The sequence below is a fragment of the Cetorhinus maximus genome, chromosome 17 (genome assembly GCF_964194155.1).
Source record: "Cetorhinus maximus chromosome 17, sCetMax3.hap1.1, whole genome shotgun sequence".
In the NCBI taxonomy this organism is placed as follows: domain Eukaryota; kingdom Metazoa; phylum Chordata; class Chondrichthyes; order Lamniformes; family Cetorhinidae; genus Cetorhinus; species Cetorhinus maximus.
The window spans coordinates 16,592,903-16,664,991 of record NC_135895.1 but is presented as its reverse complement, the minus strand read 5'-3'; positions in this window follow the sequence as shown (position 1 = coordinate 16,664,991).

Genomic DNA, 72,089 nt, shown 5'->3' with positions numbered 1-72,089 from the left:
TGCAATAAGAAACCCGAACACTAAATGCTTCTTTCATTACAGAATATCAGTGCTTTACAGGTAGGCCAAAGAAAACCTAAGTAAACCAACCACCAGAGTTTTCAAAGACACGGTGATAATAGAGCTTTTGAAATGTTAATCTCCAATTAAAAATGTTTTTTGGTGGGGAGGGCAAAAAAATATATGCATTCAAGTTACGTAAGATGCTAAAGTCATTCTACAAGATAAATATTGACAATTTTCTCACTACACGTTCTCATTGAAGCATGGCAGTAACTGGTAGCACTGGTGTTGCACGTTAAGCATTCACGTTTTAAACCTTTATCCTAAAAAAAAACCACGAAACAGGCAAATATTTCTTTCATGAAAGAACTCATAATCTGATCCAGATCAGAATGTATAACACGATGGCAAAGGAGGAAGCCGGGGAATAATAAAATTGCTAGAATCCTAAGGACATACTATATGACCAATTATGTAGTCACTTATTAAATGGATCCAATTATACGATGAAATGAGACTGGAAGTTATTCTGCACAGGGGGTTTATTATTCAGAGATAGTTGGCTCAGTGGTAGACATAATTAAATAGCAACATCCAAAAAAAAAAGAAAAATGAAATACTTACATCTGAAAGTGTTTGAATTGGTATTTTAAATAAGTTACATGAAGGAAACAGTAAAATGGTGTATTATTTTGCCTGCAAAAGCTGATTAAGTAGCTTGGCGATTTTACCCAGCTAAAGCTTCTGTCTGCAAATGCACCGTATTAATCTCCATCTCAAGATAATGAAGGAATGAGCATCTCTTCAGGCTTTTCTCCCTGTGACTCCTGCCACCAGAATCATAATCACATTACAGAAAGGAAATTAGTGATATCCTGAGAGAAATAATGCCTTTGTAAGCTGTACTCCATCATTAATTTAGCTTTTATTTCTCTCAAAGCTGAGGTTGTGGTTTAAAGAACTTGTGAGCACCGAGATGCTTAGCTCTCCCTTTATGTTCAAAGAAAGCAGATTGACTTTTAGAACAAATCGTTTTTTTTTATTGGAGGCAAAGCAAAATTGTACATTCAGGGAAAGATAAATTAATCGACGAGCTTCTAAATAACGTAAAGGCATCTTACTGCCTTGTGCCTTAAATTATCCTGTTCGTTATTGTGGCATCGGGCTGACTCTTCTGGTTTCAGCCCACCTATAAGAATACTACTTGACTCATCCTGCTAATGGTGGCATATTTTATATTGTGACTAATGATGGATTGGTTCAGACATTGTTTAAGATATTCAGAGGTACTGTAAATGAAAGAGAAAGGAAAATGCAATTTGGAAGATGAGACTATTTGGCTCTGACTGCAAAAAGGTACACTTATTTCCGACAAAAGAGATCACAATTGCAGGATTAGCGCATGACTGCCTTGCCATCTGGAACTACAGCAGTGAAAGGCTTTTCAGCGTACAAGCATTTCGGAGAGAAATTATTTTCACCCTGACAGAATATATTTGGTTTTCCACAACACAGTATAATTAGATTTCATATGTATATAAAATAGTTATTCTCATGGTTTAAATAAATATGGAACAGAGTGCACCAACTTTAATTTCATGGAATGGCATGGCCCCTCAGCACTTTCTGCACCGTGGACCTTAGTCCTTTACTCTGGTTTCTCAATTAAAGACAGAATGTGTCACGATGGTCTTTGATTTGAACATACTGAAGCCCTGTATGCAACATAAGTGTTCAAAGTCCACGTTTGCTTGCTATATGTCTGGAAAAACCATTCCTGATTTCGTAAAATTACACTACTGACTTTCTATCGAAAAACCACAGCACAAATTTTGTGTTGACGATCCTGTGGTAAGTAGGGGAATCGCCAGATATCTGTACTTTCAGCCATGAAATGGGTTTGTGTACTGACCGATGCTCTTAATTGTACTTTTCACAGCAATGTCCTGTCCTGACCTGCTTGTAGCTACTCCTATCAGGAGACCTGCTGTCGTAGTATGTCATGCTCGTCTGTCTTGCACCACCCTCACACATCCACTGTAGCTCGTCTGCAATTGCTTTGCAGCGTCCATCATCCAACTACACCTAGGCTGCCCCTTTCTGCTGCCCTCCACTTAGCCCTCTAGAAGAGATATCTGTAGCTTTTCGGCTCTGATCAAATGGCCGAAATACTGACATTTTCTTTTCTGGATGTCACATTTTAGAGTTCTTATAGTTCTTGAAATTTCCAGCGCCTCTTCACTTCTCTTATGGTCAGTATCTGGAATTTTCAGCAATGGGACTCCAGATAGTGATCCTTTTTGGATCCTTGTTTAATTAAAATGGCCATCAGGCCGGCTCAATCAATCAACTTCTGATAAGATAATCAAACCATTTCCTCACTGTCATGTATACTAACTCCAGAAAGACTAGTGAATGGTACAGAACAGGATATGCTTTTGGTTCTTTTTAATTATGAATCAACAGAATGCTTTTCAATGGATTTGACTTAAAGTCTTTTATTCACATTTTACAAATGTATATTTAGGGAATAACAAAGGTATAATTTATCTTGGACTTCAGCACATCAAGGACAACTTGGAAACTGTACAAAGATGGCGACTAGGATAGACTTGATGTACTATATACCCTAAATAGAGTAATATATTTCAGTTCATTAATGCTGTTAGCTGAATGTTATTTTTCTAGTTTATAGTACTTAACCTTCCTTTTTTAAGGCCAGGATTTTCCTTTCGTTGGGCGGGCGGGCGGGCCCGGGATTGGCTGGGAAAGGGCCTGCCTCCCGCGATTGGGCCCTGGCCACGATTTCTTGCTGGCTGGCCAATCAACGGGCAGCCAGCGTGAAGTGTGCGCTGAGAATCTCAGCGCTGTTGGGGTGAGGATGGGAGGAGCGCGAGCGTTGAAGCCTGCGCACGTGGGGCTGGGGGAGGCGCGCTCACTGAAAACTCCCTGAAGGCACAGAGCTGCTGAAGAATTTTATAATCAAATATGGAGATTTTAAAAAATAAGGGAAACATGTCTCCACATGTGACTCAGTCACGTGAACAGGGACACATTAAAAATTATGTTTAAAATTTAAAATTTTTTTTTCAAATTACTGCTGGAAACCTACTCCCGCCCGTGGATGAGATTTCCTAAAAAATTTCCAAAGGCCGCTTTGCCGATTCTCCCGCCCGCCAACCGTAAGGTTGGACGGGCAGCGAAAAGTACTGCTTAATTCATTGATTAATGGGCTTGGACCCTCGCACGTGCCTGCCGACCAAAATATCGTGTGAGTGCGCGATGATGTCGGGACACTCCCCGACATCATCGCGCACTGTTTCACACCCGATCAGGTCGGACACGCGCCCACCCGACGAACGTAAAATCCCGCCTTAAGTGTATGAAATCGCTCCATTTTTTCCTCCTCCTAAACAGATTTTGTTCAGCTATGTAATGCCTGAAGACTTACCCAAGAGACTTGATCCTAGGCCATGGCTAATGTAACTGTTGCTATTTACAGTTATGCTAGTAGGTATTCAGTAATGTTGAAGCAATAGCTGTGTTGATTTCATTGCACATGGTGTAACTCCAACCTTAAAACAATTTATTTTCATCTGTCTGTCTTTTGTTAGTGAAATTCAATCCAACTAATTTCTTCCAAGTCGCTTTGCCATTTGGAACCGTATATCAACAGAAATTGAGTACAAAAGTGAAATACTATGGTGCTGAAAATCTGAAATAAAAACAGAAAGAGCTGGAAATACTCAGCAGGTCTGGCAGCATCCTTGGAGAGAGAAACAAGAGTTCACAGTTCAGGCCGGTGACTTCCTTCAGGATCCTGTCTGTGGCTGTACGGGCTTGGATTTTCATCTTTGAGGTGGATGGGTTGGGGGAGTCGGGAAAGTTACTGGCTCGGGCCGCTTGCCTTGAGAGAAAGTGACCACAAAGGGGGATCTTCAATGCTGGGGTGTGGGTGTGGGCTGGGGTCATGCCAGCCGCCCGGGGAGAAGTGCAGAGGCCGCCACAGGGGCTGCCGGGTGCAGAGGTGAGCTGTTTAAAAGGCCCGCCTTGATGCCATGGTACTTTGTCCCAGTTAAACTAAAAATACAAAGATCCTCCAGGCCTCACATCACCTTCACCCTCCAAACACTACCCATGCCCCAGCCATGCCACCTTATGCCTGCCACCCGCCTTCTATGGTCCCTCATGCCCCCTATGCCAAGCTCTGAACTTCTACCCATCCCCTATGGCCCCTCATGCCCTCTATGCCAAAATATGGCACCTCCACCCACACCTATGACCCCCCTCATGCCCCCTATTCCAAGCCCTGCCCTTCCACCTACCCCCTATGTCCCTCATGCCCCCATGTCAAAATATGGCATTTTCATCCATCACCTATGGCCCCCCATGTCCCTAGGTCAAGATATGGCACTCCTACCCACTCCAATAGCTCCTCATGTTCTTGGGCCAAGATATGGCATTTCCATGCCCATTGACCCGCTCTACACTTTCTAGAACCAATGAATTCTAGAGTATGTAGTAGGATGTGTAAGAAAAAAGCTTTGAAAAAAAGTAATTCATTGAGAATTTTCTCCTATGTTTGGGAAACTTTGCCCTACAAGTTAATAAAAGTGTAAATTACCCAGGCCCTTTGAAGTTTCTAAAACCACAAACCCTTGAAACCACTTAACCTGTGTAAACAAACATTGTGAAATTGGCTACAGAGAGGCTGAGTTGTCAATCAAGCAATGTTTTCTCTGAGGAGCGGGTGCTCTAGTATTCTAATAGCTGTCTGGGCTCTCAGCCAAAAATACATAATGAGGGGCCATAGAGGGTGGGTACTCTAACTTGGCATAGGGGGCATAAGGGGTCATGGGAGTGGATCGGGGGTGGTGGTGTAACTTGACATAGGGGGCATGAGGAGGACCTTTTGAATGTATCTTTTAAAAGGTCCCCTCATGTAGACTGGGGTTCATGACTCTTCTGAGGGGCCATGAATCACGACTCTTTAAAAACATGGCCTGACTCCATGAAAATTGTGGAAGAGTAGGAGATACCTACCTCCACAATGGAGCCAGCTAGGCCAGGAATCCTGGATACGGGCTTTTGACAGGAACCAGCCCGCAACCTTTAAAGGCATTCCCAAAAATTGCACAGCCTGGGAATGGGGCCGGGAATCCTGGAATTGGGACCTGCCCGCCATTTTTAAAGGGCTCCCAAGTCAATCCAACTTGGTGAAACTCCAGCCCGTGGGCTCCATCTGAGGTTTCTATGGGTGCAGCTGTTCACCTGTTACTGAAAGGCATTCAATATGAACCTTTACATAACTCTCTGTTTGATTTTCCATTTCCTGGATTCTTCTCTCTGCCAATACACGGCAGTGCAGTTGGAATCATGAACCTACCAGTGTTGGTGCCTGATCTCTCATTGTATAGTGCCATGCTTGGTGATCCAATACACTCCATTGACATTGTGTCATCTATTAGACACCTCTGGATCTCAATGGTTCAGAATGGTTCAGAATGGTTCAGAAACTAAGGGAAACTTAATTTATGGGAGCATCCAAGGTTCACAGTAGCTCTCAACCTGTAAAATATTTCCTTATGTTTTATAATCTAAAACAAAATATCTGAGTCTGGGTCAATCAAACAGCTGAATCCAGTAACTAGTGATAAAAGATCCCTAAGGCCCTTCACAAGAGTGTTATAAAACAAAATTTGATGCCAATCCCATAAGGCGACATTAAGGCAGATGATTAGAAGCTTGGTCAAAGAGGTAGGTTTTAATGAGTGTGTCAGAGGAAGAGAGACAGCTGGGGATAGAATTCCAGAACTTAGGACCTTGGTCAGTGATGGAGCAATTAAAATGGAGGACGCTCAAGAGATCAGAATTTGAGATGCAGAGAACTTGGTGGGTTGTAGTGCTGCATGAGACTACAAAGGAAGGGAGGGAAGAAGTGGAGGGATTTGTAAACAAAGATGAAAATTTTAAAATGGAGGCATTGCTTAACTGGGAGCCAATGTAGGTGAGTAAGTGTGAGTCAGATGATGAGCACCAGAGATTTGGATGACCTTAAGTTTATGGAGGGTAGAACGTGGCCAGGTATGTCTTGGAATAGTCAACTCTAGAGGCAACAAACACACAGATGATGGATTCAGCCGCAGATTTCTCTACAGAACTTGAATGTGGTTTGCACACATAGGGCAGAATTATCCCCCTGTCGGGTGGGTGTGTGCAGGTGCACTTCTAATCGGGGCCGCACCGCCATTTTACATGGGCGGGCCAATTAAGGCTCGCCCAGGGTGACATCCACAGGGAAGCGCTATACGCTCCCTGTGCGGGCAGGGTGGGGGGGGAGGGGAAATGCCTAAAATCGAGAGGGGGCTCTTTCGCGCATGCACATGAAGGAGCAAATTCATCTCCCTGAGGCTAAGTGCTGCCTCAGGGAGATCGCCTCTACTTTCAACAATATTAAAAATAGAAAAATTCCCTTACATGTCCCCTCATGTGACAATGTCACACGAGTTGGGACATGTTCGTAATTTCCATGACAACTTTATTAAAATTTTTAAAACCCTGCACGAAACCTCATCCCGCCGGTGGATGAGGTTTCATGTTTTTTCTAGTTGCCGCCGGGGCTCCTGGCCTGCCCGCTAACCTTAAGGTTGGACGGGCATGTCCTTTAATTGCTTAATTGATTTGCCAATGGCCTCAACTGGCCTTTGACAGGTCGGCGGGCGCGCAGCTGATTTTGATGCGCTCCCGCCTTCATGAAAATTTAAATCAGACGTGGTGACATTGGGAGTTCCCCCCCGACATCACCGCGTATTATTTTACGTGTCGGTGAGCGAGACCCACCCCCGCTCGCCAACAACAAAACCCTGCCCATATTGTTTAAAGGCAGAGCGAGATTGATTCTTGATAAGCAAGGGGGTGAAAGGTTATCGGGGGTTGGCGGGAATGTGGAGTTGAGGTTACAATCAGGTCAGCCATGACCTTGTCGAATGGCGGAGCAGCTCGAGGGGCCAAGTGGCCTACACCTGCTCCTAATTTGCACGTTAGTGTAATATGAATAATTTTGCACAACAAAATTCAGAGCAATTATTTATTTAGAAGAGATGTGAAAAAAAAATCTTTGTACTTTGTGCTGAGATTTTGCCCTCAGAATGTTTGGAGGTAATGGGGACATAAAAAAACCTCGAAAAATTTTAGTTTGGGAAAATTTTCAAGTACTTCATTTTGTGAAACAACCGGCTTTCACGGGGGAGAATTTTTCCTATGGCAGGCGGGCTGGGCGGGAGCGGGGGCGGGGCAGGTGCGGAGCTGATCACTGCCCACGATCGGCTGCGCGCTGCCATTTTATGCTATTGGCTCCCCAAGCTCCTGGGCTAATTCAAAAAAATATACGTTTAAGCCTGACACATTTTTTGAGGTACCCAGGGAGCCTATTGTGATTGTTTGAAATTTGGCATTCTTGCATTTGTCCTGATGAGTGCAAGACCAAAAGCTTCTCTCTTTTCAGCAGTATTCCAGTTCTGTACTACCAAGTGGCTTTGTAAAGCATATGATTAGGGTAGAGCTTTGCTCTGCATCTTAGCTGTGCTATGCTTGACAAAGGAGCATTTGATTCCAGCACTGGAACCAGAGCCATTTGTTTTTAGTAGCAATGAAAGTATTAAAATTTGTCATACCAAGAGGAATTGCTCCTGTACTTACCTCTAGTGTGGGTGGCCATTCACTTTTGGCATTCTTTACTAAAGGAGCCTTTCTGACAGAGAGATGCACTAGAAACAAACCCCTGTCAAGTATCTTGGGATGTTTTGCTACATGAAGCTTACTATATAAGTCCTTGTTGTTGTTTTATTGCATTCCTTTCTTTATGAGTGAAAATTGGAACTTAGATGTACGAAAGTTTTCTTTTATTAAATGTATCATGGCATAAAAATGTCATTATTAATGTCACTAGTAGCGATGCTAATAGCCAGTATAGCACTGAATTCAGAAACACCTTATTCATGATTGGCAGCACCGCAGGCTTTGAAGTTGTGATATTTCAATGAGCCATAGCTGCATTACCTTCATGCAAAATAGATTTGAGATCTTTATCCGTTGCTATTCATAGCTGATGTTGCTGAAGTTCTTCAATATATTCTATGGGAACATCAACAGTGCAGATTGTGACTTTGGAGAAGCACTGACGCTTAAATGCTTTTAAAAATTAAATAAAGCTGATTACGAGGGGCGGCAGGGTGGAGGGGGAAATCTACCACCAATACATTAAGAAGGAACATTTTCCCCTGTTTCTCTCAATTAAAGCATACGAATGAGAATGAGCACTAGGTAAGGGCACAAGAGCTGGAAAATGAATTAAGGATCTGTTCCCAAAATACTGTATTCAGTATCTGTTTGTTCATAGAATTTGCCAGAATATAGATTTTAATAAAACACAAATGGTACAAGTTTGAATTTCATAAGTAAAATGGTCCTACAAATTGTAATGGTTCCTTTCACTTATTCAAGGACATTTTGCAAACTTATTGCATATGCCAAAATCTGTTAGCACTCAAAGGCATCATTCGATTCTATCTGCTTAAAAGGATAAATAAGTAAATGTATAAATGCTGTTTTATTTTTAGAATGGTGGTTGCATCAATATATATCATCTTCATAAAAGGAAAATCTGATTATCTCGAGTTGCTTTTGGAGTTGTCTACTACTCAGTGCAGAGCTCAATACTTTGGAGGTGATTAGGATCTATTCAGGCAGAAAACTTGATCGAATTCAAACGCTTTGAATCCCTTGTTCACTCAATAGTCTGTCAAAAAAGAGCATTCAGTGGTTCATATAACAAAATTGGCGCCTGACTAAATTGTTCGTCTTTTTTTAAACTTGCATATGGCGCACCAAAAAAAAAATCAGTACTCTTTCTGCAGCACCATAATGCTTTGATATGGATGACATTACCATAACAGCCCGCATTAGCCAACTTATATTTTATTCTTCTTTTCAGTGTACACAAAAATCCCAGATTAGGCCTATTCTCTTTTATTTCCTTTGAACTCTTTCAGGCTATTTTTTGAGACTTTTTGTGCTTTTGACTGCGCAGTGCATTCACTGTAAAAGCAGTCAAGGCTGCTATATGACCACAAGCAAAACTGTGAGTGTCTTAAGTAGGGACCACACAACTCTTTTGAGAATTTGCATATTTCAGTGATGTGGTTCAATCTAAATATACGTAAAGAGAGAGAGAGAGAGAGAGGCCGATTGCCTCAAGTGGCTTCACCATTCCAGAGGTTTATAATTTCCGACTTTTTTAATCGGCCCTACGATGCCTATGACTATAAAATTGTATGCAGTGTGCAATTTTGAAGAGATGCAAGGAAACGTTGCTGCTTCGGAGGCTTCTTGACCAAAAGTAGGCACCCTGAAGTAACCATCTCTTTGGGCTCAAAGAGAGCAAGGCCAAAGCCGGCCTGCCCAGTTCATTTTCCAGTTCAGTAACTGTAGTAATCCAGCCCAGCCAGCTGCTAACAAGATTGGGTCTGAAGTTTACCTCCACAATGAGATAATCAGATTACCAGCCACAAAGATCAAATAATGACCCAGCTTTAGAGCAAGTTCAGCAGGCCCTTGATAGCACTGTGTGGTCGATGAAGTTTGATTTAAAAATAAATAAATGAAGTGGCTGAAAAATATTTCAATATTGATGTGAAACGGATTGTTGCCTACTGATGTCGTGTACATGTGGTTAATTCTAACACTGATGCAAAAGGAGAAAAGGTAAAAATGAGATGATATTCACGCCGGGCAATTGTTCTTGAGCTTGGCTTTAGAGGAAGCATGCAGAATCTTTAAATTGGCAGAGAGGGAAAGGGAAAGTTCAAATTAATTGTTGGATTTTATTGCGTGAAGATGGTTGTGAATTGATACTTTTTGCTTTGGTAGTTTTTGCCAAAGTGAGGTGAAAATACCTAATATGTTGTTACATTTTTGCCTGTGTCACGATATCTGGAAGTTTTTGTTTTGGCCACATTATGATAGCTTTTTTAGTAGTAACGGGATTATTCCAAGAGGCATACAAATGTGATTGTCTCACAGCAGATGGTGCGCACTGCTTCACCTTTGAGAAAAGTTAATTAAGCCAAGCATATTGTGCCCATAGAGGGGAAAATGTAGATGAATATTGAGCAATCAAACTCGGTGTCTGCTTTTCATGCCTTTGCAATGGGACACAGAACCCCATTGAAGGAGAATTATGTACAGAATCAAATTAATTCACTTCCAACTTTACTCTCTTCCCACGTTTTAACAGGAGTGCACACCAGGCTCTTCAGAAGTTTAGCCCGCAATCAATGGACCACACTGCTGTGTCCACTAAATTAAATGAACCAGTGCAGAAAAATCTCTTGTGTGATATTAAAAGGGTGAAAGACTGTTTAATTCAAATCCTTCCGCAGAGGCTTTTTTTTTTCCCTTTCAGCCTCTTCAACAAAGTACAGTACAAACTTGTAACAAAACCCTTTCAAGTCAGTACACCAAAATGAAAGTGGAGGGTATAGCCAGTCCAATAGTATTGCACAGAAAATATGATTTATACCTTGCATTTAATGAACATAATACATATCGTTTAAATAGAAAACCTAAATTGGATTAGAATTGTGGGAATATAAATTTCACATAATATCTTAAAAAGATAGAGGGATTTTTAGCGATGACCTGTTACAATAATCCCAGGAAAGCTAATCCCATGTGTCCCAGTCCTTAAAGTGTCGCTTTGTACCATTTCCTGACTAATTCGTTTTCACGCACTATTCTAGATAGTGTGTTCATTAAGATGACAGTTAATTTGTAAATTTTCCAACTTAATTCTTTTAAAATAGCGCAGATAAATATCTTTATGAATTTAAAGGTTAAACCGCATGGGCAAAATAACATTCAAAGTGAACAAAATATAAGGAAATCCTGCAGTGCCCGACATAAGACTTGAGGTTAAGCTTATTGTAAACACATTTTATTACATTGGAAAGCCCTTCTGGTAATGGTGAGGATGTTGAACTCTGTGGGCAGCTGTAATGGTGACACTTTGGGATTGGACTAAAGTTAATCTACTTTAGTTTGCTAAGGCTAGTTACTGCAGAATACGATTACACGTCATTTTATATCCAAAGTGTCATAATTTTCTTAATGAATGTATTTGTGCACAATTTCCCGGTTTTAAAAATTGATGAATGAATTACAACATGGCTGTAGTTTATGGACCTAACGTTGTGATTTAGGTGGACGTTGTGAATGTAAATTTGTCCGTTCAGTATCATGTGAGAAAGTTGTGCGTTCGGAAATTGCTACTGTTCTTTCCTTGGGTTTCAGCTTCTTAACCAGAAATACAAAATCCTGCTGAGAATGAACGAGGACCTTCCAACAAAGACCACTTATATGCCAAAAAGGGTTACTCCTTAGTCAAGGTTGGCATTTCATGCCAGGATTGGCTGCGTATTTATTGTGCCAAGAGAAAACACTTTATCCTCACTGCATAAAGAAGTCCCTGATTTACTGTTAACACTTGGTATAATTTGTTGCTTATTTTCAAGGGAATATGGATGACAGCTGATGAGACGGAAATATTACTGCCTTCACATAGAACCTTACAGCACAGAAAGAGACCATTTGGTCCATCTTGCCTGTGTCAGATCCTTGAAGGGAGCTATCCAGTTAGTTTCACTCCGCTTGTCTTTCCCTTACAGCTCTTCAATCTTTTCCCCTTCAAGTATCCATTCGGTTTGTTTCTGGAAGTTACCATTGAATCTGCATCCATTGCCCTTTCAGGCAGTGCGTTCCACATCACAACAATTCACTGTGTAAAAAAAAAACTTTTCATCCGGTTCTTTTGCCAGTCATTTTAAAACGTGTGTCCTCTGATTATCTCCTGCCAATGGTACATTTTGGGTGCTATTCTTGTAGAACAATCACTCACCTGCTGCCACTCACCCCATTTTTATTCTAATTGGTGGGGGGACCCACTCTCCTGGATTACAGTCCTGAAGCGTTGGCTGAAAATGGATCATCTTTTCTTGGATCATCTTATTGTACTGATTGTTTACAATTCTGGACCCCAGTCACACTTTATTTAATGATTTCTCCGGTATCGTACAGTAATTAACAAATTGTTTTTCCAATGCGTGCATGTTTTAACCCCAAAAAAAAAATTGTAGCTTGTACAAGTTCTGAGTGTACAATTAAACTATTATTAACAGCCTCTATTCCACATCCAGGCAGGATATATGTCTCAAATAATGAGCAAATTCACAGCATGCTGGACGGAGGCTCATATCCTACAAGGGTCAAAGGTTGACAGTTGAAGTAATTCATTGTTTCACTTGGCACCTGCAAGGATGCCTGTGATATATATATTTTTAAGTTCTATCTTATTAATAAAGTCTGAAGCATCCAAAGGCACTGTATAAATATTATTCAAATGGCAGGGTTTTCCGTCACTCTTTGCAGCTGTTGAGAAAAGCCTTGAACAAAATAGCACTGTTGGGGACGTTAAACACAGTTGCTCTTAATGCTCATTATTGTAACTCAGCCTTAGTGGTTGCAGGTCTAGACGAATATCTGTATTGGGTGGGGAGATCAAGCCCCCCCCCCCAATCTTGCATGTAGAAAATTGCAATCTCGATATCTCTTTAGAGACATTTCCAGCTTCCTCCTTAAAATGCGCACCAAATTGCTGGAATTGCAGATTAAAAAGTGAATTTACCCCAATGAAAATATGGATGAAAGACAAAAGCATGCTGTCTGTTGATAGGGAACCAGATGGTCACATCTTTTCAAATGTTGAATTCCTGAAGTAAACCAGCTTCAGCTGCAAGGAGAAAATAGATGTACTGAATACCGAGGTGCATCTTGATGACGGACTGATCAATGCATTTTACAAACTTTTCATTACTGGGGTTGTCTTGTATCCACAGGTCTAAGTCAAGTCCTAAATGGTTTAAAACTAATGCAAATCCTGCTTGAAATATCACAATGCAAATTGCACTCAATTCTCCAGTGTAAACTCATTTTGGGATAATTATTCAGCCACTCCTGGTGCAAATACAGATGATTCTAGGCAAAACGTTAGCGGTGGGTAAGGAAAATCGTAGACGTGAAACTTAAAGCAGGCAACTAAAGTGGAATGGAACAATGGGAAGACAAAGGGAGGAGTTGGCAGCAGCATATAACTGGTGATAGTGAATTGGCCGCTCGCTGTACACCTTGCTGACTTGCCATTCCATTGACTTGAGTGCAGGGACACTCAAAAAGACTGAAAAGGCAGCTCCACCCACCACCAGCCTCTGCCAAAGCTGATAAGGACAGGAGAATAAAAAGCTGGTGGGCAGAAATGGGGGAAAGGAATTGGCTGCCGAGAAGTGATGGAGCACCCTAGCAACCAGCCCTCTGTTTGATAGTGGCTGAACTCAAAGTGCTGCTGCACAAGATGGCTGCTCTCATTATTCCGCAACACCACCCTTACCGGTCAGCAGTGTGGCCTGCTATAAGCTATGCTTCAGGCCACAGCTGATCTTTTGCTGTTCCTCTATGTCAGGTCTCTGCTGCAAGGACCCAATGGATGCCCTTATAGCTTGATATCTGCTTCTCTGATGGATCAAATACTGAGCAGGCAGATCCCTGTGTTATCCTCAAGTAGGGGAGCCAGGGTCTTAACGAAATGGCTAGTGGCATTTTGGTGAGTGTGACCGGTCAGGCAATGTTGGTTTTTAATTGCCGTGACATGGCTTCTTTCATGCAGTGCCACATACAACATGACCTGCTATGTTTTTTTAGAAACTTCCAGTTAGTCAGGCAATTGCATTGATGCCACTGAGCATCTGTTGGCATAGCCTCTCCTCTGCCAAGAGCACTCTCGCTCAGCATTATCTCTGCCAAAAAAACAAGCTAATTTCACATCTTGGCAAGACATAGGTGCCAGCAGGAGGGCATGGAGCAGCTCTCAGGCCATCTGACCTGCTTGATGTCTCTCTCCCTCCATCAGTTCACATGATCCCCATTGGGAATCCTGGTTTCCATGAGTCAAAAATAGGAAAGCTGTTAAAATGGGGGCGCACGGTCTCGCCAAAGGGGGACTTCAGTGGCCGACCTGCCTCTTGAAACTGGGTTGGCCGCCCGCTTGCTGACCCGCCCCCATTAAAATCAGAATGAACGGGCTGCATTTGAGATTGTAAAAACTGACACTTTCCCACCTTCCCCAAGCCTACCTGGCCTGGAGTGGCTAAAATTCCAAGCCCCGCCCTAAGATGCTATAATCCATTGCCGCCAATCAAAAAACAACTTCAGGAGTGCGGGCCAAATAGCTCCTTGACCAGTGTAAATAGTAATCGATCCTCTAAGCGTGCAGTTTCTGTGAGTAATGGAAGGAAACTGCAAGAGTCAAACATGAATTACCAAAGGATGTCAAGAGAGCACGGTAAAGCACTCTCCATGGATTGGTGGAGAAAGCCATGAATTCAAGAAGCTTAAGCAAGCGTGTGAGGCTATACACATAAGGGGTTATAGATCTGGAGTCTGGAAGAATACCGAGCAGAGAATGTCAGAAAAACTCCCAAGATGAAAAATGAGAATGTGTGTAAATTAATGTATGGAAAGTACCATTTAGTTATGGAGCCAAACAAATAGATTATAGATTTAAGACGACTTTAATTTGAGCATGTTGATCTAATAAGCTGTTGGGAATGCAAAACAAAGGTTAGCAATGAATGTTGTTGAGAACTGTCAGCACGAGACCAGAAAATAGATATTCTAAGCAGCAGACAAAAGTTGAGGACTGACTTTATTTATTCACATACAATTACCAATTACAAAACGCTTGTTCAGTCTCAAAAACTCTTAAAAACTTATACAATTGATAAGGCTAGAACACCTGCCACTACATATTTACCTTCTGATGTAAGTCTGCTTTCAACAGAAGGGGCAGAACGCAGCTAATTGGAAGGAGTCAACAGCCCAACCCTTCATACCTGTTGAAGATGCTATTATCAAGATTATTGCCTCCTGTGGGTGTGGGAAAGCAGGAGGAGGGGAACTGGTTTGAGGCATGTACTATTTCCCTATACTTTCTGTGGAAACGTGTTTCAGTGATTTTAAAGCAGTGTCTGTGTTGAACTACAAAATGTGCCACCTGCATGACCCACCCTGACACCAACTTTCACTTTGGGCTTGCAGATGTACTTGAAAGAGTTTTACCAATTTAGAAGAAAACGTAAAAGTGAGCCACGTTAACTGGGTGTGGAAAGGGGCAGAGATGGTGGCTGAACGAGCTGGCAACCAGTACCTGGCAGCCAGTGAAGAAAGCTGTGGAATCCTCCTCCGAGGCCCTGCTGAGCCTTGTCACGTTTACAGCCTTACTAGCCAGCTGTGAATTGTAAGGCACTTTCGGAGCATTACTGGGGGCACCAATTACTTGCTTCCCTGGAGGAAATGATGCAAACAATTGGTACAACATTGGATGATGCATCTCATCAAGAGTTGTCTGCTCTGCAGGCTGCTGTTGAATTGCATTTAGAATCAGTGGCATCTGCAAGGAGAGACTGTGGACACTTAGACAGAGAAGCACAATTTCAATGCCTTTCACTAAGATTCTCAAGGGATCAAAATTCAAAATCTAAACCCCAATAAAAGTGAGCTTCAATGTCCTGGAACTATGAAGACTCCAGAGAGCCATAAGTGAGGGATATAGAAACTCATGACAGTATAACACTTGTGCTTAAATTGCCCAATTGTCAAAATGAGGGCTCACCTTTCTGCAAAGTAGCCCTAATATGCAATGCAAAGAGCCGGCAAGGATTTTACAGCGGCAACTTGACTTGTGCTAAGAAGGATTTCTTGCCAGACGTCATACAGGACAGGTAACTCAAGCAAGTGCAGCTTCACTGTTTCACTTTCCTCAGAAGTTGTGTTTGAGTGCTTTAAATGTCTGTGAGACAACATTCTAACACCTTGAATATGCATCTTGACGTTGGGACTTGAGAAGCGTGTACTGCTATTATAAGCCATAATTCCAGCGGGTATCCCATGTTTCTGAGCTTCTTTAAGCCTGGAATTTGTGTGGAATCCATAATTTCCTTAAGGTATGAACATTGTGAGCAATCTCTGGACACAGCCCATTGACATAATAATTTTGTGGTGGTTGGGGAGCATCCATCAATTGGTGCCCTTTTCTGTTGATGGATGTAATGGAATTCTGCATCGATACTTGGATAACGAAATGGGTGCATTCATGTACACAGGGACTGTCACCACTTTCAAAAAAGGCCTGTTAGCCCTGTTGCTTTCTGCCCCTGATGTGAATGAATTCATCAGTATGTTGGAAGAGGTGCCGGAAATTTCCTCGGGGGGCTCCCAGTTGGAAGTTGTAAACTTTGACAATGATCGGCAGAAACACAGTTTATGTGTCAATCTGAAGTTTTGACTGATCTCCCGCTGAGGTTGTGGCAGCTGATTGGGAGAGGCTCGAGGAAACTCCAGACAAGGGTGTTTATGACCAGGGTAATGTAGAACATTAAATGATCTTAGCTAAGCCTACTGTAGTTGTCTGCAAGTAGCCGATGGCAAAATAATGGAGAGCCATCATTACTTTTATTAACCCTGGCGATATGGTGACATGTTGCTCGTTAGCTGCAGGTCTGTTCTCAGGAAGCGACTAGCTGTGCTTTTTTTTTCTTGCCTTTCCCTGGTTTCACACAGGGTTCCTGCTAAATACAAGAATCCTCATCTATTTGATACGGTTGCAATAGAGACACAAATCAAAATCAATCCTTCAGAAGCTGCTAGCCCAAAGAAAGGTTACATAAACTAGATTGACACTGAACACAAGAGCAAGATACTCGGCCCCATAACTTTTGGCAGCATCTGATGACCGATGGACGTCTGGCAAGAAATCCTTCTTAGCACAAGTCAAGTTGCCGCTGTAAAATCCTTGCCGGCTCTTTGCATTGCATATTAGGGCTACTTTATGACAGGGTTGCGGTTATGAGTATGCAGAGGCTGTCAAAGCCATCCATTGCACAGCATGGTGCATAGCAACATGCCAGTTGTCACTGAATCCACCTGACATATTGAAATGGCTTTGATTGTTGTGAAATACCATCTTGACTTTTGAAAAGGAAACCTCTGCTCTCAGCCTCAAACAGTACTTGTACAGTAAAACATGTTGCGGTGGTGGGGGTGGGGGGTGGGGGTGGGGGATCTGTGTTATCTGTTAACTGTACCTCCCTTGAATCCTGCGGTTAGCTTTAAGAAAGTGCTGCAGCTGCAGTGAGTATTCTTCCAGTTTAATATCATCTCCACCTCATGATAAATTAGACTTGTCAACAGTCCTTTGAAAGTCTGTTTACGAATGCACCCACTGTTATAAGCTCTGATTGCCATTCGCCATTAAATTTATAGCAATACCTTTAAGGTGGATAATTCATCCTAGAAGACAGCTTTCCTTTTTATGTAATGACATTGATGATGCTCGGTGGTGTCGCTGTGTGCCAACTTATAAAATCTTACGCGTATGTCTTTTTGTTTCAAGTTGCAAATTTTAAAGAGCATTCATTCTGGTGGAATCTGCTGGGGACAAGTTCACCCCCCAATCAGTGATGTAGTTTTCCTATTCACTTTTTTTCCGCTTTAGCCCCGGCGTTTCCCCTTGCCGTACTGCCTGGCAAGGGAAACTCTTCCTTATCATGTCAGAAACTGAACTCAGCTGAAAAACCCTCTCCAACACGGCATTAGCGGTTAGTCTGGAAAATAAGAAATCTGCTCAAAGATTGGCTGATAAGTGCAGAAGTTCATTTTAGCGAGGGTAGACTGCTTAAAGAGAAAGCTCATCGGCAGGAAGCCACTTCAAAGAAAGCAACTGGATAATAGGTTTTATAAGCTTAGTTGTTTAAGGGAAGCCTTTGCAGAATGCTTTATTAATGGTTGTTAAAAGTGCATTCCAACCAGTGTAAGTTTTCTCATTCAAAACATTTGCGAGGAGCAAATTGAATTAAACATCACAGTGAAATTTTGTTAAATGCAGCAATTATAACGTTTCAGTTTTTTGTAAGAATGTGATCTGCTGCCATTTGTACGCAGGAAAACAAATACGCGTGAGGTACATTTTTTGAGGCTGTGCTCCCATATCTGAGCTTTGCTAGAAGGCAGTGGTGTTGGAGATAAGGCTATAATACTATAGGGCTGACGCTTTGAACTGCACTTCCATCTAATGATTAGTTTTGCTTCAGAAGACTTTTTCAGTGATGTCCACAAAATGTACTTTTCCCCCGCCTTCCCCCTGGACATGGATGGTCAGGATCCGGATGGAGTGGCCTGGGTGGTGGGTTAATCTGATGAACTGGTTTAACTGAGCAGTTGTTTGCGCAGCAAGGGGGAAGTAAGAATGAGTTGAGAGTTTCAATCCTTTGGTTGGAGCTATTTTCGACAGACCACGGAGGAGGAGAGAAATAGCACGAGACGTTTAAAGAAAACACAAGGTTACAAGGCTAGTGTCCGCTCCTGCAGTCGCACCCAAAATCTTTTAGCATCAAAGGGAGCAGTGCGGCCTCCGTATCTCCCTTGTGCCATTGTGAACAATTAGTCCACCCTTCTGTCACCACCCGAACTTTGCTTTTTAGTGGACCGCAGCTCTTTAGGAGCAGTTTTATGGGCAATTTTTTTTTGCTATGCCTATTCCACACTTAAAATAGGGGTAGGCTTTAAATCCCAGCTTGGCCCAAATGTCAGTTTTCTCCATGTTGATCTCCTCTTATCTTATTCTCTATATCTCATCCTCCTTCACTGGGCCTGCATCTCCAGCTCACGGCATCGTTACCCCTCTGTGGATCGGAGAGTTTTGTAACATACAGAGAGGATTTTGAAAATCTTGGATGGACTGGAGAGCATCAGCTGCCTAATTGGCCCAAACAACAAAATCATCGCTTCAGCATCCCTATGGCATGCTCAGCAGTGGCGGCATGGGTCTTGTATTTGCCCTCTGATGTTGCGTGAGAGTTTCTAATTGGGGTCAAGGGCCATGGCTGTAAAGAATAGCCTAAGTCTCCCAATCACTCAATGTCTCCAGACCTTCAAATAATGTGAGCACCCTGGACTGTTGCAACATAAAATAACTTTGGATGTCCCTAGATAATGGGCTTTAAGTGTAGGATTAAGTTTCTGAAATCAGTTACCACCTCAGCATTTACAGATATCCCACCCTATTCATCTGTTTTAGCATTGAGTTATGAATCTCCAATAGCCACAGGGGATCTGTATGTAATATTCTGAACTCTTGGGAAGCTGTAATGTCAAAGTTCTATGCTCTCTCCAATTGGTGTCTCTTTTCCATTGGTAAAGTGATGAAGTAGAGGCCTAGTGGCACAGTGGTAGCATCCCTACCTCTGGGCCAGAAACTCTGGGTTCAAGTCCCACTCTAGGACTTGATGACCATGGAAGGTGTGTTCATGCTGTGGCCAAGCAGGTTGGTTATCAGCCTGTAAATCCTTCCTGGATGGTGGGTGTGAAGATTGGGAGAGTTTCCTGGTCAGCCATACTGCAGAAGGCAATGGCAAAGCATAATCTTAGATCAATCCAATGGAAGTCCATGGATACCAAAGTCCTTTTGGGGCATGATACCTGAAGGAGGAGGAGGAAAGAGATAAATGTATTTCCCCTAGCAAATATGGTATCAGTCACATGGCTGTCACAGATAGGAACTGAAGAGTAGCCGGGAAAGAAACCTTGAAACTTAGAGGCTTAGTGCCATTTTGTGATCACCACAGTCACAGGGAAGAGTCCTTCAGTTCCTGAATGTTTGTTCACCATTAACCCCAATAACAGGAATGTTATTTTAAGGATTATGGGTGACATGCATACAGACTTTGGTCGAAAGCTGTGGATTTCAAGCAAACAATCTTTTAAAAAAGATTATTTCAATCTAATGAGGCTTTCACTTACCTAAAGCATGACCTCATCCAGATCATTAATGGTACACCTCACATAATTGCTGTCATGAATTCACAACTTGCTGCCACCAACAGTGAAGCAGCTGGCCAACGCCTTTCCAAAATCCAGGTGCTTATGGTACTTAAAAAGTAGGAGATGAAACTATTCAAGTGGGACCTTTTCCATCTCTGATGTGTGTCAACCAGTTCAAGGCAGGGATATTAAACCCACAGAAAGAGTTAAGTCTTTCAGAACATGAGAATCCAGGGAATGGCTTCAGGCACTTGAAAACAATATTGATCTAAGAGTCACACAAAATACACCCATTAAATCTGATTCGAAAGAGATGAAAATGAAAACTACAGAGGAGAATGCAATGCCTGATCAAGGACCGCCATCTAAGTTCCTCCCAGGAGCGAATTCCCTGGTGAAATGCTAAAGAGGCCAACATTTAAAAAAAAAATGTTTTGGGATAGAGGGATTCCCAGATTTCTCACTGTATCTTAAATGGGTTATTAGCTGAAATGCCAGAAAGATGACATAAACGGTTGTTCATACCATTTATCCCAGGGTTTCTGCCAATTTTTTGATGAGGTTAGCGTGGTGGATCAGAAGGACCTCTGCTGAAATTTCAGCTGATTATGTTTTTTTCAAGAGACACAGCTTCCTAATAGAGTATTGAGCAATTACTGTGAGTGGGGGTTGATGTATTTTACGTTCGTTAGTATGCCTTACCTGATTGTTATCAATGTGATGTCCATTAGATTAGGTGCGTAGGATTCCTTTGCAAAATTATCTTTCTAAACAGTTCCAGCCAAGTATGTCTGGAAAGTGTTAATTCTCAGGCGAATGCCTAACATAAGCTGTTATACATGGCTTAGTATTCGGATAACAACTGCTGAAGTGACCAGAGAACGCCGTCACTCTGACTACTGAAACAGTTTATATCTTATTTCATTTTACTTGGTTGGACAGCTTGACGTTAATCCTTTTAAAATTTCAGGCAACTCTATCCAATAAAATGCCTTTGCTTGTTTTTTTTTTCCCCAAATTAACCTCAACAAGTCAGTTCAGTGACATGTCTAAAAGTAGAGTGTATCCCGCTGGGACAGTTTTGTCCACCTTCCCTCAGTTCAATCAAAAACAGCTTAGTGAAATAATGGTTGCTTAAGTGTGATCATGTAATTTCCTTTCTAAGCATTGGGAGGAATCAGCAAAACCATATGAGTGCAGATTGAATTATTAGCTTTGATTTTCCTGACCTTTGTCTTCGGAAGATGCATATTTCCCTGGGTGAAGAGGTCTGAAAGAAAAGGTGGAAGACTTGGGAGTGCATAGTGGGTTTCATCTTTTTAACCCACTACCTACAGTACAACAGGGGCTGTTGGACAAACAACAGGAGATTGTGGCTTTGTTCTCTAACACTGAGGCAACTATTGTATCCTTTTAAAAAATTCATTCAAGGGATGTGGGCTTCGCTGGCTGGGCCAGCATTTATTGCCCATGCCTAGTTGCCCTTGAGAATGTGGTGGTGAGCTGCCTTCTTGAACTGCTGCAGTCCATTTGGTGTAGGTACACCCACAGAGCTATTAGGGAGGGAGTTCAAGGATTTTGACCCAGCGACAGTGAAGGAATGGCGATATATTTCCAGATCAGGATGGTGAGTGACTTGGAGGGGAATTTCCAGGTGGTAGTGTTCTCATCTAACTGCTGCCTTTGTCCTTCTAGATGGTAGTGGTCGTGGGTTTGGAAGGTGCTGTCAAAGGAGCCTTGGTGAATTCCTGCAGTGCATCTTGTAGATGGTACACACTGCTGCTACTGTACGTTGGTGGTGGAGGAAGTGAATGTTTGCGGATGTGGTGCCAATCAAGTGGGCTGCTTTGTCCTGGAAGGTGTGAAGCTTCTTGAGTGTTGTGGGAGCTGCACTCATCCAGGCAAGTGGGCAGTATTTTATCACACTCCTGGCTTGTGCCTTGTAGACAGTGGACAGGCTTTGGGAGTCAGGAGGAGAGTTACATGTCGCAGGATTCGGAGCCTCTGACTTGCTCTTGTAGCCACAGTATTTATAATGCCAGTCCGGTTCAGTTTCTGGTTAATGGTGTATCCCAGGATGTTGATAGTGGGGGTTTCATTGATGCTATGTCATTGAGTGTCAAGGGGTGGTGGTTAGATTCTCTCTTGTTGGAGATGGTCATTACCTGGCACTTGTATGGTGAGAATGTTACTTGCCACTTGTCAGCCCAAGCCTGGATATTGTCCTGGCCGTGTTGCATTTGGATATGGACTGCTTCAGTATCTGAGGAGCCGCGAATGGTGCTGAGCATTATGCAATCATCAGTGAACATCCCCACTTCTGACCTTATGATGGAAGGAAGGTCATTGATGAAGCAGCTGAAGATGGTTGGGCCAAGGACGCTACCCTGAGGAGATGTCCTGGAGCTCAGATGACTGACCCCCAACAACCACAGCCATCTTCCTTTGTGCTAGGTGCGACTCCAAATGGCGGAGAGTTTTCCCCCTGACTCCCATTCCAGTTTTTCTAGGGCTCCTTGATGCCACACTCAGTCAATTGCTGCCTTGATGTCAAGGGCAGTCACCCTCACATTACCTCGGGAGTTCTGCTCTTTCACCCATGTGCAAACCAAGGCTGTAATGAGGTCAGGAACTGAATAGCCCTGGTAGAACCCTAACAGGGCATCAGTGAGAAGCTCATTGTTAAGCAAGTGCTGCTTGATAGCACTGTTGATGACCCCTTCCATTACTTTACTGATGATGGAGAGTAGCCTAATGGGGTGATAGTTGGCTGGGTTGGATTTGTCCTGCTTTTTCAGCTCAGGATATACCTGGGCAATTTTCCACATAGCCGGGTAGATGCCAGTGTTGTAGCTGTACTGGAACAGCTTGGCTAGGGGCGCGGCAAGTTCTGGAGCACAAGTCTTCAGCACTATTGCTGGAATGTTGTCAGGGTCCATAGTCTTTGCAGTTGAATGAATCGAATTGACTGAAGACTGACATCTGTGATACTGGGTTTAGATCAGGAGCTTAGTATAGAATTGGCTTTGAGTCTGAGACCTTCCTAGACTGTGTGGTCCTGTTCTTGGCAGGGGTGGGTTTATTAAATGCATGGATATTTGGGGGTATTGCGGGCGGAAGGACATTTGGTCCATGTGTGTTGTGCAGTTTTAACATCACAGCGTGCATCTTTTTTCCCCAGGAGGGTCCTCCTTGTCCACTCTGGAAGCCAGTCTAGCTGACAGCCTTGGCTTTGAATTGGGCAGTGAATACCCCTGAAGAAGCCGCAGAGCAGGAGGAAGTGGTAGGGAAACTGCAGGTGGGCTAGCAGTAGTGTGAGTTTGGGGTGGCCTGGATCTAGGTGGGGAAGGGCCTGTTCCTGACAGGTGGTACCCAACCCTTGTTGGGAGGTAGGGGTGGTGGTTCCCGATCCTGGGGATGGAGGAGCGGGGTTGGGGGGTTGACCTGATTTTGGGGAATGGGGGGTGGTAGTTTGATTTTGGGCAGGGAATCAGGGGTAAACTCCTGCTTCTCCTGGCCCACAAGCAGTGCTGTAAAGGCACTTGCCTTTCCACAAAGCAGTCCTCACCTTCCTTTAGCTTCCAGGTTTCCTGAGGCTAGGAATCCAGGGATGCATCTTGAAGACACGTTAAAACTGGGATACGTAGCCTCATTGTAAGGTTTAAATGACCAACACACCTCCTGGGAGCAGGTCCAGTTGTAAACGATTCCAGGCACGAGGGACTTCAATTACATGGACAGGTTTATGAGTCTAGAGCTGTTGTCCTTTGAGGAGAGAAGATCGAGAGGAGATTTGGTCGATGTGCTCAAAGTCATGAGGGGCCTCGACAGTAGATTGGGAGAAACTATTCCCATTGGCGGAAGGGTCGAGAATGAGGGGAGTGGCAAAAGAAGCAATGGTGACTTGAGGGAAAACCTTTTTCACAGACAGTAGTTTGGATCTGGAATGCAGACTCAATCGTGGCTTTCAAAAGAGAATTTGATAATCATCTGAAGAGAAAAAAATGTTCAGGGCCATGAGGAAAGAGTGGGTGAGTGGGACTAGCTGAGTAGTTCTTGCAGAGAGCCAGCAAGGGCACAACAGGCTGAATGGCCTCCTTCTGTGCTGTAACCATTCTATGAATAGTGGAGGACAATTGAACAACTAATGGCTCAATAAATGTTCCCATCCCCAACGATGGCAGAGTCTAACATGTCAATACAGAAGACAAGGCTGATAGACTTAGAAGAGTTCCCACACCTAGAGACACATCAGGCAGACAAAGCATATACTTATGCCTGTTTTCCATGGCTTGTTTTCCCTGGAACAGGTCACTAGCCTGAAGCCAGTGGCTGTAGCCTGAGGGGCACTACTCTGCATGAAATATGGCTGACTAGGCGTCTCTCCCACTCTTACTGCCTGCCATAGGCATGTTGGAAGGATTTGCAGGTTGACAATCAACCTGTTTAGCCACATTATGAACACGCCTTCCGTGAACATCAAGCCCTGGAGTAGGACCCGGGACAGGAGGTTCTGACTCAATATGCCACAAGACCTCCTCAGTCAAGGCTGATATATTTGCAACAATTTTCAGTCAGATATATGGAGTGGATGATCCATCCCGGCCTCCGCCAGAGGTGCCCAGCATCACAGATGCCAGTCTTCAGCCAATTTGATTCAATCTATGTGATATCAAGAAATGGCTGAGCGCATTGGAGCGCAAAGGTTATGGGCTTGACAACATCCCAGATGTAGTTCGGAAGACTTGTGCTCCAGAACCAGCTGCACCCCTAGCAAAGCTGTTCCAGTACAGCTACAACACTGACATCTACCTTGCCATGTGGAAAATTGACCAGGTGTGTCCTGTCCACAAAATATAGAACAAGTCCAATTTGGCCAATTACCGCCCCATCGGCCTATTCTCAATCATCAGCCTGTCAACAGGGCTATTCCACAGCACTTACTCACCAATAACCTGCTCATCAATGCTCAGTTTGGGTTCCAATCAGCTCCAAACCTCATTACAGCCTTAGTCCAAACATGGACAAAAGAGTTGAACTCCAGAGGTGAGGTTAGAATGACTGCCCACGACACTAAGGAACCATTTGACCAAGTGTGGTGAAAAATACTGGCAAAATTGGAGTGGGAATCAGGGAAAACTCTCCACTGGTTGGATTCATACCTAGCGCAGAGGAAGATGCTTGTTGTTATTGGAGGCCAATCATCTCAGCTTTAGGAGATTGCTACAGGAGTTCCTAAGGGGCCCAACCATCTTCAGCTGCTTCGTCCTCCATCATATTGTTAGAAGTGGAGGATGTTTGTTAGTGACTGCACAGTGTTCAGTTCCAAGCAGTTCAGCACCACATGCAGCAAGACCTGGACAACATTCAAGCTTAGGCTGATAAGCGGCAAATAACATTTGTACCACAGAAGTGCCAGGCAATGACCATCTCCAACAAGAAAGAATCTAACTATCTCCCATTGACATTCAATGGCATTACCATTGCTTAATCCCTCACCATAAACATCCTGGGGGTCACCATTGACAAGAAAACTAACTGGACCAGACACACAAATATTGTGACTACTAGAGTGGATCAGAAGCTGTGATTTCTGTGGTGAATAATTCACCTCTTAACTCTCCAAAACTTGTCATCATCTACAAGGCTCAAGTCACTTGGATGAGTGCAGCTCCAACAATACTCGAGAAGCTCAGCACCATCCAGGACAAAGCTGCCCACTTGATTGGCACCCTATCCACCGCCTTAAACCTTCACTCCCTCAGCCACCGACACATTAGCAGCAGCGTGTACGATACACAAGATGCACTGCGGCTATTCACCAAGGCTCCTTCGACAGCACCTTCCAAACCTGCGACCTCTACCACTTAGAAGAACAAGGGCTAGAAATGCATAGGGCTGAATTTTACCAGGCCCCCGGGTGGTGGGAACGGAGCGGAGGCTGCTGGTAAAGTAGTGGGGAGCCATGTTAGGATGGTTCCCCCTCGCTGTCTCACTGCTGGGGAGGTTTCCCAGTGGCGGGCAGGAGGTGGGCTGGGTGACAGACCATCCGCCTGCTCTACAGAGGTGGGCGGCCAATTTACATCGGCCCTGTTAAGGGCCACTTTATGAGGTTGTTTGCTTTTTGCTGATGACACAGGGGAGGCCGCCAGCTCCATGGAGGCGGCTTCACAGTGGCAGCCTGAGGGGCCCTTGGAGCCCGAATTCCAAGGGACCTACCAACCTTGACCTCCTTCCTTTATGATGGCTTTTCAGTGTTGGGGCACCCCGAGGTCTCCTAACTGCCTCAGTAACAATCATCCCTCCCAGAGCAGCTGCTGAGTCTTCAGACCTGTTGGTGCTCTGACTGGCTCAACGGCATCGGTAGCACCCCCCTCACCATCCCCGCCATTTTAATTGGATGGTGAGCCCGAAGGCGGCCAATTAGGAGGTGGCCTGCGGTAAAATCGCTGAGCCAGTGGTGCTGCTGACAAGTGCAGGTCCATGATCCACTTTTTAGCTTGACACCAGCTTCCCCAAAGCCAGTGGGAAAATCCTGCCCATGGGAACACCACCGCCTGGAAGTTCCCCTCCAAGCCACTCACCATCCTGACTTGGAAATATATCGCCATTCCTTCACTGTCGCTGGGTCAAAATCCCGAAACTCCCTCCCTAACAGCACAGTGGGTATACCTACACCACACGGACTGCAGCGGTTCAAGAAGGCAGCTCACCACCACCTTCCCAAGTGGCAAATGAGAGGGGCAAAAAATTCTGGTCTTTCCAGTGATGCCCACCCACCATGACTGAATAAAAAAGTTTGTTTCTCCATCTTGTCCTTCCCCCGTTAAAATCGGAATCAAGGTGGTTTGGGGTCAGGTTTGCGATTTTTCAAATTTTCACCCGACACGCACCCACTAGTTTTTGGGGGTTAAAATTCCTCCCTCTGGCTCAGAGGCAACACGCTCATATCAAAACTTTTAATTTAAAATAACTGGTGGAATCTCCTTGGAAATATATGGTCGTTCCTTCACTGTCACTGGGTTAAAATCCTGGAACCCCTTCCCTAACAGCACTCTGAGTGTTCCGACACCTCATGGACTACAGCCGTTCAAGAAGGCAGCTGACCACCACCTTCTCAAGGGCAAATGGTGGCGTAATGGTAATGTCACTGGACTGGTAATCCAGAGTCCCAGGCTAATGCTCTGGAGACACGGGATCAAATCCCACTATGGCAGCTGGTGGAATTTAATTAATAAATCTGGCATTAAAAGCTAGTCTTAGTAATGGTGCCTGTGAAACTGTCACCAATTGTTGTAAAAACATATCTGGTTCGCTCATGTCCTTTTGTGAAGGAAATCTGCCAACCTTACCTGGTCTGGCCTACATTTGACTCTAGACCCACAACAATGTGATTGACTCTTAGCTGCCCCCCTGAAATGGCCTAGTAAACCATAAGGGTGATTAGGGATAGGCCGCAAATGCTGGCCTTGCCGGTGATGTCCCCATCCCATGACAGAATAAATTAAAAGTATATATTCCAAACACATTAGAAATTAAACAAGGCCAAAATTTCTCATGCAAAGTTTCCCTCGTTTTATCTGCATCAAGGCCAAATTAGAAATAAGGAAGAGGCAACTTGCATTTATATAACACCTTAAGGATGCCAACGTGCTTTACAGTCAGAGGAACATAAGAACAGGACTAGGTCATTTTAGCCCCCTGATTTTGTGTAGCCACTGTTATGTTTTTTTTTGCAAAAATATACTTTATTCATAAAATATCTGAAAAAACATTACAAAACGTTTCAAAATCACTATCACAAAAGGTGCAATCATATTCAAGTTTCCCACATAGATCATGTTGCACCCTGAGGTGCTTCAATACAATTAAGGAACATTACAAACATTTCAAAATGATCTTAACAGACAGTCAGTCAGTCAGTGTAATGGTATTTAAGTTGTCTACATAGATCATGTTGAACTCTGAGGTGCTTCAATACAATTGTGATACATGTAATATCCATTGCACAGAAAAACATAACAGAAAAACTTCAAGTAAGAAAGCGAGTGCTGTGAAGAATAGACTTAACTTATTACGTTGCAGATATCTGATGCTAGAAACATTTGTTACTGAACTTGAGGCTGTTGTGACAGCCAAGGACTGTCATGTAATAAGGATGTTAGACACATAGTTAAATACCTGTGATGAAAATGAGCACAACACAAAAGGGTTTAGGACATTCAGGAAGGAGCAGCTAGGCAAGAGAGGAGGGAGAGGATCCTTATAGGTCAGGCATACCAGAGGGGTAAAGGAATTAGCTTTGGAATAAGCTTTCCAACAAGGTAGCCTGGTTGGAAGTGTGTAGTGCAAGGAGAGCAAAGGCAATTCTAGGGGCTTATGATTGACTACCAGATCAAAACAAACGGACGTCTCATGATGAAATAAAACATTTCTGTGCAAACAGTAAGGTGCGCTAACCAACACCGTATCAACTGGAAATGCTTAAATAGCCTAAAACCTAAGCTAGTGAATACAGCGCACGACTACCATTTGATCTAACGTGTCAGGGATGCCATGAGAATTAACTCACATTTCCACCTGATAATGCTAAGTGACCCAGATAGTATATTGGGAATAGAAGGAGTGACACCCAGATAAAAACAATCATAGCATGATTGAATGTGACATTATTTGGGATAAGTCAGAGTCAGCATCACAAAGCTATACTGAGGTGTATAACTTTAAAGGGTCAACTTTAAGGCAGAGAAGGACATGCTTAAGTAGATTGATTGGGGCTGGCAGCAGTCTAGAAAACTTGAGCTGAGGACAAATGGAATACCTTTAAGGACACACATGTACAGCATGCACGATAATACATATTAAGGATTAGGAAGCACAGATTAAAAAGAAAATATATCCTAAATGGAATAATAAAACAATAAACAGTGAAATAAGTGCTAGGGGAGCAGGAGTTGTACTCGTGGCTCCACACACCTGCTGATCTGTTCTCACCTCCCTCCCGTGTGTCTTTTCCCCACCCCCAACACCTCAAGGCTTATCTGTTGGTGCCCAGCTGACCTCACCAGGGCTCTGGCCTGTAAGGATGCCTAACTGGTACGTAGATGATGCCCACATGAGCCTTGAGCCTTCATATTTGGGTATGCATCGCAGGCTTGGAACCCACGAAGGAGCGGTTTCTGGTGCGGGACTTCTTCGGACTCCTCCGGGGCATTTCAAAGTGCAGTCAGTTGAATGTGGATTCGGAGAGCTTATAGGTTCTTTGGGATGGGTGAGCCCAACTGGTCAAATGGCCTCCAATGTTTGATAAGGATCACAAAGGGAAGTACAAAGGTTCGTGAAAACTAGCGGCTTCGGTGAATCCCCTCCTGTACCAGCTTCTGAACTTTGAAATCATCCGCGGCAGGCAGTATTTTTTTTATATAAATAACAACCTCTCTGTTTCTGGGAGACCTTTTGTTGATAAGCACCTTCACCTCTGTCATCCCTCTGAAATTAGAAGCATCTGTGTAATCCTCTGTAATCCTATTAGTTTTGAAATCCTTGGGCAGTCTTCACCCAGATATTTTAGTGTGCCAGGTACTGGCATATCGAGCTCATTTTCTCCTTAACTTTTAGCAAACTTCTCACAAAAATATGAACCTACTGTGCAACATTGCGGAGGCCTCAGCGCTTAATTTCAATCACTGCCATCGGAAACTAAATTGCACTCATTAATGAAAATCAAGTGGACCATCTCCAGTCGTTGAAATATTTCCCTGCACCATTTCAATTTACTGCCTGTCGTCACATTGCCACAGAATAGAGTAGAGATTGGCATCTTAATGCCTGGGCAGCAAGTTTGCAGTTGCTGCCAGAAAAACATCCCTGACTCTGGACAGAATCATTTCATGCATATGCTCCACAACTTGATAATCAGATTAGGTCCTCCCTATAAATGTTATGTTTAGCGTGCAAAGCCCATGTTATTTGGTTAGGCCATGGGTCGGTACTTGCAATGGTGGGAATTCTCACCCCCTTTACAAATAGGTACGACATTTGCTTGCTTCCAATCTTGTGTAGCCTCAGAAATGCTTAGTGATTTCTCCATGAGAACAGTCAGCACCCTTCAAACTCACTTCCTAATTTTCTTCAGAACCCCTTAGGCTATATTTCAGATCATGAACTCTCTCCTCCATCCCCACCCACTTTCCGATCCCCCCTTTTCCAATAATTTATAATTTTTTTACACTATATATTTTTCTTTTCCCTCCTATTTTTAAATTTATTTTGATCTATTGTTTCATCTCCACCTTTTAGCCCATTTCGATCCCTTCCCCCCACCCCACCCGCACTAGGGCCATCTGCCACTAGTCTGCTTCCCTTAATGTCCACATTAGCACATCCTTTAGATAATATCATCGCCATCAACACCCCTTTGTCCTTTTGTCTATGACATCTTTGGCAGTCTCTTCTTGGCCTCCACCTATCACTGGCCCCCTATCGAGCTCTCCTGTCCCACCCCCTTCTACCAGCTTATATTTCATCTCATTTCTATATTTTGTAGTTCTGATGAAGGGTCATACGGACTCGAAACGTCAACTGTATCCCTCTCCACAGATGCTGTCAGACCTGCTGAGTTTTTCCAGGTATTTTTATTTTTGTTCTAGGCTATATAGCACCTGACCCGGAGTGAATCCCGTCATCTGTCTTATCAAGTACCTCTACTGCACTGATTTTAAAACCCCTCCAGGATATTGGTTGTACTACAACTCTTGGAATAGTAACTTCATATTACCCCTCATTCCAGGATTAAATTAATTAATTTCGTATTTTAATTGTTTTATGTTAAGCTTGGTCCAATAATACAATGGTCAGCAGCCGAAATGCATCATGTGCCTGGATGCTAGAAAATCAGGTGCAGAAGCCTGAGGCCTCCAAAGCCCAGCAAACTCACAGGAGCCCGTGTCCTAATTAGGTGGCTGTTCATCATGTTGTTGGAGGGCCTAAGAAGCACTCCAGGTGTGCATTGGGACACTGAGGGAAGCTGCCATCCAAATATGAAAAGGAATATTTAATCTTGACAGAGTGGCACATCTGCCCTTTTGGTCATTGCCCCCATATTCTCCCTTTGCCACTTGCCTTCCTGCCTGGTACCCCTTACCTCAAGCTGAGAAAGGGTCTGGACTAAAACAGGCAGCCAGCAAGCCTGCACTGACCGCTGACCTCATGGCAATGTGGTCCTGCCATTCACAGTGAGGCATGAAAGGTGCACCTTAAAATTCTGTAAAGGAGTCAATTTGACATTTGAGGTCAGCTATGTGTGCTTACATTTCAGACTGTGTGCTATGTTTTTCAGTTTTAACTTAAGATATATTCCACAACTTCAGTGTCTCTCATTTGCCACGAATGACATCTCACTCTCTGCAGTTCAGAGTATGCGCTTTGCTGCTCAGTTTCTAACATAGCTAGGTAACCTGTGGGGTGTCGAAGAATCAAATACTGCAGATAAGATGTAAAAACCAAGGCTCCACCTGTCTCCTCAGGTGGACATAAAAGATCTCCAAAGAACATGGGAGTTTCTCCCTGGTGTGCTGACCAGCATTCATCCCTCAACCGACACCTAAAACAGGGTGATCTGGTCATTACTTCCATTGCTGTTTATGGGATCTTGCTGTGCACAATTTGGCTGCCACCGTCCCTACAGAACGACAGTGATTCCACTTCCTAGGTTGGAGAGCACTCTGGGATAGTCTGGGGCTGTGAGAGGTGCTGTATAAGGTGATTAATTCTATATTATTCCAGCTTACTGGTTATATCATGTGCCTTATTTTCTTTGACTAACGATGATAGAAACATTAATCCTCTGCTAGACAGCGGTTAGGCTATAAACTTCTAAATAGCAGTAAATGCACACAATGCACAATAGAACTACAGACTTAAATATCCCTCCTCGGAAAATGTCTGCTGCTGTAAACAATAAGTTATATTGGATCAGATATGAAGATCCTGAAGATTACACAACAGTTTATCTATGTCAATTTGTCACTGACCATCTCGCCCATCTACCTTTCTCTGATCGCTTCAGGTAGACTGCTCAATTTGAAGAAGACAAGTGCAGAAATAACTGGGATTGATGGAATTTAAATATGTGTCTTTTGAACTCAGAGCTTCTAATCGAACATATATATGAAGAAAACCAAAAGGTGATTGTATTTCAATTGAATGATTTGACCTCTCCTTTCAAATACTGACCCTCTGCACATTTTTCAGCTAAATGGGCTGAGGGGGTGGGCTTACTATCATGAAACCCTCTACAGTTCTCTCTCATTTGCATTCTTTCAGTGCTGAAATAGTTCTTGCTTTTTTTTCAAACCGTCCTTCATAAGTCAGTCTTCTGACACTACAGATCAGCCAGGTTGTCATCTCACTGGGATATCAAATAAGCTTTCTGTATTTTCAAATTACTTGAAGCACACTGTATTTGGATGTCCGACTTCACTTCAACATTCACGATCTTCGGCTTAAAGAAACATCCAGTTGCTCGATAGCACGGGGCTTGCACATTGCTGAACAGAGAGATATGTTGCAGAAACTTTTCATCTTGTACCCATCAGGACAAATGCAAGAATGCCAAATTTCAAACAATCTCAACAATTTATACCATAGGAGAAAAAGATGCTGATTGGTAGGCAAGGCGGCACATCCTTTTAACTTCATCTTTACAACAAAACCTAATGTCTGATTTCATTCCACCGAATCTCCAACTATTTTATTTGTTCTTTATCACAAATCTTTTCCCCACCCTTTTCCAGTTTTGTTTCCTTTTCTCTCTTCCTGACTGAACTTTGGAGAAAAAGTTGGCCTTAGTCCACTCAGGATGCATTGAGTGCCAAAATGCTCCTTTTATTGGCAAGATCACAGATCGTAGATGAAGGTTTCACATTATGCACCCTCTGCAATTAATATTGGACTAAATCCATCTGCAGTAACACTGTTGAGCCAATGGTTAAGCTGGAAACCATGCACTTTACGAGCTGAAATCTTCTGATATAAGAACAAAAGAACTTACATTTATATAGTGCCTTGAATGAGCTTAAGATGGCCCAAAGTAGCTTATAGTTTGAAGTGTAGTCACTGTTGTAATGGAGGAACTGTGGCAGCCAATATGTGCACAACAAGACCCCAAAAAAAAGCAATGTAACAGTGACCAGATGATTGGTTTTAGCGATGTTGAATGGGGAATGAATATTGACCAGAACACCAAGGAGAACTCCATTTCTCTCCTTCGAAATAGTGCAGTGGTATCTTCTACATTAACCTGAGAGGACTTCAACATAACATCTCATCTGAAAGACAATGCAGCACTCCTGCAGTATTGCACTGGGGAGTCAGCCTAGATTTAGTCCTCAAGTCCCTAGTTCGTTTTTAATCAGCCTCTTTAAAGGAAACCCTTTTTGGTTTATTAGAGTCATAGTCTTAGAGTCAAGGGGAGAATTTTCTCCCCGTTGGAGGGGGGAGGTTGGGTGGGAGCGGGCGTGGGTGGGCGCACAGCCGATTGCGGGCAGTGATCGGCTGCATGTTGCCATTTTACGTGGGTGGGCCAATTAAGGCTCGCCCAGTGTGATGCACACCCGGAAGCGCTGAGCGCTCCCTGTGTGGGTGGGTGGTGTAGGCTGAGTCGGGGCCTGCGCTCTTACGCACATGCGTGCGAAAGCGTGCAGAAATCTCCCTGAGGCGCAGAGCTGCCTCAGGGAGATCAGTTTGAGTTTCAAAATTTCAAAAAAGAGAAAAAAAAAATAGGACATGTTCCCTCATGTGAAAGTGTCACATGAGCTGGGACATGTCAATGAATTTTAATGAAAATCTTCATTTCACTTATAAATCATTCATGAAACCTCATCCCACCATGGATGAGGTGCCATGAAAAATGCGAAGGCCGCCTGGGCTCTTCGCCTGCCCCCCAACCTTAAAGTAAGTGGTTTAATTAGTTTTTAAATGGCCTTAATAGGCCTTTGAAACTTTGGCGGGTGTGTAGCCGATTCCAGTGCGCGCCCGCCAAACTGAAAATCTGGACAACGTCACCGCGCGTCATGTTACACGTCGGCGAGCGTGCCCTGCCCCCGCTCGCCGAGCCAAAGATCCTGGCAGTAGAGTCATAGCCGGGATTTTCTGGCTCTGTTGCGGGCGGGACCCGCGGCAGACGAGGCAGTGCCCCAGCCAGAAGTCCATTGGCTTGCGGCTGGATCGGAAGATCCCAGCGGCGGGCGGGTGCGGAAAATCCTGCCCATCGAGTTATACAGCACAGGAACAGGCCCTTCGGCCCATCGTGTCTGTGCTGGCCATCAAACACCAATCTATTCTAATCCCATTTTCCAGCACTTGGCCTGTAGCCCTGTATGCTATGGCATTTCAAGTGCTCATCTAAATATTTCTTAAATGTTGTGAGGTTTCCTGCCTCTACTACCCTCTCAGGCAGTGTGTTCCAGGTTTTGACCACCCTATGGGTGAAAATTTATTTACTCAAATCCCCTCTAAACCTTCTGCCCCTCACCTTAAATCTTTGCCCCCTGATTATTGACACCCCCACAAAGGGGAAAGGTTTCTTCTTATCTACCCTATCTATGCCCCTCAATAATTTTGTATACCTCTATCAGGTCCCCCCTCAGCCTTCTCTGCTCTAAAGAAAACAACCTTAGCCTATCCAGTCTCTCTTCATAGCTGAAATTCTCCAGCCCAGGCAACATCCTGGTGAATCTCCCCTGCACCCTCTCCAGTGCAATCACATCCTTCCTAAAGTGTGGCAACCAGAACTGCACACAGTACTCCATCTGTGGACTAACTAGCTTTTTATCAGCTTCAACATAACCCCCCTGCTATTTTTTTTATGCCTCAGCTAATAAAGGCAAGTATCCCATATGCCTTCATAACCACCTTATCTACCTGTGCTGCTGCCTTCAGGGATCTACAGACTTGTACACCAAGGTCCCTCTGATCTTCTGTACTTCCTAGGGTGCTACCATTCATTGTGTATTCCCTTGTCGTGTTAATCCTCCCAAAATGCATCACCTCACACTTCTCAGGATTAATTCCATTTGCCCCATCTTACCAGCCCATCTATATCGTCCTGTATCTAAGGTTTTCCTCCTCACTAATTATGACACCACCAATTTTCGTTCCATCTATGAACTTACTGATCATACCTCCTATATTCACGTCTAAATCATTAATGTACTATGAACAACAAGGGTCCCAGCACCGATCCCTGTGGTACACCACTCGTCACAGGCTTCCAATTGCAAAAACAATTTTCGACCATCACCCTCTGCCTCCTGCCACTAAGCCAATTTTGGATCCAATTTGCCAAATTGCCATATATCCCATGGGCTCTTACCTTTTTGATCATTCTCCCATGCGGGACCTTGCCAAAAGCCTAACTGAAGTCCATGTAGACCACATCAACTGCACTACCCTCATCTACACAATTAGTCACCTGCTCCAAAAATTCAATCAAATTTATTAGACATGATCTCCTCCTCACAAAGCCATGCTGACTATCCCTGATTAATCCCTGCCTCTCCAGGTGGAGATTAACCCTGTCCCTCAGAATTTTTTCCAATAGTTTCCCTAACACTGATGTTAGACTCACTAGCCTGTAATTACCTGGTTTATCCCTACTACCCTTCTTGAATAATGGTACCACATTCACTCTCCTCCAGTCCTCTGGCACCTCTCCTGTGGCCAGAGAGGATTTGAGAATTAGTGTCAGAGTCCCTTCAATCTCCTCCCTTACCTCACATAGCAGCCTGGGATCCATCTCATCTGGGCCTGGGGATTTATCCACTTTTAAGCCTGCTAAGACTGCTAATATCTCCTCCCTTTCAATGCTAATTTGTTCAAGTATATCACAGTCCCCCTCCCTGATTTCTACACCTCCTTTGTCCTTCTCCATGGTGAACACAGGTGAAAAGTAATCATTTAAAACCTCACCTACGTCCTCCGGCTCCATGCACAGGTTGCCACTTTAGTTCCTAATGGGCCCTACTCTTTCCCTGGTTCTCCTCTTGCCCTTAATATATTTATAAAATGCCTTGGGATTTTCTCTTATCTTGCCCACCAGTGTTTTTTCATGCCCCCTCTTTGCTCTCCTAATTACTTGTTTAAGTACCCCCTTACACTTTCTATATTCCTCTAGGGCTTCTGCTGTTTTCAGCCCCCTGTATCTGCCATAAGCCTCCTTTTTTCCCTTATCCAATCCTCTATATCCTTTGACATCCAGGGCTCCCTGGACTTGTTGGTCCTACTCTTCACCTTTACGGGAACATGTTGGCCCTGAACTCTCATTATTTCCTTTCTGAATGACTCCCACTGGTCTGATGTAGACTTTCCTAAAAGTAGCTGCTCCCAGTCCACTTTGGCCAGAGCCTGTCTTATCATATTGAAATCTGCCTTCCCCTAATTCATGACCTTTATTTCTGGTCCATCTTTGTCCTTTTCCGTAACTACCTTAAATCCTGCAGAGTTATGGTCACTATCCCCGAAATGCTCCCCCGCTGACACTTCTACCACTTGTCCGGCTTCACTCCCTAAGATCAGGTCCAGTACCGCCCCTTCTCTTGTAGAGCTTTCTATATGCTGGCTCAAAAAGCTCTCCTGGATGCATTATAAGAATTCCGTCCCTTCTAAGCCTTTCACACTAAGAATATCCCAGTTAATATTGGGGAAGTTGAAATTCCCTACTATTTGTAAATAGTATAAAATGTCCAGTCTCTATTAAGATGACCATTTGTGGAAAACTTATTGCTGGTCAGTTGATAATGCCTCAGTGCATTTATCTGTTGACATCTGAAGCAGATTACAATCCTTTAAATTGTATATCCAAATAATATTGTCAAATGAGCCAGAATATGTTAGCAGTGCGAAATTTTATCCTTAAATATATTTCGGCTGTACTTCTGAGATTGAAGGAATTTTAAAAGCATTCTTGCAAAGTCATGGTATCTGAAAGTGCTGATTATTTTTTACTTTAAACAATAAGATGGCGATGAAGTGTGCAATTATTTCAGTACTTCAAGACGGCAACGTGTAGTACAAAACAAATAAGCTTTGTAGCTTTTCCAAAATCTTTTGCAGCCATGAAGAACCATCAGGGCATGAAAGAGAAAAATAATTATAATCGATTAAGTTTTTCAGTTTCCAAGCTGACACTATACATTGCGAGTTACTATTGTGCCTTGCCTTTCTCTGATTCCATAGCTCAGTATCTAGCTACTGTACAAAGTACAGCATGAATCATGTGTATTCTTACTAAAGACTTAATGGGGCCAAAATTTCTTTGTAATGAGGCTGTTTCCTGTGCAGGTGAGGGACGTCTTTGGTGGTACAGAACTTAAATATTGCTGAAAAGAGAGACATGTTGCAGAAACTTTACATCTTGTACTCATCAGGACAAACACAAGAATGCCAAATTTCAAACATCACGACAATTTATACTTCCGGTCGAGTATCCTTTATCTGTAAATCTGAAAACTAAATGCATCCATAAACCGTACTTTTCTTGAACCTCAACATTTAGTGTAGGAAGTTTGTGACTCAGTCCGACACGACCTGAGCTGACACATACCTCGCCGACCGCACCCAACCTTTATTATTCAATGGTACACCTTACTTTTCTAGCCATCTTATTTACTTTAGATTATAGCTAGCGTAGGCTTAGGCTATTGTAATGTAAGTTTATATGCGGTATCCGAAACCCGAAATTATCCAAAATCCGAAATGCAATTGGCCCCGAGGGTTACAGATAAAGGATACCCGACCTGTATAGGAGAAAAGGGTGCTGACTGGTTGGCAAGTTGCCACACTCTTTTACCTTCGTCTTTACAACAAAACTTACTGTCTGATTTCATTCCATTGAATCTCCAACTATTTTATTCTCTCCAACTTAGGTTACGCTATCCCATTTTGTCCCTGTTGGGAATTTTGATTTTGGAGGGAGTGAATAATACTCCAGTGGTTGGAGGGCCAGCAACAGATTTTATTTTCTTTATTCTTTCATGGGATGTGGGTGTCGCTGGGAAGGCCAGCATTTGTTGCCCATCCCTAATTGCCCTTGAACTGAATGGCTTGTTAGGCCATTACAGAGGGCAGCTAAGCGTCAACCATATTGTGGTATAAAGGTCTGGCATATAAAGGGTTAATGTGGGACTGAGTACAGTACCGCCCACACAGTGATGTAAGAGAACACATGACCTGCACCTAAGTGTCAATACAGTGCAGGACAGAGCTATGTATGAGGCAAGCATAGAGACAGCTCCTAGTTTGGACCTTTATGGTACCTATGTATATAGTTTCTATTGGTTAAAAAATTCTTACTGTTGAACTACCTAAGACTATGAATACCTTAATAAGACCCATTGAACCATGCCCAACACCTCACAATATGGTGGCAGAGAATGGAACAACTCAAAACCTCACAGAGACTGCAGAAGAAAATTAAAATCCTGGAAAACTGAAAGAAAAATCAAAGAAGCGTTCTGACCTGAGGAAAAGCACAAGAAGTGAAGGTGCGGAAGGAAATTCCCAGAGAAGAGCTCCAAAGAAAGGCTTGGAAGCTGAAGGCAGGAATTAATTTCCTCATTGCAGCAGAAGACTCCATTGAATCCTGTGGAATTACAGCTTCAATACCCAGAGTGTGCAGAGTCAGCAGACCTAGCAGGGGTGAGCTAAATATTAAAAAGCCCCGGACAACACAAGTCCTGAAAAAAGTTAAATACTGCAGTGGTCAGGAATTGCAGTTTGAATCGCAGTCTGAGAAACCTGGTTCCCAGTTCAGCACCTGAAAACGTGGGGGTCGAGCTCGCTCCGAACAAGCGGGAAAAAAAATTAACTAATGACAACTGAGTAGGCAGCTTTCAAAACCCAGCAAAAGCCGGGATTCGATGCTTCCAAGATCCGAGAACATTGAGCTAAAGGGGGGAAAACACTAACCAGTTGATACAAGCAGCCACGGTTGAAAAAATTTAACGCTGAGATCACAAAAAAACATTACTGCGGGAGCCCGCCAAAACCGGCAAGCACGGAAAATCCTTTGCGGGAACCCTTTCATGGGGGCACTATTTTGGATTTTCAGAAACGTCTTGAAGCTGAACCTGCAAAGTAAAAGTTTTAACCATGGATCAGAAATCCACTCTTCCAGGTCAATTTGAACTTATCCAAGTCTGAGATCAATCACAAAGTCTGGAGAGTGGCGGAGGAGGTGGTGGCATAGCGGTATTGTCACAGGACTGGTGATCCAGGGACCCGGGATAACACTGGGGACCTGCTTCGAATCTCACCATGGCAGGTGGTGGAATTTGAATTCAATTAAAATCTGGAATTAAAAGTCTAATTTGATTGTTGTAAAAACCCACCTGGTTCACTAGTGCCCTTCAGGGAAGGAAATCTGCCATCCTCACCTGGTCTGGCCTACATGTGACTCCGGATCTGCAGTAATGCAGATGTCTCTTCATTATTCTCTGAAATGGCCCAGCAAGGCAGCCGGTTGTATCAAACCCCTTCAAAATCCAAAATTGCAAGAGCTGCCTCACAGACTAGCCAAGCAACAGCCTGACAGGCATCCTCGCAGAATCATACCTTAAAGACCATGTCCCAGACACTGCCATCAGCATCCCACTGGCGGGACAGGACAGCCCCAGCAGAAGTGGTGGCACAGTGGCATACAGTCGGTAGGGAGTTGCCCTGGAAGTTCTCAACATGGACTCAGGACCCCATGAGGTCTCATGGCATTAGGTCAAACATGGGCAAGGAAACCTCCTGCTGATTACCATGTACTGGCCCCCTCAGCTGATGAATCAGTTCTCCTCCATGTTGAATACCACTTGGATGAAGCACTGAGGGTGGCAAGGGCACAGAATGTACTCTGGGTGGGGAAACTTCAATGTCGATTACCAAGAGTGCCTCAGTAGCAGCACCACAGACCGAGCTGGCCGAGTCCTAAATGACATAGCTGCTAGACTGGGTTTGCGGCAGGTGGTGAGGGAATCAACATGAGCGAAAAACATACTTGACCTCGTCCTCACCAACCTGCCTACCATGACAGTATCAGTCGCAGTGATCATCGCACAGCCCTTGTGGAGATGAAGTCCCATCTTCACATTACGGATACCCTCCATTGTGTTGTATGGCACTACCACCATGCTAAATGGAATAGATTTCGAACAGATCCAGCAACTCAAGACCGGGCATCCATGAGGTGCTGTAGGTCATCATCAGCAGCAGAATTGTACTCGAACACAATCTGTAGCCTCATGGCCTGGCATATCCCCCACTCTACCATTACCACTGAGCCAGGGGATCAACCCTGGTTCAATGAAGAGTGCAGGAGGGCATGCCAGGAGCAGCACCATGCATACCTAACAATGAGGTGTCAACCTGGTGAAGCTATAAAACAGGACTATTTGTGTGCCAAACAGCATAAGCAGCAAATGATAGACAGAGCTAAGTGATTCCACAACCAACGGATCAGATCTAAGCTCTGCAGTCCTGCCACATACAGTCGTGAACGGTGGTGGATAATTTAAAACTCACTGGAGGAGGAGGCTCCACAAATATCCCCATCCTCAGTGATGGAGCAGCTGAACACATCAGTGCAAAAGATAAGGCTGAAGCATTGCCATCAATCTTCAGTCAGAAGTGCTGAGTGGATGACCCATCTTGGCCTCCTGCAGAGGCCCCCAGCATCACAGATGCCAGTCTTCAGCCAATTTGATTCACTCCACATTATATCAAGAAATGGCTGAAGGCACTGGAAACTGCAAAGGTGATGGCCCCTGACAACATTCTGGTAATACTACTGAAGACTTGTGCTCCAGACCTTGCCGTGCCCCTAGCCAAGCTGTTCCAGGACAGCTACAACACTGGCATCTACCCAACAATGCGGAAAATTGCCCAGGTATGTCCTGTCTACAAAAAGCAGGACAAATTGAACCTGGCCAATTATCGCCCCATCAGTCTACTCTCGATCATCAGTAAAGTGATGGAAGGTGTCATCAACAGTGCTATCAAGGGGTGAGGTGAGACTGACTGCCCTTGATATGAAGCCAGCATTTGACCGAGTGTGGTGTCAAGGAGTCAATGGGAATGAGGGGGAAAACTCTCCACTGGTTGGACTCATACCTAGCACAAAGGAAGATGGTTGTGGTTGTTGGAGATCAATCATCTCAGCCCCAGGACATCACTGCAGGAGTTCCTCAGGGTAGTGTCCTCGGCCCAACCATCTTCAGCAGCTTCATTAATGACCTTCCTTCCATCATAAGGTCAGAAGTGGGGATATTCACTGATTATTGCACAACGTTCAGCACCATTCGCAGCACCTCGAAGCAGTTCATGTCCAACTGCAGCAAAACCTGGACAATATCCGGCCTTGGGCTGACAAGTGGCAAGTAACATTCGTGCCACACAAGTGCCAGGCAATAATCATCTCCAACAAGAGAGAATCTAACCATCACCCTTTGACATTCACTGGCATTACCATGGCTGAATACCTCACTATCAACATCCTGGGGGTTACCATTGACAAGAAATGAACTGGACTAGCCATATAAATACTGTGGCTGCAAGAGCAGGTCAGAGGCTAGGAATCCTGTGGCAAGTACCTCACCTCCTGACTCCACAAAGCCTGTCCTCCATCTACATGGCACAAGTCAGGAGTTTGATGGAATAGTCTCTACTTGCCTGGATGAGTACAGCTTCAACAACACTCAAGACGTTTGACACCATCCAGGACAAAGCAACCGGCTTGATTGGCACCCCTTCCACAAACATTCACTCCCCCCACCATCAACGTACAGTAGCAGCAGTGTATACCATCTACAAGATGCACTTCAGGAATTCACCAAGCCTCCTTAGATAACACCTTCCAAACCCATGACCACTACTATCCAGAAGGACAAAGGTATCAGATGGATGGGAACGCCACCACCTGGAAGTTCCTCTCCAAGCCACTCACCATCCTGACTTGGAAATATATCGCCGTTCCTTCACCGTCACTGAGTCAAAATCCTGGAACTCCCTCCCTAACAGCACTGTGGATGTACCTACACCAGATGGACTGTAGCAGTTCATCGAGGGCAACTAGGGATGGGCAATAAATGCTGGCCCACACCCCCTGAATGAATGAAAAAAAGGCACGGGCTGAACATATTAACACACTGCTTTATTTGGTAGGCCTGATAGAGGATGATATAACAGCTAGACAAGGAATCAGCGAATCTTCTGCAAAATGTGATGAGGTTTTAAAATCATTCAACACTTATTTTAACCTCAAGTAACAAAATCCTTGAAAGGGCTAAATTTAAGAAACAGGTCCAGCAGCAAGGAGAACCTGTCGATTTCTTCATTAATGAGCTGAACGGAATGACTGAAGGCTGCGAGTGCGGTGATCTGTAATCTGACCTAATCGGGGATAGAATAGTTATAGGAGTGGCGGACGACATACTCTAGCCCTTGAGAAAGCCATTCAGATTGTCAGGCAATCTAAAATGTGTTTGCAGCACAGATCCACATTAAGGAGAGAAAGCAAACCGTGGTACAATGTAATCCCCATTGCCCAGTTAGTGAAACAACAACACAGAAACAGGCACTCCAGGCCAAGGGAAGCAAAACCCCAACCCATGAGTTGAGTGACCATGCCAGTGCTGTGGAGCAACGCACCCCCACAGGCTTGATCAATGTCTGGCAATTTCAGCCCAGTGCTTTCAATGTAACTGAATTGGACACTTCGGGAAGATGTGCAAAGCCAAAGCATCAAAATGCACGGAAGATCCCAAGAGGATTCATGAGGTCAAGATTGCACACCCAGAGGACACACAACCATGTTTCTTGGGTGAGATCAAAGATCCTGTATTTTGATGGAATGCATGGAATCTCGATTAATGGCTGCCTCATAAACTTTAAGTTGGACATGGGAGCCAGTATTACGGTCCTATCAGACAGACAACCATGGCTGGTGATCCAAGAGACGTCTGTAGAAGCAAGCATGGAGACAGCTCCTAGCTTGGACCTTTACTGTACCTATGTATACAGTTTCTAGTAATTAATAAATACTTACTGTTGAACTACCTAAGACTACGCAAAACTTAGTAAGACCTACTGAACTACGCCCAACACCTTACAACACATATTGCAGTGGGTCTGGAATCACATGGAGGTCACACTGGGTAAAGGATATTAGTGAACCAGATGGGTTTTTCAATAATCAATGATAGTTGTCATGGTCACCATTACTGAGACTAGCTTTATATTCCAGACTTATTAATTGAACTTATATTCCACCAGCTGCTGTGGTGGGATTTGAACCCATGTCCCCAGAGCGTTAGCTTGGGCTTCTGAATTACTGATCTAGTGATATTGCTACCCCACCACCATCTCCCCAGATAATGTGGCTTGCTCCATCTGGTGCCCAAGAGATGTTGGACAGAAGGGACATGAGGATCCTTGGACATCCAGCGTTGCTAATGGGAGTGTCCACTTTCCAGCTCTTGGTCCTTGGCCTTGTAGGTTACAGCACTTCAACTGCATTTCCAAGCATTTTTTAAATGTTTTGAGGGTTTCTTCCTCTACCACCCTTTCAGGCAGTGAGTTCCAGACCCCCAACACCCTCTTGGTGAAAGCATTTCCTCTTGAGTCCCTTCTAAACCTCCTACCTCTTACACTAAATCTATGTCCCGTGGGTTACAGACCCTTTAACCAAGGGGAATAGGGCCTTCCTATTCACTCTATCTTGACCCCTCATATTTTATATCCTTCAGTTAGGTCTCCCCTCATCCCCCTCTGTTCTAAAGAAAACAACCCTAGCCAATCCAATCTACCATCAGAACTAAAATTCTTCAGTCCCGGCAACATTCTTGTAAAATCTCCTCTGTACTGTGTCTAATGCAATCACATCTTTCCAATAATGCGGTGAACTGCACATCATACTCCTACTATGGCCTAACCAGTGCTTCACACAGTTCCAGCATAACCTCCCTGCTCATACATTCTATGCTTTGGCTAATAAAGGCAAGTGTCCCGTATGTCTCCTTGATCACCTTAACTATCTGTTCAACCACCTTCAAAGATCTGTGGAGTTACAGCATGGGTGTGCGCAGTCTCTGGAAACTTCACACACCTCATGTTGCAAATCCATCATCTATCACCTTGTTGATGACTCCAGAGGGAAGTCATTAGCCTGAAGCTCAGCATCACCTCCCACAATCCTCTGAATGTGAGTGGTCACAACCATCCCTACCTTCGCCAGCTGCTCAGGTGTGTCTGTGCTGTATTCACCAGATTGTGATACCTTTGCTACTGGTAAGCCAATACCCACTGATGCGAGAGTATCTGCACTTGTGGAGGGTATGGGGGAATGATGTGCTGCTGCACCACCTGAGCTCTCCTCTCAGAGGTGGAGGGCTATCCCACAGGTTCGGCTGCTGGCTGCACTTGTCCATAACCTGAGAGAGGGAGAGAGAAAAAAAAAGAGAGAGAAAAGTGATGATGGAATGCATGATCCAACTCATCATCTGGAGCTCAATGTGACCAGCGGTGGACACATGAGCACTATGCTTTGTGCTTCCTAATCTTTTGCACCCATCTATTAGGCTATTCACTCCCTTGGAGCTCCACACCCAGTTCACCATCAGCAATTGCCAACACTGCCTTCATGCCTCAGCTCCAATGCCTCTTACGCTGGCATTAGGATTGCCATGTATGGCACTCCACCTCAGCTTCTTGATCTTTCCCTTGCTTTATGAGCTCTCTTGCAACCACATAAATTTCCGTCGTTACTTGCCCATTAGCGACACACTCTACATCTTTGTCAGTCTAGTTATCCATCATGGTGCTGTAGGGATACCTCCTGCGTGCAGCTAGTCAGCACTGGGAGTGCGGGGATCAATCAGTGTCCTCCATAGAGAGGCTGACATGAATCTGACAGCCAATCCTTCTGCCTGAGCATTGCCACTAACTAGATGGGTATCCCCTTCTTCAGTCATATTCACCTTTAGTTACATTTAAGCAAGCTTAATATTATGAGCTGCACTCACCTTGCCAGAACATGTCAGGTCATTGAACCTGCTCTGGCGCTGCAGCCAGGTACTTGGGATCAACCCAAAGCTGCTCACCTCCTCCGCTATCTCCAGGCATGCCCTGTTTGATCTGATGAGCAGGTCTCCTCTCTCCATGTCGAGGGAACAGGACTTCCCTCCAAGCCTTTGCTACCTGGAGAGGCAGCTCCACAGAGGCATCATTGAACCTAGATACCACACTTGCTCTGCTATCTGCCATATCAGTATCCCAGCGGTTGCCAGAGTCGTCTCATTGTCACCTATGGGTCTGCTGCATAAAAGTAAGGGACAGATAGGAAGGTAAAGCTCAAACCCAACCCCAACTTGCCTGTTTCTGGTTTTAGCGGAGAACGGTCTGGGCGGTGAGCATCCAGCTAGCTCTCAGGAGGCTGGTTGGTCACTAAAACCTTTTAGGCTGTATGCCTCCAGATTCATGAGTTGGATACTCTTTATTGCGCTGCTTGTGGTCCAGGAGGAGCAGGCTCAACAAGCTTACCATCACATGGTCCCCCACGTTGTCCAATTCCCCATAATTTCCCACCAGGATATCCGAATTTCCCTTGCAATTGGCTGACCCCAACTCCCCCATGGTCTAAACTTCTCTCGCCAGCAATGTCAGATTTCCCTCATGCTCACTCCCTGGCTGTTTCCCAGTTGGACAGGTAGCTCACCTGGCTGGAGGATGGGAAGCCTGCTGAAAAATTTAAAAGACACCCTGCCATTCGATCCAACAGGACATGCTCTTCCATCGGAAAATTCTTGTCTCGCACCTCCTTGCTCTCTTCCTGACCCTGAGTAAATATTGGGGCCATAGATTCCAATGCTGCTTTATTGCGTCCTCAAGACACCTCAAAGTAAATACCAATCAATGAAGTGCACTTCCGAATGTTGCCTCAACAAATATGGCAGATAATTGAGCTAAGCCATACCTTACAAACATAAATGAGGTGAATGACCAGTTTGTCTGTTTTTTTTTGCTAATGTTGCTTGAAGGGTAAATGTAGGCCAATACATGCAAAAAGTGTTGGAGATTTTTTTTCCCCCAACCACCTGTACAGTTGCTGCTGCTTTTATACATATCTCAGTACACACACCACAGGTTCTCACTGGTCACATGGGGGAACATGTTATTATGTAAGAAGTGGTTAGGATCTAGAATGCACTGCCCGAGGGCGTGATGGAGGCAGATAAAATCGAGGCCTTCAAAAGAGAGTTGGATTATTATCTGAAGAGAAAAAAATTGCCAGGCTACGGGAAAAAGGTGGGGGGAGTGCGACTAGGTGAGCTGCTCTTCCAGAGAACCGGTGTGGACATGACGGGCTGGATGGCCTTGTTCTGTGCTGTAACCATGCTTTGATTTGGTGATTCTATGATAAGCAATGTATGGTCACCATACATCAGTATAGGATGTAGTAGCAAACTATGATGCATTGGGTAAAAGTTGATTTGAAAAGCAAAGCTGGAAAAAAGTAAAGGGACGGCTTTGCAAGACTATTACTGGAGTGCAACTTGCTCGATGTGAATGAATCAAGATAGCGCAATAACATCATAGTCCTGGTTTTCCTAATCTCTGGTAGCAGAGCTTTGTGTTGGCATCAGAACCATCCAAAATCATTTCTTAATATCTAGGCTGCAGATGATTAATCAGTCTCTTGCAGTTTCTGACAGTCTGTATCCTTTACAATAAGACTCGAGGTCAAGAGTTACCATTTATCTAATCAACTATGTAATTTCAGCAGCCATAGGATGGTTAGCAGAAAAATTCAACTTGGACTCGAGTAGCTATTAGATGGGCCATGAGAAAATTCATTAGTGTTTGAGCTTTGAAAAGAAAAAGTTGAGACCTTTTTTTTGTTTGAAGATGCTGTGATATACACAGTATCAGCGTTTATAAATCCTGTTTGCTAAAACATTAATATTTCAATACAGAGCCTTATTGCCTGATCAGTGCAAAGAATGTTGTGTGTGCCTGGCTGAGTAAACAAAAATCAGATCATGCGCAGGTCTAAAGAATCATAAATTCGACAGCAAAATATATGCGAACAAACATTTGGTAGCATGGCTGCAAAGTAGTTTTGGTGTGAGAACATTTCAATCTGTAATGCTGTTTTTTTGCGGTAGGTGCCAGTTATGTCACTGGAACCTGGATCAGAACAGTCCAACTTAACGTGCAGCACTGAGTTCTATTCCCACTTGCTTTGTTCTGTACTCGAAGCAGAGTTCTTCCCACGTATACTTAACCAACAATTGGACTGCTTTAGTGGTGCCTTACAAAATGAGACAAGTTAATAGCTGCTCCAAGACAGCTCAAGGAAGAGAATAAAAGGGAATGTGAAGCTCCACCCCCCCATACACACTAGCCTTTGTCTCAGATGGCGCTGATCAAAGATTTTCTTCCTCCAACGCCTCCATACATCCTTTGCTGCAAACAGAAGGATGGAAAGCAGAACTTGACATTTACACTTAACTAAAACACTCTGGAACTTTTTGTTAAGCTTAAAGTTGCTTTCATAACATACCAAACAATCTGGATGGCAAAATACTGATATATGAACAAAATAGAAAGCAATTAAAAACTTGCATTTTTATAGCGCCCTCTGCAACCTCTGACTGTAAAGCGCTTCAGGTCATCCTGTGAAGTACTTTTAAAGTGTAGTTACTGTTGTAATGTAGGAAATACAGCAGCACAGCAAACTCCCACAAACAGCTATGTGCTAGTGACCAGTTGGGTGAGGGATAAATATTGCCCAGGACCAGGGAAAGCTCCACCTCTCTTCCCCAAAATAGTGGGTGGCATCTTTTACATCCACATTCCATTCATTTGATGCCATTCATATTTGCAAAAGCAAGTTTTGGATGTAAACTAAATAAATACAAGCATTTTGGCGTCAATTAATGTAAGAAAGCATATGGTGTTAACTATGCTATCCTCATGTTTCATGATAAAGTGTGCTATGATCTTTTCTTGTATCACTGAAGGGTTTCTGAGAAACCTCCTGAGGGTCTATTTGAACTTCAGTTGACTGTCTGTCTCTATGTGTTGCAGAGTCAGATTTCCCAGCCTGTCTGCAGCTCTAGTGATCTGCATACTGTCCAGTACTTCTCAGGTTAGTTATTTTTTATTCACTCGTGGGGTATGGGTACGCTGACTAAGCCAGCATTTATTGCACATCCCTAATTGCCCTTGAGAAGGTGGTGTTGAGCCAACTTCTTGAACCACTGCAGTCCATGTGGTGTAGGTACACCCACAGTGCTGTTGGGAAGGTAGATTTCCAGGATTTTGACCCAGCGATGATGAAGGAATGGAGATACAGTTCCAAGTCAGGATGGTGTGTGACTTGGAGGGGAACTTGCAGGTGGTGGTGCTGTTTCCCTTTTCCCTTCTAATTGGTAGAGGTGGAGGGTTTGGAAGGTGCTGTTGAAGAAACCTTGGTGAGTTGCTGTAGTGCATCTTGAAGATGGCAGACACTGATGCTACTGTGCACCGGTGATGGATGGAGTGTATACTTAAAATGGTGGATTCGTTGCCAATCAAGTTTTTAAAAAATTGTTCACAGGATGTGGGTGTCGCTGGCTAGGCCAGCATTTATTGCCCATCCCTAATTGCCCTTGATAAGGTGATTGTGAGTTGGCTTTTTGAACCACTGTAGCCAATGTGTTGTATGAACACCCACAGTGCTGTTAGGAAGGGAGCTGCTTTGTCGTGGATGGTGTTGAGCTTCTTGAGTGTTGTTGGAGCTGCACTCATTCAGGCAAGTGGAGAGCATTCCATCACACTCCTGACTTGTGCCTTGTGGATGGTAGACAGACTTTGAGGCATTAGGAGATGAGTTACCGCAGAATTCCCAGCCTCTGACCTACTTATGTAGCCACAGTATTTATATAACTGATCCAGTTAAGTTTCTAGTTGATGGAAGCTGATGGTGGGGGGATTCAGTGATGTTAATCCACTTGAATGTCAAGGGGAGAGGATTAGAATCTCTCATGTTGGGATATGGCCATTACCTGACAGTCGTGCGGTGCCAATATTACTTACAAGAGGTAGACCCTGGAAATGATGGTAACTTCAGAGCTACCCGCTTGTTTCGGTGTTTCCGCATACAGGCTGCTGCTGAAAGTTGGGCGTTCAAGTCACACTCCTGAACTGAGATGAATCTGGTTGGAAGTGTGCAGTGGTAAAAAATTGTCAGAAATGCTGTTCTTCAATGAGATGTTAATTCGAGTTCCAGTCCACCTGAGCAAGCGGATGTTAAACATTCCAGGAGACTATTTGAAGAAAAGCAATAAGTCCCCCCAGTATCCTGGCCAACAAAGTGATTAGTTGCTTGTGAAGTGCTTTGGGAGGCCCTGACAGTTACGCTAAGGTACTTACAAATCCAAGTTTCTTTTCTTTTATTTGACTCAGGACCTTAGGCACTGATTTCCATGTGCAGAGACCATTGCAGCGTTATGAATTCCTACCCAACGTCTGATGTTGTGTCTACGCTGTTAAAGTCAACCTTTAACCTATATTGGATCCCAACGTTTTAAGGTCATGAGCCAGAGCTTTTCTGAGAGAGACTCCAATTGTGCTTATAGCCTGCATGCCTGAAGTTGATCCTGCAATAAGCCAACTGATTGGTAGAACCAACTGTCCTAGCCACATCTAGCATGCATCTCTAAGTGTAATGAGGCAAATATTTTGCTCGCTGGCTCATACTCATGAAAACTTCATTTTCTTGATAACAGAAGCATTCAGCAGAGCCTGTGGCAAAGCTGTACATTCCCATGGCAACAACTAGACTTTCTTCACCCATCACTTTACCCATTCCTCACCTGTGGCCAGAGCCTTAGTTTTTGTTGCCAAATGAAACTTACTCATACCCTCAGTAGTTTGTATGATGGGGTTGGTGTTTGCTTCGACTGACTGGAGTGGTGTAAAGTGCTGAGACGTTGTGTAGGCCAGGCCCGGCTTTCTCCTCTTGGGCTTTGAGACTTACGAAACATATTGAAAGTGGCATTGGATGTTGTTGTGCAGGCTGATGTTGCAATAGTCATCCATGCTTCAAAGCAGGACACAGACACTGCTTCCAGACTGATGAAAACGAACATCGTTGCCATAGTGAACCTGGACAATTACTGCTATCATTGTACAAACCACCATTGTTGCCTCCACAGGCTCTATACTCTTTTCTCAGGTTATGACAGCCTGCTTGAGTTTTTTTTCTCCGTTATGTGCTACCATCAACCGTACCTTAATGTTGTCTGTTGAAGGCCCTCTGCCAAGAAGAGTATACATTGCTGCAGATGTAATTTTGCAGAGAACAGGAAAGGTATAGCAGTGTATATAATGCCAGGGCTGGTAGGATCGACATGAGATACCATGTTAGCTGAAAAGCTAAAAAAACAGTGTAAGTGATTGTGTGCAGTCAGTTCTATTTGTGCAAAAAGACAGTTAGTGGAGAATATTTCTTGGTGAGCAGGTTTGTCTTTTCTTCTATACTTCGAATTCAACAATGTACTGGCAAAACTAAAGATAATGGTACTCTTGTGTGAATCTATTCAGGCAACCTCCTTGGATAGGCACTTTTAATCTGAACTCATGTGCATACACAGCAATGTTAAAATTTTCATCATCATCTTAGCCATAGTGCCAAAGGGCCATAGTCATCTCTCTCTCTCCATTAGAGAGACAATTTTGCCGATTTGTAGCTTTAGGGACGCTGCTCCGCAAGCTCGGGGAAGGTCAAGGAGGCAGGGCTTCCATGAAGTACCACAGTCGGTGCAGGGACGGAACCAGCAGCGTTGGCGTCATCCTGCATCACACTCTAGCCCACTGAGCTAACCAACCCCCAACTGTTAAAGTTTTACAAGTTTACTAAAGGAGTAAACCTGAAATAATGGTGCTGAATCACTCTTCATCCCGCTCCCCATCTTAACAGGCAAGCAAAAGCTATAAATTAGCTGCTCATTTTAACCTACATTACATCAGAGACTACTCCTTAAAGTTACTGCATTGGCTGCAAAGTACTTCAAAAGGCAGTATATAAATGCAAGTTCATTCTGTTCTTTCTTAACATAACCACGCTTTAAAAATGAATTTCTGGAAGTGCATTAAAAAGAGGAAATATGAATTCTCACATAATAGATAATCAGTGTACCAAGAGCACATTAAACAACATGGTGCCATGATAGTTTCGTGTTGGAATCCATGCTTACAGGAACTTTGCACAAGTGACCAGTTTTATGTTTTGAGGTTCAGCTATCACTCCTTGAGCCCAGATTCAGCAAAGCCTGTGCTACACACTCTTATTGAGCAGCTCATAAACTCAAGGAAAGCTACTATTAAATAATTCCCAGTTGTAAACGTGCTCTGTCAAAGCTGCCTCACAAAATGTTGAAGAATAATTAAAAAGTAGTGAGCGTCATCAAGGACAGACAAGTGGGATATCCTTTTATATATGTTCCGACTGCCACACAATAATCCTCAGTCAAGGAGCTTCTTCATAAAGCGAAGGAGATAAACATCTCAACTAATCAGGAGTGAAATGGACAATTTCCTCTGATACGTGAGAGTAAAAACTTAGATGGTGTCATGACTTGGTTGAAGATTAGATATGATTGCTTATAGTGCAGTCTTGAAGTTTAGTTGTGTTCTCTGTGGAAGAGAATTTCAAAGATGAACAACCCTCTGAGAGAAAAAAAATTCTTCCTCATCTCTGTCTTAAATGGGAGACATCTTATTTTTAAACTGTGCACCTTAATTCTAGATTCCCCCTCAGGGGGAAAGATCCTCTCAGCATCGATCCTGTCAAACCGCTTCAGAATCTTATATATTTCAATAAGATCTTCTCTCATTCTTCTAAACTCCTGTGAGCATAAGCCCAACCTGCTCAGCCTTTCATCATAAGACTTTCTTTCCTTCATCCCAGGAAACAGCCTAGAGAACCTTCTCTGAACTGCTTCCAATTCAAGTATATCCCTCCTTAAGTAAGGAGAGCAACAATGTACACAATAGTCCAGGTGTGGTCTCATTAATGTCCTGTACATTTGTAGCAGGACTCCCCTACTTTAATACTCCATCCCTCTTGCAATAAAGGCCAACATTCCATTTGCTTTCCTAATTACTTGCTATCCCTGCAGGCTAATTTTTTTTGTGATTCATGTACAAGGACACCAGGTCCCTCTGTACTGCAGCATTCTGATGTCTCTCATAATTTAACTAATATTCTGCTTTCCTATTCTTTCTGCAAAAGTAGACAACCTCACATTTTCCCACATTATACTCTGTCCGCCACATTTTTGCCCACTCACTTAACCTCTCTATATCCCTTTGCCAACTCATTGTATCCTCCTCACAACTTGCTTTCCTCTTTGTATCAGCACATTTGGCTACAATATAGTTGGTACCTTCATCCAAGTCATTAATATAGATCGTAAATAATTGAGGCCCCAGCACTGCTCCCTGTGGCAATTTACTCCTTACAACTTGCCAACCTGAAGATGATCCATTTATCCTGACTCTCTGTTTCCTGTTAGTTAGTCAGTCCTCTATCCTTGCTAATATATCATCCCAATACCATGAGCTTTTATCTTGTGGAGTAAACTTTTATGTGGCACCTCAACGAATGCCTATTGGAAATTCAAATACATTACACCTGCTGTTTCCCCTTTATCCATTCCCAATAAACTCTAATAAATTTCACAGAATCACAGAATCTTTACAGTGCAGAAGGAGGTCATTCAGCCCATCGAGTCTGCACTGGACCTCTGAAAGAGCATTCTATCTAGTCTTACTCCCTTGCCTTATCCTCATAACCTTGCACATTCTTTCTTTTCAGACAGTAATCCAATTCCCTCTTGAATACCTCGATCACACCTGCCTCCACCACCCTCTCAGAAAGCTAATTCCAGACTCCAACTACCCTCTGAGTGAAAAAAAATTTCCTCATATCACTATTACTCCTTTTGCTAACTGTTTTGAATCTGTGCCCTCTAGTTCGTGATGCTCTCTTGAGTGGGAACAGTTTCTCACTATTTACCCTGTCCATACCCCTCAGGATTTTGAATACCTCCATCAAATCCGCTCTCGGCCTTCTTTTCTCCAAGGAAAACAGACTCAACCTCTCCAATCTATCTTCATAGCTATAGTTCTTTATCCCTGGAATCATTCTTGTGAATCTCCTCTGTTCTCTTTCCAATGCCTTCACATCCTTCCTCAAGTATTGTGCCCAGAACTGGGCGCAGTACTCCAGATGAGGTCTAACTAGTGTCTTATACAAGATCAACATGACTTCCTTACTTTTGTACTCAATGCCCCTATTAATAAAGACTAAGATATTATAAGCTTTATTAACTGCTCTCTCAACATGCCCTGCCATCTTCAATGATACATACATATACACCGAGGTCTCTATGTTCTTGCACCTCCTTTAGAGTTTCCTCCCTTTATTTTATACTGTCTCTCCATATTCTTCCTGCCAAAATAAATCACCTCACACTTCTCTGCATTGAACTTCATCTGCCGTTTGCCTGCCCAATCCATCAACATGCCTATGTCCTTTTGAAGTTCACGACTATCCATCACAGTTGACAACATTTCCAAGCTTCATTTCATCTGCAAATTTTGAAATCATGCCTTGAACACATAGCCTAGGTCATTAATATATATCAGGAAAAGAAAGGGTCCCAACACTGACCCCTGAGGAACTCCACTACAAACCTTCCTCCAATCTGAATAACAACCATTTATCACAACTCAGTTTCCAGTCACTCAGCCAATTTCTTATCCAAGCGCCTGCTTTCCTTTTTATTCCATGACCTAGAATTTTGCTTACTAGCCGGCTGTGTGGTACTTTATCAAATACCTTTTGAAAATTCATATACACCACATCAACAGCATTGCTCTTATCAACCTTCTCTGTTACCTAATCAAAAAAACTCCAGCAAGTTAGTTAACCATGATTTTCCCTTAATAAATCCATGCTGCCTTACCTTAATTATCCTGCACTTGTTTAAATGACTATTGATTTTGTCCCGAACTATAGTTTCCAGAAGTTTCCTTACTACTGAAGTCAAACTGACTGTCTGTAGTTGCTGGCTTGGCCCTTGTACTGCTTTTTGAACAAGGATGTAACATTTACAGTTCTCCAGTCCTTTGACACCATCCCTGTGTCTAATGAAGATTGGAAGATTATCACTAGTGCCTCTGAAATTTCCACTCTCACTTCCCTCAGTATCCTTGGAGGCATCTCATCAGGTCAGGGTACTTTATCTATTTTAAGCAACGATAGCCTTTCTAACGTCTCCTCCTTCTCAATTGTAAGGTCTCCTGGTGTACCAGTTACCTTCTTTCTCACATCGGCCTGGATAGCATCTTCTTCTTTTGTAAAGACAGATGCAAAGTACTTGTTTAATACCTCCGCTACTTCTCCTGCCTCCAAGTACAAGTCCCACTTTTTATCCCTAATGGCCCTAGTCTTTCTTTTACCACCCGTTTGTTATTTACATGCTTATCGAAGACCTTGGGATTCCCTTTTATGTTCGCTGCCAGCCTCTTTTCATGCTCGATCCTTGTTTTTCTTCTTAGTTTTTTCACTTCCCCTCTAGTCCTTTGCCAAACACAATTTCCCTTTTACAAAACCACGTTGACTTGTTTGATTGTATTATGATTTTCTAAATGTCCTACTACTACATCCTTACTAATGGATTCCAGCATTTTCCCAATGACAGAATCACACATAATCACAAAATCACAGTGCAGAAGAGGCCCTTCGGCCCATCGAGTCTGCACCAACACGTGAGAAACACCTGACCTACCTACCTAATCCCCTTTACCAGCACTTGGCCCATAGCCTTGAATGTTATGACGTGCCAAGTGACTCATCCAGGTACTTTTTAAAGGATGTGAGGCAACCCGCCTCCACCACCCTCCCAGGCAGTGCATTCCAGACCATCACCACCTTCTGGGTAAAAAAGTTTTTCCTCACATCCCCCCCTAAACCTCCTGCCCCTCACCTTGAACTTATGCCCCCTTGTGACTGACCCTTCAACTAAGGGGAACAGCTGCTCCCTATCCACCCTGTCCATGCCCCTCATACAGATGTTGGACTAACTGACCTATAGTCTCCTGTTTTCTGTTTCCCTCCTTTCTTGAATAAAGGTGTTACATTTGCAATTTTCCAATCTGCTGGAACCTTTCCAGAATCTAGGGAATTTTGGAAAATCATACCCAGTACATCGACTACTTCTGCAGTCACTTCTTTAAAAACTCTAGGTTACAGGCCATCAGGACCAGGGGACTTGTCAGCCTTTACCTTTAGTTTTCCAAGTACTTTTTCTCTAGTGATTGGGATTGTTTTAAGTTTCTCTCTCCTTTCTGCCCTCTACTTTTCTACTAATCTTCGGATGCTTTTTGTGTCTTTTTACTGTGAAGGCAGATATAAAATGCTTGTTCAAAGTCCCTGCCATTTCCTTGTCTCCCAGTATTAAATCCCTAGTCTTGCCAGGGGAGATGGTGACGTAGTGGTAATGTTACTGGCCTAGTAATCTTGCAGTCCTGGCTAATTCTCTAAACCAGTGAGTTCAAATCCCACTATGGCAGCTGGTGGATTTACATTCAATTAATTTTTAAAAAATCTGGAATTAAAAGCTAGTTGTTCTTGATTGCCATGAGAATCCATCTGGTTCACTAATGTCCTTTAGGGAAGGAAACCTGCTGTCCTTACCTGGTCTGGCAGACCCACAGCAATGTGTTGACTCTTACTTACCCTCTGAAATGGCTTAACAAGCCATTCAGTTCCTAGGGTATGGCCAGAAATGTTGGCATTACCAGTGATATCCACATCCCATCAAAGAATACATTTTTAAAAAATTCTCTGAGGGGCCAAGGCTTACAATAGCTATTCTTTTCTTTTTTAAATACTTGTAGAATATTTTACTGTACTTATATTTCTAGTTTTCTCTCACACTCCAATTTCTCCTTTTTTTGGTCATCCATTGCTGGTTTCTAAAATTTTCCCAATCTTCTGGCTTACCACTAATCTTTGTAACATTATACATCTTTTCTTTAAATTTGATATTATTCTTAATTACCTTCAAGTAGAGTCTTTATTTCTCAATGGAATATATTTTTTGTTGAGAATTATGAAATATTTCCTTATATATCTGCCACTGCTTCTCTACTGTCTTATCTTCTGACCTATTTTCCCATTCCACTTTAGCCAACTCTGGCTTGATACTCTTGTAATACTTAAGTTTAAGATTATTTTTTGACCCAAATTTTTCACCCTCAATGTGAATATGAAATTCTGCCATGTTATGATCACTCTTACCTAGAGGATCCTTTACTATGAGGTCATTAACTAATCCTACCTCATTACACATTACCAGGTCTAAAAAGGCTTGTTTCTGGTTGGTTCCAGAACATATTGTTCTAATAAACTGTCCCAAATACACTGTATAAAGTCACCCTCCAGGCTGCTTTTGTCAATTTAATTCACCTGATCAATATGAAGATTAATATCTTCCATGATTATTACAATACCTTTCTTATAAGCCCCATTATTTCTAAATTTATACACTGTGCTATAGTATAGCTATTGCCTGGGGATCTATAAACTATCCCACTAGCGATTTCTCCCTTTTCTATTTCTTATCTCCATATAAACTGATTCTACACCTTGATCCTCTGACCCAAGCTCATTTCTCACCACTGTACTGATCTCATCCTTTATTAACAGAGCTACCCCACCATCTTTTCCCTTCTTCCTGTCCTTCCAAAATGCCAAATACCCTTGAATATTCAGGTCTCAGCCATGGCCATTTTGCAATCATGTCTCCATAATGGCGATCATTTCATACTCACTTATTTCTATTTGTGCTATCAATTCATCCATCTTGTTACAAATGCTGTGTGCATTTAGATAAAGAGCCTTTACTTCTGTCTTTTTACCATTTTTCCTATTCTGAATTTTCTGTTGCACTCTTATGTTTATATGCTCTGTCCCTTCCTGCCATACTCTGACTGTCAATGCCTGTATTGCTACCCTGCATTATTGCCTTGTCCTTCCTCTTCAACTTTCCAAATCTCCCCTTACATGAACCCTCACCCCCAGTATTTAGCTTAAAGCCCTCTCTCCAACCCTAGTTATATGATTTGCAGGACACTGGTCGTGCGGTACAGGTGAAGGATGTTGTTACGATCTCAGCTGATGTTACTACTGGCAAGCCTGACCCTAGGGTGGAACATGGCTTGGTAGATCCTAATTGTTTATTTAGATCCATGGAGAGTAGCTGCTGAACAGAGTTACAGGAGTCAGCTGAAGAACTTTTAACAGAAGAATAAAACATTTATTTAACAAGAAAAGATTAACTATATTACAATACTCCTACTCACAACTATACCTTTACAGATATACACAGATTTGTAAGGATAACACAATTTACAAAAGCTATCTTATACACTAATGCCCACAGTAAGTGCCCAGTCCATGTACCAATTGGTGCCCTGTGGCCAGACACACCACAATCTGAAACCAAGTGACAGATGCCACCCCAACCAGATGCTATGGATCTCTCCTCAACTCCCCACAGACGCTTGTCACACCATGAGCCAATTGGTCTCACTGAACTCTGTCTTTCACATGAGGGTTTCCAATCTCTACTCTTCAAGAACTCGCTTTGGAATTGTCTGCCAAACAGATGCTTTCTCTCAGGTGTCTCCTGCAAGGGTCCACCTCCAGGGTTTCGAGCTGTCCTTCCAGTGTACCTCTCCCCTCGATTGTCACATGCATTCAAACTTCCTTCCACACACTGTCTCTCAAATGCTTAGCCATGCCAACAGCACACCACGGCTTCACATGCCCATAGTAAAGAATTATAGATCTTCAGCTGTCTCCTTGGACCTTCTGGCCTCTCGCTTTAAATCTGCTTCCTGCAGCTTTTCTTCCTTTAAGTTTGAAGCTTGGAGCCTTCCTCTGCTCCTCACTCTTAACTTCACTTAGCAGGACCTTTTCCTGTGTGGGTCTCCCTCTCTGGACCTCTGCTCCACATTTGTGTTTGCTTCAACTTCTCTTCAGGAGTCATAAAACTCATTAGAAATGCAGGTATACAAGCAAAGCTTTAGACCTGATGTCTCCACTCAAAAATGAAACTAGATCCTAGGTTTCACCTTTTAACCCAGAAGAAGAAAAAAATATAAATTAAACTTAAAGATACACCTTATTCTTAACACACCCAAATACACATATAACTTACTTAAACTATTTCTATTTCCTAACACTGTCCCAACCGTCCAGCTCCCTCTTTCCCCAGCAATGATGCTGGTACCCTATGAATCGAGACCCATTTCTCCCACATCAACCTTTGAGTCACACATTGAGCTCTCTGATCTCATTTCCCCTATGCCAATTTGCTTGTGGCTCAGGTAGTAATGTAGAGATTATTACCTTTATGGTTCTGCCTTTCAATTTAGCCCCTAGCTGCTCATACTCCCTCTCAGCAGAACCTGTTTCATAGTGCTGCTTATGTTGTTGATACATATGTGGGCCATGGCAACTGAATCCTTCCCCACCCACCCCAACTTACTCCCCAGCCCTGAGGAGATGTCCTTAACCCTGTCACCAGGCAGGCAACACAGTCGATGGAACTCAAGCTCATGGCAACAGAAAACATTATCTATCCCCCTAACTATACCGTCCCTGACTACAATTACATTCCTTTTTATTCCCCGCCACCCACTTGAATGGCTCCCGCACCATGAGTGTTGCTGACAATCCCTGCAGTCCCTGCTCTCTTCCATACAAGCTGCGAGAGCATCAAACCTGTTAGTTAGTTGCAAGGGCTGAGCCTCCTCCATTGCTACCTTCTGGATCCCCATACCTGCCTCACCCGCAGTCACACCCCCCTGTCCGTGACCATGGACAAAATCAGAAGTACATAGCCTAAGAGGTGTGACTGCCTCCTGGAACAAAGTGTCCAGGTAATCTTCCCCCATCCTGATTTTTCACAGCGTCGGAAGCTCGGACTCCAACTCATTAACTCGGAGCCCGAGTTCCTCGAGTTGCAGACGCTTACTGCTGATCTGGTTTCAGTGGACTACACTGGTGTCCACCAGCTCCCACATGCTGCAGCTGCAACACGTCACTTTCCCTACCATCTTTGACTTGTTTCATTTAGCTAATTAGTTTTCAAGTTTAGAAATATTACTCAGTGATTTTCTTCAGCCATGTGATGGAGTTTAATTAGTTATGCTATAAATTTAATACATTACATATATCTGCCCAGTATCAATTTAAACTACTGTCCCAGTTACAATTAACACACTGCTAAGCAACAAATCAACAAAAAAAAATGTTGCTGAATCACCTGATAACCTTTTTAACGTGTGACCTGTCCACTGCTATCCTCATCCAAGGATAACTTCGAAAGATATATTTCTTTGCTGTGGTTATCTTTGCTGTAGTACCACACATTTATCATATATTAAAACTCTTTCATCTTGCAGTTGTCCATTTCTCTCATGCTTTTTGTGTCAACACTTTCCATTATAAAGATGGACACAGGAATTTATGGTTTATAATCTTTCCCATGATAAATACCTATGTTGACATTTATAGTGGAAAACTGACCAGTTTAAATGTCTTATGCTGTAATGATACCCTCTCACCAGTGATGGCACTGTAGTGCCTCAGTATTGCAGCTCCCACTTCTTGGTTCTGTATCGAGAAAGGATTTGCATTTAAATAGCGCCTTTCACAACCAACGTGTTTTCCAGACAGTGGAGTGCCTTATAGTGTAGTCACGGTTGTAATATAGGGAAATGCAGCAATTTGGGCACAGCAAGGTCCCATTAACAGCAATGAGATAATGAACAGATAATCTCAGTTGGTTGGGAGATAAATAATGGGCAGGACACTGGAAAAAGGGCTCCCCTGCTCTTGTGTGAAAGGACCAGGAATCTTTTACATCCATCCGATTGGGCCTTGGGTTACCACCTCTGGGATCCATGCCTTTAGCTGCCTAGGCTCTTAACATTGGGATTCCTGCCCTATACCTTTCCACAGGTTTATTGGGAAAAAACTGGGGTGAAATGTTACATTTTCTCTTAAAGTCAGCCCCAGATGGATGAAAGGAGCTTGCAGTCTGATTCCATAGAAAATCTCACATTGTTAATTTAAATGCGTTTTTATATTTAAATGAACCTCTTGCACTTTATGTATGAGGGCACTTCAGGCCTGCCTAGAAGGCTGGCTGGGACACTGTGCACGACACAAAAGTGGCAGAGATCTAACGAGGTGGATCCCTGTCCAATTTTCCCCACCCTGGTTGTCTGCTCTACTCTGGCACCATCAGCCATGACGACTGGATAATTGGCTCGAATGTTTCTCCTTATGTGTGTCCATTATATTGAACATTACGGGTGTATTTTTCTCATGCCGACTCCAGCCCCACCACCGTAAATCCAGCGGAAACCCGTTTGCCCGTGTGAACGAGGTTCCACTCCCCCCACCAACCCACCCACCCCACCCGACCATTCACCAAAACGAAGGAGGGGGAGCAAGAGACAATTCCCCCCCGCCACTACAAGTAAACTATACTTTATTTCTACCAACTGTGATTCATTCAGCACGGGCGGCGTATTGAATTTTCATCAGTAATCCTTTATCCACAGTGAAATCAATTGAATAACTTCATTAATTTAATGTAACAAAAAAGGTTCAAGCTGCAACTGGAAGACAGACCAAACTTCCTTCGGTGCGAGTTATTGGAATTATTCAACAGCAGAGAAACTGGCAAATGTATTAAGGTAATTTTACTGTGAGTCAAAAAGCACGGCTGCATAACTCTAACGCATGCAAAATCACTGCTACCTAATCCTGTGATCTGAAGGTTATAGTAATTTGGCCTAATTAAGCTGCTGGTATAAACATTATTACATTTACTCAGTAAAGGCTAATGCAAGTTGAAAACTAATACTTAACACACGTAGGGCACAGTTCTCGTATTTAACAGTGCATTGATATGGGTGTCAATGATTTGTGATTTATGATGCCTCGAGGTACTGTTTACGTTAGTCAGGTTGACACTGCAGAATAAATATTAATGAAATTGTTAGTATTGATTTCCTCTGCGCTTTTGCATTGGCATGCTCGAGTTCTAGAGGGTTGCCAGAGAGGAAATGGCCTCGTATAGCACAGCATCAATCCTGAGACATTTTGTGAATAACGTAGAAAAGGATGGGGGGGCGGGGGGGCACAAGAAAACTGGAAAAAAAAATAGTTTTGGATATCTGCCCCTTGAGGTTACCATTTTGTACAAGATTCGGTCAACACAAAATATTCAGCTCCACTGTTGAGTGTCTGGGTGCAAATTGCAAAACAATGGAGCAGGCTCGATATATGGAAGGGCCGAGTGGCCTATTCCTGCTCCTAATTCGTGTGTTCGTAAAATAAACGTGTCCAGTTATTATCTTTGTTTAGCAAAAATATACATTAAATAAACCGTGCGCCCAAACACAAACACTGATGTTTCCAGCAAGACGCCACCTTAAATGAAATATATTTGAGCTTTCCGTATATGGCTGCTGCACCAGTTCTGTCTTACCCTTTACTATGAGACACTTTACAAACAAATGCTTTCTGGCAAATGGAATGGCAGAATAAGGGCATTTATTTGCATCTTAGCAAAATATGTTTGTACAGCAAATTGCAGTGCAAATGTATTTCGCCCATAGCAGTAGAGATGAAATGCAGTGAATTATGTGGTCGTCTTTCAATCAAATAGTCTGATGCTGTGAACTGCAAGAGCAAATTTGGAGTGGTTATGAAGGTCAGTAAAACTACAAGGGTGAAGGGCTGTGTTAATCTGATGGTCAGGCGATTAAAATGCCTACTACATTTTTCAGAATATATTTGTGCTGTTAATCTTACTGCCAGGTTGATTAGGTTTATATACTTACATAAATTTAGCTCCTCCAATCCCGTGTGGGACAATGGCCAGCAAGACTCAGCCACTGGCTGCAGACTATCACAATCTCTTTCACTCCAGCCCAGGTGGTGTATCGCTCTTGAAGACGCCACCTTAAATGAACTTAAATGTACTTCGCTAGGTCCCCTTTGCCCGGCTCCGTTGTCTTTTTCCACCTGGTGGTGCCCATTTTACTGCCGCTCTGGTACGTCCGGGAGGCAAAATTCATTTCCTGCCAGCCCCAGTTGTCTCTCCATCACAATGTGCTGCAGGTGTCTCTGACCAGTCCAGATCAGGGTGATTAGCTGTCAACTTATTCTGATTGAACGTGTCCAACAAGGATGTCGCAGACTCGATCTGCAAGCCCTGGTACATCTGTCTGGCAGTGAGCACAGGGAATTGTCTTCACATTGTCTCTATCAGCAGATGGACAGACACTGATCCGTAGCATCTGGAAGAAGTATACCAGCAGCCAACATATAGCATAGGCTGGTACATCCAATGACAGCAGTGAGGTCAGCTGTGGCCTGAAACTTGGCTGCACTTCAGTGCAGTTATGCTACAATGCTGACCTTTGTGTGTCTTCATAACAACCACCCCCAGAGGGACACTTCACTTGTAAGTTTCCTGTTGCACCAACTTTAGTTCAGCTGTTACCAAACAGACGTTTGGGTGCTGGGGTTCTCTGTTACGGTGCTGTGGTTTAGTGAGTGTTACTCTCCCTTTTGAGTTACAATGTTTTGTGCATTCAAACCCCATTTTAGAGACTAGACATAATTTGGGCTGACCATTCTGTGCAGCACTGATGATGGAGCGCTGCACTGTCAGAATTGCTGTCTTTGGGTGAGACATTAAACCAATGTCTTGTCTGCCCTATCAAGTGAAGCTGAAAGATATCACGGCACTATTTGAAGAAGACCAGGGAAGTTCTCCTGGCCAATATTTATCAATCAACCAACATGCAAAACAGATAGAAACATAAAATACTGCGGATGCTGGAAATCTGAAACAAAAACTGAAGGTGCTGGAAATACCCAGCAGGTCTGGCAGCATCTGTGGAGAGAGAAACAGAGTTAAGGTTGTAGGTAGTTTACCTTTCACAGAACTGGAAATAGGTGGAGATGGGACAGGCTTTAAGCAAATCCAGAGACAGGAAAAGGGGGGAGAGGAAGAAGGAACAAAAGGAAAGCTCTGCGATTGGGTGTAAGGCAGGAGGGATTAAATGGCAAAGGTCGGAGGGGGGAGTGGTGCAAGTCAGGAAACGATGGTAATGGGACAAGTTAAAAAAAAAAGATGAGTTTAGAGGAGGTGTAAATGGCAACAGCAGAATCCGCACCAGCAGCTGCTGTCCAAAAAAGTGGGAACGGTGAACTCAATGTTGAACCAGGAAGGCTCTAAAGTGCCTAATTAATAGATGAGTTGCTGTTCCTTCAGCTTCATTTCAACAGTGTAGGAGGCCAAGGACAGAGAGGTCAGGGTGGGAGTGGAGCGGAGAATTAAAATGACAGATAACTGAAAGCTCAGGGTCAGACTCGTGGACTGAAGGAAAGTGTTGCACAAAATGGTCACCCAATCTGCAATTGGTCTCCCAATGTAGAGGAGACCACATTTTGAGCAGCAAATACTGTCGACTAAATTGAAAGGTGTACAAGCAAACCCTTGTTTCACCTGGAAGGAGTGTTTGGGGCATTGGACATTGAGGACGGAGGATGTAAAAGGGCAGATGTTGCATTTCCTTCACTCCTCCTTTCCCTGCTTCAGTACTCGTTTGAAAGCTGCCACATCTCTTAACTTCGTCAAGCCTGATGACAGATCATCGATCTGAAATGCCAACATTGTTTCTCTCTCCACCAATGCTGCCTAAATTGCTGAGTATTTTCAGGATTTTCTATTTCTGTTATGTAACAGAGGTGATTTTTGTCATCTGTTTGTGGGATCTTGCTGTGCATAAATCAGCTGTTGCGTTTCCCACATTATAACGGTAATCACACTTGAAAAGCACTCCATTGGAAGTAAAGTGCTTTGGGATGCCCTGAGTTCATGAAAGGCGATTTATAAATGCAAATCTTTCAAACCTTTTTTAACCTGGCTCCATATCTGTAACTTGGCTCTCTATTCCCTCTGACTTTTGCCTGTTAGATTCATTCCCTCAGACCTCACTTTGACAGATAATTAATGCATATAGAGGTTGGGTCCATGGTTCCAAAGGGCAGCTGACCTATGGCACCACTGAAAGGTGTGAACATCTGGCTATCCTATCACTTGGTTGATAGTTGAGATGGCTTTTGGGGAAAGATTAAGCAGATTGGGCCTATAGTCATTGGAGTGTAGAAGAATGAGAGGCGATCTTATTGAATCATATAAGATTCTGAGGGAACGTGACAGGATAGACGATGAGAGGGTGTTTCCCTTTGCGGGAGAATCTAGAACTAGGGAGCACAGTTTCAGAATAAGGGGTCTCCCATTTAAGACAGAGGAATTTCTTCTCAGAGGACCATTAGCCCTTGGAATTATCTCTCTTCGAGAGCAGTGGGGGCTGGGTTATTGAATATATTAAAGGCTGAGTTAGACAGATTTTTGATCTACAAGGGAGCTAAGGGCTATGGGGGAAGGCAGGAAAGTGGAGTTAAGGCCAGTTTTGCTAAACTTTAGATTTTGTAGAGTTAAGTGAGTACAACAGCGCCACTACAACACTGGCATCCACCTGACAATGTGGAAAATTGGCTGGCTGTGTTCTGCCCATAAGAAGCACAACAAACCCAATCTGGCCAATTACTGCCCATCTCACTCATCATCACAGTGATGGAAGGGGTCATCGACAATGCTATCATGCAGCACTCACATGGCAATAACCTGCTCACTGACACTCAGTTTTAAGTTCCACTAGGGCTTTTCAGTTCCTGACCTCATTACAGCCTTGGTCCAAACATGGACAAAAGAGCTGAACTCCAGATAAGAGGTGTAAGTGACTGCCCTTAACACCAAGGCAGTACTTGACCGAGTATGGCATCAAGGAGCCCTAGAAAAACTGGAGTCAATGGGAATCGAGGAAAACTCTCCGCTAGTTGTAGTCATACCTAGCACAAAGGAAGATGGTTGTGGTCATTGGAGGTCGTTCATCTCAGTTCCAGAACATCACTGCAGGAGTTCCTCAGAGTCATGTCCTAGGCACAACCATTTTCAGCTGGTTCATCAATGACCTTCCTTCCATCATTTGGTCAGAAGTGGGCATTTTCATAATGATTGCAAAATGTTCAGTACCATTCACAACTCCTCAGATACTGAAGCAGTCCATGTCCATATGCAGCAAGACCTGGACAACATTCAGGCTTGGGCTGATAAGTGGCAAGTAACATTCGTGCCATACAAGTGCCAGGCAATGGCCATCTCCAACAAGAGACAATCTAACCATCTCCCCAAGACATTCAATGGCATTATCATCACTGAACCCCCCTCTTATCAACTTCCTGGGGGTTACCATTGACCAGAGACTGACCTGGACCAGCCATATAAATACTGTGGCTATAAGAGCAGGTCAGAAGCCGGGAATTCCGTAGTGAGTAACTCACCTTCTGACTCCCAAAGCCTGTCCACCATCTACAAGTCACAAATCAGGACCCTGATGGAATATTCTTCACTTGCTGGATGAGTGTGGTTCCAACAACACTCAAGAAGCTTGACTCCATCCAGGTCAAAGCAATTCACTTGACTGGCATCTTAAACATTCATTCCCCCCCACCGATGCTCATGGCAGCAGTGTGTACCATCTACAAGATGCACTGCAGCAACTTGCCAAGCCTCCTTCAACAGCACCTTCCAAACCCATGACCTCTACCACCTAGGAGGATAAGGCAGCAGGCACATGGGAACACCATCATGTGCAAGTTCTGCTCCAAGCTATATCCATCCTGACTTGGAACTATATCGCCGTTCCTTCACTGTCACTGGGTCAAAATCCTGGAACTCGGTCCCTAACAGCCCTGCAAGTCTACTTACACCAGATGGACTGCAGCGGTTCAAGAAGGTGGCTCACTGCCACCTTCTCATGGACAATTAGGGATGAGCAACAAATTCTCGCCTTGCCAGTGAAGCTCGCATCCCAAGAAAGAATCAATAAAATGTGGTTGGATCTCCAAGTCATTTTTAACAAGGGGAGGATGCACACGGTCTCACTACAGAAGTGGAGCCAATGTACTCACTTAGCTCTGAAGAAATCTAAAGTTTAATGAACTGGCATTTTGCAAACCCGTGAGACTTATTTCACCAGAATGCGGTTCTGGTGCGCAGTGCATGATTGATGCAGGTAATACTTAGCACTGGGGTAATGAATTGAAGCTGGCATGATATCTGTTGGGTGACATCATCCTGCTTGTTCTGCCTCTTCTGGTGGGATACAAACACAAGAAGCACCTGCTCCCACTTTTGGCAACGTTCAGGAAAGCGCAGGAGTCAGTGGATTGGGATCCTTTCCCAACTTCTGGCTTCACCCTTGTTTGTCCCGATTGCTTTATTACTGGGCTAGAGATTTCAGGCCCTTTTATATCCTTTTCATTCTTGTCAATACAGTTCTTTTAACCCATATTGTCCTGTACAGCCACTTCCATCTTATCATAACTCCTTTGTGTTCCTCAATTCATTTCTTTACTAGGTAGATTTGCGTAATCGGCTGCATGTCAAATACCCTGGTGCTCTATGATGGGGGCGGATGGAGGGCGGTGTGTGGTCAGCCAGGTTTAAGTGCATCATTGCCATACAAATGTTTATTGTACAGTGACACAGTCCATGGCTGCATGAGAGAACCAACATTTATACTGGTAAGTGGCTCATTAGCTGCATGACGAGTGATAAAGCATCATTATTGCAACAGTGAAGATTGCAATTTTGTTTTGTTCCTGTTACTTAAATTGCAGTTGTGAAAAATGCATGTTCTTCAAAAAAAAGTATGCATCTTTGCGACTTTTGCTAGCAATTCTTTTATCTCTTCAAGAAATTAAAAAAAGACATTTTTGTCAGTTTTAAAAAAAAAGAAATCGAGATTGTGGTCCCTGAGATGCCTGCTGGTATGACTTTCTCTGCCACTATTCCTGTTGTAACTCTTGACTAGTCACAGTTTGATTCATACTTCTCACTTTCCTTCCAAGTCATGTAATTACTATCACAACTTCAATGCAGTGCACTGCCATGGAATTAAAAAGCGCTTCAGGTGTCTGATTAATGTGCTTGTTCCAAAATTAGCTCTCTGTCTGCCTCTGCTAATGATTGCCCTGTAGTGTGAACAGATTGCCTTCAGTTCATTATTGGGATCGATGGTGAAACCATTCCAGACAATTCTTTAATGAAGAATCATACAACGATGGTGTAGGCTTTCATGGTGTTGGGTTACTGCAGTACTGGAAATAAAAATATTTATTACATTGTGCTTTCTCAGTGATATTTTGCTTATGCCACAAATATGATTTTAAAACTTGTGAAGGTTCTTCAAAACTGCTGTGACTTTGTTAGTAGTGACTGGTTAGCTTTCGCCAGATCTGTTTCTTATTATTGAAAACATTCTTACTAAACAGCCGTACCAAATCCCCTACCTCCCACCAAATAAGCCTTTGGATCCCTAAAGGTAATGACTGCACCCTCATAATGGCAAAGTTGTGGATGATGCAGCAGACTCATGATGGGCCGAAGGGCCTGTTTCTGTGTTGTATAACTCTATGACTCTCAGGAACTTCGAGACCTGCACTGATATGTACTGTAGGACTCCCACTGAGCGGCCAAAACATCGGAATGGTTGTTTCAGGGGGCAGATTGCCTACATGACCATGTTCCGAGAGGCTCCCTGGCTCACGTTATAGCCCTGCTTTTCTCTCGTGGTGGGATGGCAGGGATGGGGGGGAGAAGTGATGATCATCAACCACCTACAGAGGGGATAGCCTCATCCCCGAGCAGCCAGTCTTTGCTTCCTCTCCGAGGCAGCCGATTGGTGCAGAATTAATGCATCGTAGCTGCTGCCAGGATAGTGAGAATTCACCAAAATGATGGCTTTGACACGGTCACACACCAACTGCAAATTTATGGAATGGAAGCTCTTGTGGTTTCCAATCTTCTCCTTGTTGTCATGGGCAGCCAGCCAATTGATCTGCATTTAGTCATTGACAAATTAGGAATCCTGCTATCCTGGTAAGGTCACATGTCTTCTCATCCTATTTGTCCCTCCTCAGTGAAAGGGCAATGAACTGCCTTCGTCTGGAGTAGATGGTGCCTGTGACATAGCCATAGAGTTATTATGGCACAGAAGGAGGCCATAAGCCCATCGAACCCATGTCAGTTCTCTGTAGAGAAATCCAACCAGTCCCATTCTCCCACTATATCCCCATGACCTTCCGGATGCTATGATAGACTCTATTGTGTGAAATTTTGCCAATGTCTGCCACTCCCACCTGGAAAGACATGTTGACATAAAAATTGAGAGCGACCTTTACAGTCACTGCCGGCTCAAGGCAATGCATAATGGAGGTACAAAGACTCACCCACTTGGATCTGGAATTCAAGGAAGATAACTCTTGTACAAAGGGATTACAAGTCTATTTTATTCACTAGGAGTTTTGCTAGCTGGTCAAGCATATCAGGATATTTGAGGAAAGCTGCGCAATCCATTAAAATTAGTGAATGTAAAATCATGGGCCTGTAATTTTCCAACCCATGCAGCTGGTGAGCGAACGTCCCACTAGTAACACATAGTCATAAAATTGGCCTGTTTGTTTTCACTAAGCTAATGTCAATAGAAGAAAATCAGTACCCCAAATTGAATTTAGCACACCCAGTCTTAACCATTAAGGCTACATGGAGAATATCTTAGTGTTGACAGTGAATTGCCGCCTATTGATCCTGCCTAATAAGCCAGGACATTGCTTGCATGTAGCTCTACTTTGTCTTCATAGTTTTATCCCTACTGTAATATTCTTCATAAATCAGGATATACTATTGGTTTCCACTAATTTCTTATCAACATGCAATGGACCTACCTTTTCCCCTACAGATGAAACAAGCAGAATATCTATGCTGTTAGTATAGATTTTCCCCTCTGTTTTAATGCAATGAAGATTAACTTTGCAGGTACGTCTCTGCATTTCTGTTCTGGACAGGCAGCCTAATTCCTAGGCCTTGGCACCTTATTCAACCCAGAGCTCCTGTTTTCAAACCCTACCGTGTGCCTCCATTTCTATAACGCTTCCCACCTTCAGCACCACCTCATCTACTGGCCCTTAACCTCTTATTGAAACCTGTTACTCCTAGATTCAACATTTCCAGAACTTTCCTTCCCAACCTGCTGAGCCCCACACTTCACGATCTCCGACTGACCCCCCAGTACAGTAAATTCAGGATGGCCTTGCTCCATCCTATCTCTGCAACCTCATCCGATCTTTGATCCTCTGACACCACCCTCGCATGTATCCCGACCCCCCCACTCCCCCACCCTTCCCTGACGTCACCATGGAGAGAGGAACTGCCAGTCACCTTAGCCGCAAACTCTGAGCCTCCTTCCCTAAAGCCTCTGTGCATTATTTCTTTCCCTCAAGCTGCCCCAAGACTTTTTCAGCCTCACTTTTAGCAATTGGTTTAAACTCTTCCATTAATTCTTCATATCTGCCTGTTTCTCCTATGTGACGCATCTTCAGTTATTTTCTCAAGCAAAGCCGCTTTATAATTGCACATAATTACAAAATGGCTACAGCAGAGAAAGAGGCCATTCAGCTTGTTGTGTCAGTGCTGGCTGTCTGCTGGAGTATTTCAGCTAGTGTCACTCGCCTGCCTTTTCCTCATGGCCCTGCAATGTTTTTCTCTTCAGGTTATTATCCAAATCCCTTTTTGAAAGCCATGATTGAATCTGCCCCCCACCAACACTCTCAGGCAGCACATTCCAGACCCCAGCCACTCACCGCGTGAAAGTGTTTTTCCTCATGGCACCAGTGGTTCTTTTGTTATTCACCTTAAATCGGTGTCCTCTGGTTCTCGATCTTTCCATCAATGGGAACAGTTTCTCCTTATCTACCCTGTCCTGATCCCTCATGATTTTGAAAACCTCTGTCAAATCTCCTCTCAACCTTCTGTTCTCCTAGGAGAACAGCCTCAATTTTGACAATCTATCCACATAAATGAAGCCCTTCATCCCTCAAGTAATTCTTGTACATCTTTTCTGCACCCCCTCTAACACCGTCATACCCTTCCTAAAATGTAGTGCCCAGAACTGGAGACTCCATTCGAGGCCGAACCAGTGCTTTATAAAGGCTCACTGTAACTTCCTTGCTTTTGCACTCTACCCACCTCTATTTATAATGCCCAGGATCCACTATGCCTTAATGACAGCTTTCTCAACCTGCCCTGCCACCTTCAACGATCCCAGGTCCCTCTGCACCTGTACCCCTTTTAGAATTGGACCCTTTATTTTGTATTGCCTCTCCTCTTTCTTCCCACCAAAACGTCTCACTTCACACTTCCCTGCAATAAATTTCATCTGCCGCTTGTCTGCCATTCCACCAGCCTGTCTATGTCCTCTATCACTATCCTCCTCACGTCTACTCTCTGTTTCCTGTCACTCAGCCAACTTTGTGTCCGTACTGCCCCTGTTCCTTTTACCCCATGGGCTTCAACTTTGCTGACAAGCATTTTATGTGGCACTTTATCAAATGCCTTTTGGAATTCCATGTACATCGCATCAACCCTCTCTGTTACCTCATCAAAAAACTCAATCAAACCACGATTTGCCTCTAACAAATCTGTGCTGGCTTTCCTTAACTGGTCCACATTTGTCCAAGTGACTGTTAATTTTGTCCCAGACTATTGTTTCTAGAAGCTTTCCTACCACCAATGTTAAACTGACCGGCCTGTAGTTACTGGACTTATTCCTACACCCTTTTTTTGAACAAGGTGTGACATTTGTAATTCTCCAGTCCTCTGGCACAACCCCTCTATTTAAGGATTCGAAGGATGTGGCTGGTGTCTCTGTAATTTCCATCCTTACTTTCCTCAGTATCCTCAGATGCGTCTGATCCAGTCCTGTTGAGTTATCAACTTTAAATACAGTCAATCTTTCTATTAGCTCATTGTTAATTTTTAGCCAAAACCTTCTCTTTCACTATGACTTTGGGAGCATCTTCATCCTTGATAAAGACAGATTTCATTTCCTATTTCAGCCATGCCCCTTGGCTGCATACTTATTCCTGTAAAATGTTCTCCCCACCAGGGTGGGGCAGGGCGTGGGTGGGCACGCAGCCGACTGCCATTTTACGTGGGCGGGGCCAATTAAGGCCCGCCCAGCGTGACGCGCACCCGGAAGCGCTGAGCGCTCCCTGTGCGGGCGGGGGGAGTAGGCTGAGTCAGGGCCTGCACAAACATTTCCCTGAGGCACAGAGCTGCCTCAGTTGTGTCAAGCTGGTGACAGAAGCTCTGTTCAGGCGGGTAATGACATTTATTTATTTCCATATGGAAGAGGCCAGCCAGGCTGAGCGAGTCAGAGGGTTTGCAGCGATTGCTGGGTTCCCCGGGTCCAGGGTGCCATCGACTGCACACATGTGGCCATCAAGGCGCCAGCGGGTCAGCCGGGTGCCTTCGTTAACAGGAAGGGATTCCGCTCGATGAATGTCCAGATAGTGTGTGACCACAAGATGCAGATTCTGCAAGTCTGTGCAAGGTACCCTGGTAGCTCCCATGATGCTTATATCCTGAGACACTCCCAGGGGCCAAGGCTCTTCAGTGCTCCAGCCCGACTGGATGGATGACTGCTGGGTGACAAGGGCTATCAGTTGAAAATGTGGCTTATGACGCCTCTCCGCCACCATGAGCAGAGGCAAAGCAGCGTTATAATAAGAATAATGCCTCCACATGGGAGGCAATAGAGAGGACCAAAGGTCTTCTGAAGATGCGCTTCCGATGCCTGGACTGTTCAGGGGGAGCACTACGATACCCTCCAGAGTGGTGTCACTGGTTGTGGTTGCATGCTGTACTCATCACAATCTGGCACTGGCAAGGGGGGAGCCCACTGGAGGAAGAGAATCTTGATGCGGCTCCACAGGTCACAGGGGA